Below are 60,948 nucleotides of genomic sequence, written 5' to 3' on the forward strand. Positions count from 1 at the left end.
CCCAGATGTTTTAGGCTACGTAAAAACTTACGTAGCCTATCACGTGGGTGTAAAAAAACAAAACCCTGCAGATGGCGGCGGCAGCCGGTCAGAAGACCAGCCGCCTCAGCCGCCGCAGCCGCTGCCACAGCTGCCGCCGCCCGGAAGATCTGCCCCAGGTAATTCTCGTGACAGGGGGATCCGCGGGGGGTGGCGGGGGGGTGGCAGGCCATTCCGCCACAGATTTCAGGGGGCGAATGCACTGGCATTCGGCCTCCCCGAGATCCATGGTGGAATTCTCTGCCATCCCTAATAACATCCCTACTTCTGACTAGGAATGTTGGAGACATCTCCAACAGATTCAAATGAGTTTGGATTTCTAATAAATCAAACCGATGGATTCTACAGAGGACCAGTTTTGGAGGTGGTTGGGTTTTTTTACTCTTGGGAGGGATTTGTCACATTCGCACATGCACAAACACACATTAGCTCATGTGGAATAAAATTCTCGTACATCCCTTTAAAAAATCCAGTTCCATTAGCAAGAAGATGATGAAACAAAAAATGCCTGACAATCTGTGAAACAGACAGAATGGAGTTAACAAAATCTGAACATCTCTAGTAGTGTCAAGGGCTCTTTGGAGGCCTCTCTCAGTCTAATCCAGTAGCCAAGTCCAGACACATACAAATGGATTCTTTTCAAAGCTTTAGTCCTCTTTTATAACTTAAAATCTTTACTGTTAGCAACTAGATATGAGCAGCAGAGTACCTATGCCCTAAGTTGGAACAGTTGGTCCCCGTTTGAAAGGGAATTACTGGCAGACCCCTGAACTTAAGGACTAGGGAGAGTCCCTCCCCTTTTCCCTTGGATCCTCTGGGCTCAGCTGTTGTTTGCGTGCCAACCAGGCACTACGCCTCCTTTCTGCACCCTCCATTTGGCGCCGCTCTCTGCATCAGCGTCGCACGTCCATCAAGTCTGCTTCCCACACTCTGTTACTCCCTAGACTGCTATCTAAGCTAGGAATGCTGGTGGGAGGAATCTCCGTCAGCCGTTGGCCCTCTCCCAGGAGCGACTGCTCTTCCTCAGAATCAGAACTACTCTGGGGTTCTATGGGCTCATTGTCCACCCTGACAGGTAGGGATAAAAAAATTGCTCTGGTAATGCTATCTGTAGGGAGGGACAGCTCTACTGGTGCAAACAGAGGCTTCCCCCTCTCTGCAAATAGCAGCTTTGGGGTGGGGTGGGGTGACCACAGCAGTTGGGCGGGGTGAAAGTGTTCAAGTCTTGACCTCCTCTTGCCACACTGCTGCTCACCCCTCCCCCAAAGCCACTATTTCTTTATTTTAAAACTATTTGTTTTATTTTTATATCACCCAATAGCCAAAGCTCTCTGGGTGGCTCAAAAACATTAAAAATGATGGGTAAAAGCCAATGTCCCCTTCATGGATCACTGCCTTGTTGTGGTGAAGGAGCTTGCGTAACTCAGTGAAGCCATAAGCTATGCCGTGCAGGGCCACCCAAGATGGACAGGTCATGGCAGAGAGTTCTGACAAAATGTGGTCCACTGGAGAAGGAAATGGCAACCCACTCCAGTATTCTTGCCAAGAAAACCCCATGGAACGTATCACAAGGCTAAAAGATATGATGCTGGAAGATGAGCCCCTCAGGTCGGAAGATGTCCAATATACTACTGGGGAAGAGCAGAGGGAATTTCCAAGTAGCGCCAGAAAGAGTGAAGCGGCTGGGCCAAAGCCGAAAGGACACTCAGCTGTGGATGTGTCTGGTGGTGAAAAGACAATCCGATGCTGTAAAGAACAATATGGTTTAGGAACCTGGAATGTAAGATCAATGAATCAAGGTAAGCTGGAGGTGGTCAAACATGAGATGGCAAGACTGAACATGGACATCTTGGGAATCAGCAAACTCAAATGGACAGGCATGGGCGAATTTAATTCAGGTGACCATCATATCTACTACTGTGGGCAAGAATCCCTTAGAAGAAATGGAGTAGCACTCATAGTCAACAAAAGAGTGGGAAAAGCAGTACTGGGGTACAATCTCAAAAATGATAGAATGATCTCAGTACGAATCCAAGGCAAACCATTCAACATCACAGTAATTCAAGTCTATGCCCCAACCACTGAGGCTGAAGAAGCTGAGGTTGATCGGTTCTATGAAGACCTACAACACCTTCTAGAACGAACACCAAAAAAAGATGTCCTCTTCATCATAGGGGATTGGAATGCTAAAGTAGGAAGTCAAGAAATCACCGGGAGGCAGGCATGGCCTTGGTGTACAAAATCAAGCAGGACAAAAGCTAATAGAGTTTTGCCAAAAGAACACGCTGATCATAGCAAACACTCTTTTCCAGCAGCACAAGAGATGACTCTACACATGGACATCACCAGATGGTCAATATCGAAATCAGATTGATTATGTCCTTTGCAGCCAAAGATGGAGAAGCTCTATACAGTCAGTCAAAACAAGACCTGGAGCTGACTGTGGCTCAGATCATGAGCTGCTTCTTGCAAAATTTCGGCTTAAATTGAAGAACGTAGGGAAAACCACTAAACTATTCAGGTATGACCTCAATCATATCCCTTATGAATATACAGTGGAGGTGAGGAATAGATTTCAGGGATTAGACCTGATAGACAGAGTGCCTGAGGAACTATGGACGGAGGTCCGTAACATTGTTCAGGAGGCAGCAACAAAATCCATCCCAAAAAAAAGAAATGCAAGAAAGCAAAGTGGCTGTCTGATGAGGCTTTACAAGTAGCTGAGGAAAGAAGGGAAGTGAAAAGCAAGGGAGAAAGGGCAAGATATATCCAACTGAATGCAGAGTTCCAGAGAATAGCAAGGAGAGACAAGAAGGCCTTCTTAAATGAACAATGCAAAAAATCGAGGAAAACAACAGAATGGGAAAGACTAGAGATCTTGTCAAGAAAATCGGAGATCAAAAGGGAACGTTTTGTGCAAAGACGGGCATGATAAAGGACAAAGAAGGCAGGGACCTAACAGAAGCAGGTGAGATTAAGAAGAGGTGGAAAGAATACACAGAAGAACTATACAGGAAAGATCTGAATGTCCCTGATAGCCATGAGAGTGCGGTCACTGAACTTGAGCCGGACATCCTAGAGAGTGAAGTCAAGTGGGCCTTAGGAAGCATTAGTAACAACAAAGCTAGCAGAGATGACAGTATTCCAGCTGAGCTATTTAAAATCCTAAAAGATGATGCTGTTAAAGCGCTGCACTCAATATGCCAACAAATTTGGAACACTCAACAATGGCCGCAAGACTGGAAAAGGTCAGTTTACATTCCAATTCCAAAGAAGGGCAATGCCAAAGAGTGTTCAAACTACTGCACAATTGCACTCATTTCACATGCCAGCAAGGTGATGCTCAAAATCCTACAAGCTAGGCTTCAGCAGTATGCAAACCGAGAACTACCGGAAGTACAAGCTGGGTTTCGAAGAGGCAGAGGAACTAGAGATCAAATCGCCAACATTCGCTGGATCATGGAGAAAGCAAGAGAATTCCAGAAAAATGTCTATTTCTGCTTCATTGACTACACTAAAGCCTTTGACTGTGTGGATCACAACAAACTGTGGCAAATTCTTAAAGTGATGGGAGTACCAGACCACCTTACCTGTCTCTTGAGAAACCTGTACGAGGGTCAAGAAGCAACAGTAAGAACCAGACATGGAACAACCGATTGGTTCAAAACTGGGAAAGGAGTACAACAAGGCTGCATATTGTCACCCTGCTTATTTAACTTAAATGCAGAGTACATCATGAGAAACGCTGGGTTGGATGAATCACAGGCCGGAATTAAGATTGCTGGGAGAATTATCAACAACCTCAGATATGCAGGCGATACCACCCTAATGGCAGAAAGTGAAGAGGATCTAAAGAGCCTCTTGTTGAGGGTGAAAGAGGAGAGTGCAAAAGCTGGTTTGAAACTCAACATTAAAAAAACGAAGATCATGGCATCTGGCCCCATCACTTCCTGGCATATAGAAGGGGAAGAAATGGAAGCAGTGACAGATTTTATTTTCTTGGGCTCCAAGATCACCGCAGACAGTTACTGTAGCCATGAAATTAAAAGACACTTGATCCTTGGTAGGAAAGCTATGGCCAACCTAGACAGCATAGTAAGAAGCAGAGACATCACCTTGCCGACAAAGGTCCATGTAATCAAAGCTATGGTTTTCCCAGTAGTAATGTATGGCTGTGAGAGCTGGACTATAAGGAAGGCTGAGTGCCGAAGAATTGATGCTTTCGAACTGTGGTGCTGGAGAAGACTCTTACGAGTCCCCTGGACTGCAAGGAGGTCAAATCAGTCAATCCTGAGGGAAATCAACCCTGAGTGCTCATTGGAAGGACAGATCCTGAAGCTGAAGCTCAAATATTTTGGCCACCTAATGCGAAGAGAAAACTCTCTGGAAAAGACCCTGATGCTGGGAAAGACTGAAGGCAAAAGGAGAAGGGGACGGCAGAGGATGAGATGGCTAGATAGCATCACCGATGCAATGAATATGAACTTGAGCACGCTCTGGGAGAGAGCGCAGGACAGGAAGGCCTGGCGTGCTATGGTCCATGGGGTCACGAAGAGTCGGACACGACTGAACGACAAAAAGCCAATGTAAGTCCTACTTAGAGTAGACCTATTGAAATGAATGGGACTTAGGTTACTCCTGACTCACTTAAGTCCAATTCATTTCAGTGGATCTACTCTAAGTAGGTCTTACATTGGATTTTACCTTACATGTTCATTGCATTCACTCGGTTAACGTCACACCTAATTTGGCTCTCAAATAGAACCTCAAACAGATCCAGGCCAAGGGAGCAACAGAGACCAGTTAGACACGAGCAAAGAGCCAGTAAAACCACAACTAGGGTCAGCAAAAAAGCAACATCCCTGCCATGCATGATGCTCCCGGTGGGGTTGCGGAGCCAGGGGCATAGCGCCAGGACTCTTTTATTAGCAGGGATGCTGACCTCATCTGCTATCCCCTCCGAACTCCCTGTCCCCTCTGAGCTTAGAAGCTATCCTCACAGAGTCTGGAGGGAAATGAATTTTCCCAGCAACAATGTATTCTTCCCTGTTGTGATGCAAAGAATCTTGGAGTGGCTTGGTCAGGAATGACCATTAAGGCCCACCAGCTTTACAAAAGACCTGCTTCTGGTCTTTTGACGAGAGAGGAAACTGCTAGAAGTGGTTTGTTGATATGGATCAGCACAGCTGCCTGCATTGTTGCACTCTCCTTGGAGCTGTGGCTATGGGGACTTGCCATGATGAGTGCCAGACTTCCAAATTCACCACTCCTAGTACTCCTGTTCAGGGTTCCAGTCAGCTCTCTCCGCACTCTTGCAGGATACTCCATTCCATTCTCCTACTGGTTTTCCAGCAGGCACTCAGCGTTCTGTGGCCCCTTGTGGCACAACGGACTGAAGAACTGTATACAGCACCTTGAGCTCCTTGGAGTAAAGGTGAGGTATACATGCAATAAATAAATGACATTAAACCAAACCATGTCATCAGATGTCATTATATAAGGAGTCGAACCTCTTTCAGCCCGAGGGCCAAATTCCATTTTGGAGAAACTCTCAGGGCCACGCTCCAGTAGTGGGTGGGGCTAATGGCAAAATGGGCAGGGCCCAAAATGTCAGCATATTTTGGCTTAAAGCTCTTACTGCCAGGAACTGAGCCTTAGAAGAGGCATTTCAACCTTTTAGAATGGAGGAAAGATCATGGAAGAAGCTGGGAAACCACCAAATGGTCAGCAGATATGGATTTCTCTGACATCCCTCTTGGGGGTGGAGTTTAATTAGTTTTTCTAGGCTCATCCGTCCCCCTCCAGATTTTGTTTCAGTTCCCACTGCAGCTCCCAACTTGATCAGCAGCAACTCAGGCCAGTTTGTGGATTTTGTGGGGATTTTGCACATTTTTGGAAGGTTTGCATTTTTTTTGGAAAAGTTCTGTAATTTGCACAAATTTCTGAGTGATTTGCACCAATTCTGGCCAAATGTATGCACATTACAGCTGAATTTGTGTAATTTGCACAAATTCAGCTGTAGTTTGCATGAATTTGGTCATAATTTACCAAAATGCTCAGAAATTCATGCAAATTGAAGACCATTCCCCCCAAAATGCTCAAAAAAGTTCCTAGAGTTCAGGGAACAGCCCACAGCTCAGTTGGCAGACACAAAGCAAGTCATACATGCCACAGAATTCTGTTGATCCAAAAATGAACTGGATTTGCCAGTGGCGGACATCCCTTTCAGCAGCTGGGGAAAGGGGGAAGTGGCCACCTGGGGAATCCTGTATGGCGGCACCTATGTAGGCCGGTTTTGAACTCCAGGCCTGAGGTTCGACACCCCTGGACTATACTGTGGCCACATAGGAGTACTGTGTGAGCTGGGCTGTGGAGGCTGCAGGCTGGGGTGAGGCAGGGACCATGGGAGCAGGTAACAGTCAGGAAATGAAGAGTGAGTCAGAACAATGGGGCATGCCAGTAGGCAGGGCTGAAGAAGAGAAGAGACCTGGAGGACAAACCAGGAAAAATGACTGAAGAATGCCCAGGAATGCAGAAACTAACTACAGCTCAGGAAGTCCTCTTATACTCCTTCCTGTCCAGGAAGAACTGGGCATGTTTAGCCTTGAGAAGAGAAGACTGAGGGGAGATAGGATAGTGCTCTTCAAGTACTTGGAAGGTTGTCACAGAGAGGAAGGCCAGGATCTCTTCTCGATCATCCCAGAGTGCAGGACATGGAATAATGGGCTCAAGTGACAGGAAGCCAGATTCCAGCTGAACATCAGGAAAAACCTCCTGACTGTCAGAGCAATATGACAATGGAACCAATTCCCTAGGGAGGTGGTGGGCTCTCCCACACTGGAGGCATTCAAGATGAAGCTGGACAGCCACTTGTCAGGGATGCTTCTACCCCTGGGCTAAAGCATTTGGAGTTTAGCATAGAAGAAAATAAACAATGGGTGAGACAGGGAGAGAACATCAGGCTAACCATGTTATGAAGCAGCCTTTCCCATCATGGTGTCGTCCAGATGCTTTGGACTACAGCTCCCATAAGCCCCAGGTAGCATGGCCAATAGTTAGGGATGCTGGAAGCTGTAGTCCAAAACATCTGGAGGACACAAGGTTGGGGCAAGCTGTTAGGAAATATGGAGTGAATTTGGGGATCACACCAACTGGCAGGAATCATAGAATCATAGAATAGTAGGGTTGGAAGGGGCCTACAAGGAAATTCAGGACAGACTAAAGGTAGAACTACTTTACACAAAGCATAATAAAAGCCGGGGGAACTCAACACAAGGAGCATTCTCATCCCTTACCTTATCCTATCAATTGTGACCTTAGTGATTGGAAGCCCCCACACTCAGAGGCATCCAATCATCCAATGCAGGACGGGAGGAGTGGCAGAGGTAATCTTCACCTCCCCCTTCCCTTGCCCTGCAGATCTTGCTTTTCAGCCCATCTAGTGAGGGCACTTTGGAGGGGGAGGAAAAGAAGCTGGAGGAGACTCAGGATAACTCATATCCTGGCCTCTCCAGTCTCCTCCCCTTCCTGTCCACTGGAATGCCCTGTCCTCCTCCTCCAAGGTTGCTTTTCTGATCTTGGAGGGCAGCTGCAGCAGTTCTCTCCATGGCAGCTGCAACAAGGTGGGGGAGGAGGGTCTGATTTCCAACTCCCCCTTCCAGGGTTGCAGCGCTGTCTCAGACCTCAGCAGGGGTAATTCAAACAATCCTATGGTTCTTGGGATGCTTTTCCAGGGAGTATAGGGTTACTTTCTCAATGTCTTTTTAAAAACAAAACAAAACAAAACAAAACACCCCTTGTACAGAATAATGAAGGCCAGAGCTAGTAACCATGTTTGCTAAATAGAACCTCCACAGTCAAAGGCAGTATACCTCTTGAGTATCATAGAACCATAGAATAGTAGGGTTGGAAGGGGCCTATAAGACCATCGAGTCCAACCCCCTGCTCAATGCAGGAATCCAAGTCAGAGCACCCCCGACAGATGGCTGTCCAGCCTCATCTTGAATGCCTCCAGTGTGGGAGAGCCCACCACCTCCCTAGGTCATTGGTTCCACTGTCGTATTGCTCTAACAGTCAGGAGGTTTTTCCTGCTGTTCAGCCGGAATCTGGCTTCCTGTCACTTGAGCCCCTTATTCCATATCCTGCACCGTGGGATGATCGAGAAGAGATCCTGGCCTTCCTCTCTGTGACAACCTTCCAAGTACTTGAAGAGTGCTATCCTATCTCCCCTCGGTCTTCTCTTCTCTTCTCAAGTCACAGAAAGTTACTGTGAATGCCTCCTCTAAATTCCCACTATGCAAAGAGTAGCCTGAATTGCTTCAGTTGCCCTGTATTTCATAGCAGCTTTAGCCAAGCATCAATACAAGGTGCAGACAGTTCCTTGCCCTGCAAAGACAGGTGCTGCCCTCTAGTGTCTGAGAACAACTTTTTTTTCCAGATGGATGTAGCTTGAATGGACATCTCTCAGCCTGCTTCTGTCTCTTTCTGCATAGCTCCACTCTGGGTTTTCTTTCTTGGTTGTGCTACAGTAGCATGACAGAAGAGTGGGAACTGTTAAACACAGACAGCCACCATAGCCACACCAGGCCCTAAAATGCAGTCAGCTATGTTTATCCATATCATCAATTCAGCTCTCTCAGGATGTCAGAGAAATCCATTTGGGGGTTGGATTTTGACAAATTTGTCCTAGGTTTGCCCCGCTCCCCGACTTCATTCTGGTTCCCACTGTGGCCCCCAATTCGGTCTGCAGCGAGTCAGGCCAGCTTGTGGATTTCCCAGGCATTTTGCACATTTTTTCGCAGGTCCCACAATTGGTTCAAATTGGAGCAACTTGCACGGCTTGCCGACGAATTTGCACGCATTGGGCAGGAATTTGTGCAGATTTGCGCAGACATTTCTCAGAAATTTGTGCAATTTGTGGAACCTGCAAGGGGGAAATGTGCAAAAGAAGTTCCCAGAGTCTGGGCAAAAGCCTTTGGCTAATCGAGTCATATGTGCTGCGGAACTCAATCAAGTAAAAAAACGAACTGGATTTCCCAGCAACAGACATCACTAGTTCTAGCAGTTTTCATCTCTACCAGGAGCAGGTCTTTTGTAAAGGTTGTTGTTGTTGTTCAGTCGTTCAGTTGTGTCCGACTCTTTGTGACCCCATGGACCATAGCACACCAGGTCTTCCTGTCCTCCGCTCTCTCCCGGAGTTTGCTCAAGTCCATATTCATTGCATCAGTGATGCTATCTAGCCATCTCATCCTCTGCCGTCCCCTTCTCCTTTTTCCTTCAGTCTTTCCCAGCATCAGGGTCTTTTCCAGTGACTTTTCTCTTCCATTAGGTGGCTTTGTAAAGGTAATGGGTCTTAATTGCCCATTCAAGGCCAAGCCACTGCAAAAGACCTTGCATTACAATAGGAATAGTTCACAACAGTATACCTATCATTGCTGGGAAAATCCATTTTTTTCTCCCAGTTACTGTGAGGATTGCACCTTAGTTTAGAGGGAACAGGGAAGCCTCAGGGGGGTGGCAGACAGCATAATTTGTGCTAATCAAGATGTCCTGGTGCTTGGACCTTGCATGTTCTTGGTCCACCATGCCCCTGCATCCATGTGACCTTCTAGCATACATTTTCACATAATGTGTACTTGATTGCCACGAGGTGCAGTGATGGCCAGACATTTAGATGGCTTTAAAGGGAAGAGTAGACACATTTACAGAGGGGGAGAAGCCCATCAAGAGCTTTTACACATGATACTTAAAGATAGCTGTCATGTTCGGAGAAAGCGTGCCACTGAACATTACTTGCTAGTGGGCAATAGCAGTGGTGGGCTTCCTGGATGTGGCTAGCCAGTGGCAGGGGAAAGCTAATGTTAGACAAGGTGGTCTGATCTGGCAGGGTCCTTCTTATGACCAAGAAACCAAGTTGGATGGAGCCATGCTGTTAGAAGGAGATTTAATTTTAAGAATATAAGAACATAGGACAGGCCATGCTGGATCAGACCAGGGGTCCATCTAGGCCAGCATTCTGTTGGCCAACCAGCTACCCACAGGAAACCTACAAGCAGGACATGAGTGCAACAACACCATCAAGTCCATATTCCCCAGCAACAGGTGTACCGAGGCATACTGCCTCTGATACTGGAGGTAGCATATAGCCATCAGGACTAGTGACAAAGAAAAGGACTCCTTGTGTTGGACATTGTACTGCCTTGTGACTCTCTGTGTGGACTTGCGTTTGCCTGGCTATTACCTCTCACTGCCAGTAATTAATCCTCAGGAGAAGCATTTCAGCCTTTTAGAAGGGGGGGGGGCCTGCACAAAACCACCAAATGGTCATCAGTTGATAAAAAGGGGCTGTGTCCAAGGGCAAGAACATAAGAACACCAGAAGAGCCCTGCTGGATCAGGCCAAGGGTCCATCTAGTCCAGCATTCTGTTCACACAGTGGCCAACCAGCTGCCTACAGGAAACCCACAAGCAGGACACAAGTGTGACAGCACCCTCCTGCCCATGTTCCCCAGTAAATGGTGTACATAGACATACTGCCTCTGATGCTGGAGGTAGCATATAGCCATCAGGACCAGTAGCCACTGATAGCCTTAACTTCCATGAAGTTGTCCAATCCCTGTTTAAAGCCATTCAAACCGGTGGCCATCACTTCATCCTGTGGAAGGGAATTCCATAGTTTAACCACGCACTGTGTGAAGAGGCACTGAACCGAATCTCGCTACTGAGGTAGCAGGGGGCAGAAGCAGTGGGGGAGGGAATAAGAAAGGAGAGGTGGTGGGGGAAAGGAAACCCAAAGCAGGGAGGTGGAGGAGGAGGAGGAAAGGGGGCAAGAAAAGTGGGAATCATGGAAGGGGGCAAGAAAATGTGCCTGTGACCCCCCTCCCAAAAGAAAAATGTGCCCACAGCCCCCACCCCCCAATTGTCATATGTGCCTGCAGGCCCCAAAAGTTGCCTATCCCGGCTCTAATCACTACACCACACTGGCTAGCCAAATTACAGTTTATTTGGTTCCAATTTAAAAATTCCTGGTTTTCTTTTTTTAAAGTGGGAGATCTGATCACAGATCTTCCAATGTCATGCCTCGTTCGGTCCTTGGAAGGAGGAACTGGAAAACAATGCAGTTAACAAACTAAAATGTGATGTGCATTACTCCATCTTTGCAAGGTCTCCTGAAAAGAGCAAACAGGTGGTCCTCCAACCTCATTCTACCATGTTTGGATGCTAGATGCTCACCCTTTTGCAGAATTTTCTATGCAATAAATATCATCCACTCTGGAACTATTTTTCCACCCGGCCCAATAAGCAGAACCACGACTTCTGCATATGTTGAGAGCGAAACCTTAGTGAGTCTGTCTCGGTATATAAAAATCTCAACTTGTTTTGATAATGTTTGGCTGAACCAAAGTACTCTGTCCCAAGGAACAGGTGGAATCAGGATCATGGCTAAAGTTCCAATTCTGCTTGAATTTTTTACACTTAAAATCTGTCAATTTATTTAATTTTTCTCCAGTTACATCAAGTGCCATATCAAAATGAACTGAGATTAATCTAAAAGACTTCCTGTAACAAGGCAAACTGGTAAAGAGTTTTTAAACAGCTATATTTAAAAAAATATTCTTACACTAAACATACTTTAGAAAAATAACAGTCAACAGCATTTTAGGCTCCACAATTGGCTTAGAGGTCATTAGCAGTGGTAAGCAAACCTGTGTCCCCCACCCACCAATCATATTGTCCTATGCATCAAGTATTGCACACACACGTGGACCACTTCACTTTGTTTAACGCTTTCCTTAGAAATAGGAAAACAGAGAAAGGCATAAGTGTGGAAGATCTGTCTGAATGCAAAAGAGCAAAAAAAAAAAAAAGGCAAAAAATATATATCGATAGTTGACAGCTTTGGAATCCACAGGGACCAGAGCTCACAAGATCCCCTTTATCTACTTTTCCATGGCAACAAATCCCTTTTTGCTTGCATGATTTGAATGGTGCGGTGCTCCCTGGATCTTTCAGCTGAAATCGCGGTCCGGAAGCACCAAGGGAGCAACCAGAGTCCACAAGTAGAGGAGAAGCCCAACCCAACTGGAAGAGATCTTCACCCAGACCGCAGTCCAAGGACTGGTCAGCTTCTGATGTTGTTGGTCAGGTCTAGGGAAAGAACACACACACAAATCAAGTCACCAATTTAAGACAGATTCAACGATGTTGCTTTCCGACACCAGCCCCGCCACCACTTGCCCTCGATACCCCATTCTCCTGTTAAGTGATATTTATCAGAGTGGCATACATGGTTCTCTCCCTACCAATCCCAATCCCTACTGTATCCTCACAACAATCCTGCGGAGTAGACTAGAAACACAAGATGGTGCCCTCTCCCATTCCATATACAAAAATCCAACTAGACCGTCTTCAACACTGATGATAGGACAGTGTCCTCCACTACACCTAAAGGCAGCAAGCTAACTTAGGGGGCGCAGAGCAGGTCGCATGGTGCACAGCTCCTCCAGCACCGTGCTGCCGCCTCCCAGCATCTGCCACCTGAGGCAACTGTTTCACTTTGCCTAATGGTAGGGCCAGCCCTGAAAGACAGAGAGCACTGGCCCAAGGTCACCAAGTGATGTCTTATCCCCCCCGCCTTTGAAGCCAAGGTCATGAGGGACCAGTCTATCCACTGTTCTCTGGAATTTCCATGTTCAGAGGCTGCATGCCACTGAAAACAAACCATAACAGCAGAGAAGAGCTACCGCCTTCATGTCCTGCTCATGGGCTGCTGATGCTCTACAACAGAGGGGTTGAACCTCTTTCACCCTGAGGGATGGATTCCATTTTGGAGAAGCTCTCGGGACTTCCTGTGGTGGGCAGGGCCATGGACAAAATGGACAGGGCAAAAAATGCCAGCCTATTTTAGCTTAAAGCTTTTACTGCCAGGAACTAAGCCTTAGGAGAGGCATTTCAACCTTACAGAGTGGGGGGAAACTGCACAATAGCCAGGAAACCAACAAACTACTGGTGTTCAGAGCCAGGATAAGGGGGTGTGGCCATCTAGGGAACCCAGGTGGGCCAAATTTGGCTCCCAGGCCTGAGGTTCCACACCTCTGATGTAACCGATTGACCAACTGACTTAAGTTAAATACATTTTCACATTTCAACCTTTTAGAATGGGCCAGGAGAACAACCAACAATTGGTGGCTGGGTGGGGGGTGGAGGGGGGCCATCTGAGGAACCCTGGAGGAGAAGTTTAGGGCCCCAGGCAGGCCAGAATTGGCTCACGGCCCTGAAGTTCTGCACTCCTGCTCTACAACTCACACAATTTGCTTGCTGAGACTGTGAGTGATGTAGCTTCAAACAGGCTGCAGCCAAGTCCTCTGCAAAAACCACACTGTTCAGTTCAGGTTATTTCTTGCATTGTTCCAGTGCACAGCAAACAAAGAAACATATTTGCCCAAAGGCAGCATCTGCGTACAGCTGGATCACAGCTGCTCTCAAGGCAGGGAGCTGATGCAACGTTGCGTCACAAGATCCCAAGCACGCAGAACACAACAGCCACTCAGACAGGGACCTGGTGGCTCAGGAGCGAACTTTAACGTCCAGATGCTTCTGTCTTCCAGAGCAATTCTGGCGACCTCCTTGTCCATCGCCTTCGCTGCTATGGCAATACGCATTGAAGGGGATTGCCTTTAAAAAGCATCTGGAAGCATCAGCTCATACAAAATGCAGCAGTGAAAACTGGCAGCAAGCATCTGATTTCCCGATCATGTAGCAGTAACATTGCACCAACTTCACAGGCTGCTGATTTTGTTCCCGGGCCTGATTTGAAGTGCTGGTCTTGAACTTTAAAATGGTTTGAGACCTGGATTTTTATTTTTTTATTTTTTTTAAGGACTACCTCCTCCCATACGAACCTATCTGCACTGCAGCCAGACTTACCCTCAGTCCATATCCCTATTGCCACATAAATGCAGAGGGGAAGGACACAGGTAAGGCCTTTTCGTTGGTGGTACCTGAGCTATGGAATTCTTTGTCCCAGCAGACGTGGCCAACTTCCTACCATTTCACTTTAGACATCAATCAAAAACTATATTGTTTAGACACTTGTTCCATCACAGGACACTCTTCGATTTTTGCTTTCCTGATTGATTACCAAGCTAGTTTTGGTTATGAAGATTGTTTAGCCTTTCCAGTAGCAGCCCCCTTATCTTTGGAATGCTCTCCAAAAAAGTGTACGCATGGCCCCACTGTCATCAGGTTTTTTAAACAGCCCTTCTAAACTCATTCATTTTGAACTGTGCTCTGTGAAAAGTGCTGTGAAATGGTTTTTAAACCCCTTCAGTAAATGGCCACTGCTTTTAGTCTTTGTTTTATTTGTATTTTAAAAATTGTTTTGTGGTTTTAATTATGTTTCGTAAGCTACCTTGGGAGGGCTCTGCCTTGAAAGGTGGCATGCAAGTATTTAAAAATAAATAGTTGGTACTGTTTTCTTGATATTGTATTATGGTTGAGGCTCCCTGGCGGGGTCCCATGGAGGGCAGTGAGCCAGAATATGCATGTTCAAATAAATAAAATATACTAGGAAGCATGATAGGCACCAAGGATGCTCCCAATGTCTGTGCATGGACCAGCTGTTCTGTGCAGTCAGACGGCAATATGTATGCAAGTTAAGGAGCACAGGCAGCGTTAATGCTTTGCTTCCGGGTTTCCCCCCAAAATAATATTGACACAATTACACATTGCCCCTTCCTGCCAATTCCCATCCCATTTCTCCTTTCCTATCAGAACCTTCCCCTTACAAATCTGTGTCACTGGACTGACTCAGTTAAATATCTTGCTTGTTTCCTCTGCTAGCAGAAGCTAAAAGCCAAGCTCTATTCAGGATCTCTCGACAGTCGCTTTAGAAATTGCTTCCGATGCTGTTTTAAAAATTATTTTTAGAAACGGCACACTGCACTGCCTCGGGACAGGGTGGGATGAAATTGCACAAATGCAGCATGAAGATAAAAATAAAAAACCCTGAGCATGCAATTCCAAGGAAAGTTTGCTTTTATTAATTTAGATACTCCTTTAGAAGAGAAAGAAGAAGAAAAGTCCATTCAAAGCAAGCCACAACTAGGTGAAAACTGCAACGCACATCTAAAATCCATCGTCGCCAAACAAAACAGCAAGTGCAAGCCCCAAAATAATAGATAATTAAGGGTGCAATCCTATGCATGTTTAGACAGAGAAAAGGCCTACAACTCCCAGCATTCCCCAGTCAGCATAGCTGGAAATGCTGGGAGCTGTAGGCCTTTTCTCTGTCTAAATATGCATAGGATTGCACCCTAAAAAGCATTACAAATGTAACTCATAATCACAGCTTAGAATAACTAAATATCTATATCCAGTGGGGTAGTGGAGCCCAGGCTGAGAGAGATGCAGCGCCAGCAACTTTTGATTAGCAGGGGTGCTGATGTTGTTTGCCACCCCCCTCAAATTCCCTGTTCCTTCTGAGCTGACCTGCCATCATCACAGTAGCTGATGTGAAAATGGATTTTCCCAGCAAAAGTGTATTGTCCCCTGTTGTAATGCCAAGTATTCTGGGGTGGCTTCATCTTGAAGGGGCAACTGAGACGCATGAGCTTTATGTAAGACCTAGTCCTTCTGGAGATGAAAATGGCTAGAACTGGTTTGCTGATATGGATCAACACAGCTGCCTGCATTTGGGGACTCTCCTTCAGGGCGTGGCTATGGGGACGGTCATGATGCGCACCTGCACTTCAAAATCTACCGCTACACCCACTTTATCTATATCTGCTTTTGTGAACCACCCAGAGATCTGTCAGTATAGAAATGAAATAAATAAATGACGTCCTAGAAATCAGAGGAGGGGGCTATGCATGTGTATGGGGAAGCAAATAAATAATAAGGTAAATGGAGACCGGCTGTCTCTCCCCTTGTTCTCTGTCACTTTGGCATAGTCAGAGGGGCAAATGCTGAAGGAGCCCAAAACAGCAAAAGGACAGAAATGCAATTCAATCAGAGAGGGGATTAGACAAATTCATAGACCCTTCCTCTACTAATAGCTATTAGTCATCATGGGGAACAGGATGGGCAGACTTCAGGCTTGCAGGATCGACCTTGTTTTTTTACTAGAACCTTGAGGTCCACCAACCACAACCAGTTTGAAGTCTGCCAACTTTGAGGTCCACCAACCACAACCAGTAGAAGTCTGCCAACTTTGAGGTCCACCAACAACAGCCAGGTTGAAGTCTGCCAACTTTGAGGTCCACCAACCACAGCCAGGGGCAAAATAGTGGCTGCAGGGGTAGAGCCAGGTGCAGATGGTGGTTTGGAGCAGAGCCAATCACCTCCTTCATCCCATGAGCCACATACACTGGGATAATGTGCACATACAAGTGCAAATCTACAGCTGAGTGACTATGGATGAGGTATCCAAACCCAAAACTCTAACATCAGCTAACACAGCAGCACCAAGACTGGGTCAAGGACAACTGAGTAACACACCTCATGTTACTCAGGAATGCTGAGGCTGAGAAATGTGATTAGGAAAAAGGTTAGCCATACCAGAGATCATTTTTTTTAAAACTACGTTTACTTATTATTCTTAAGAACATAAGAAGAGCCTTGCTGAATCAGACAAAAGGCCCTACTATCTAATCCAGCGTTCTTTTTCCACAGTGGCCAATCAGATGCCTCCAACAGGAAGCCCACAAGTAGGACATTAGTGCAACAGCACCCTCCCGCTCATGTCCCCCAACAAGCGGTGTAGAGAGGCATGCTGCCTCTGATATTGGAAGCAAGATTGAGCCATCCTGACTAGTAGCCATTGATTGCTTTATCCTCCATGAATTTGTCTAATCCACTTTTAAAGCCATCCAAGTTGGTGGCCATTCTTCGACTGTTGGGACCCAGAAACCCTTGCAGACGGCCTGGATCTCATCCAGAGATAGCGGAGGCTGATGACTCCAGTGTCAGTGGGGTGGTAAATCCACTCTGGCTTTCAATCAGAACTCTAAAGAAGCTATCCAAGGTGCTTCCACACCTTGAATAGCTCCTTTAGAGTTCTGACTGGTTCTGAATGAAACCAAGAGTGGATTCACCGCCACACTGACATTGGAGCCACCAGCCTCCATTGTCCGGAGATCTAATAGTATTAATCTGTCTTCTGCTCTCCCCCTGCTTTGGATACAAGATGCCTCTGGATACCAGGTGCATGGAGCAGGATAGGGCTATTGCTTTCCTGCAGGTATCTGGTTGGCTGCTGTGGCAAGCAGGACACCAGGTAGGGCTACAACCTATGCACACTTACATGGAAGTTGAACCCCGCTGATCTCAGTGGGACTCACTTCCACATAAACACATGTAGGATTGTGCCATTGGTGGATCGTCATGCAGGGTTGCTCCATTCATAGAAGCACTGGTGCAAACATAGTCCAATAATAGCAAGGATAGCCAAGCCAGGAGCATGTAAATGAAAGCCAACACTAATCCTAACGTCACCCATTGCTACACGAAGAGCTCTCTATACCAGCATCAGCAAAATAGCGCTGAACTAACTGTGTGGAAACTCATATCGACTTCTGTGTGTAGCAACTGAGAAAAAAAGGGAAAGCCAAATGTTAGGAAGGGAGGGTCAAAATCAGGACCAAAAATAGCATAACGGGGCCCAGTAAACCACAGATCAGGTTGGCCCTGAACTTATTGCCTAAATACTTTTTCACACAATGCAGAGGTAACCTAGTGAATTATCCATCCAGAGAGCATAGGTAACAGCCACTAGCTTAAATGGCTTTTATTTATTCATTATTTGTGATATTTATATACCACTAAATATGATAAAACCCCTACGCAGTCTATGAATTTGTCTAATCCCCTTTTTGATGGATTCAGAATGAATCCGGCAAATTATTCGGGAGTGGGATATGAAAGATCAGCTGAGGAAGGTGCAGCATATCTCACACTCACACAGAATTGCCTTTGGCAGCTGCAAAAGATTTAATCTCGTTTTCAATTATGCATTCACGGTAAAAACACCTTGAGAGTTGTTGTGGCTGAAAGGTGGGCTATGGAAACATAATTAACAACCTATATTTGCAGGTAAACCTTTCAGTGCCATGGCCCAAACAGACCCCCACACATGGGCGGGGTGGGTGGGAGGCAGAAATGCCCCTGTAATACCTGCTGAGCTCTTTTTACCCCTGCCTCCCCAGTACTGCATACCAAGCCCTTAAGACCGCATCTCCAAATTGGAATTACAGAAGGGGAGTGACAGGAGTTCTTGCGGACTCCAACTGCTGTGGCCAACAGTTTCCTTGTGCTTTCCTGTCTGCCTGGCTGTCACCTGCCAGGCCTGACCTTGTATGCTGACTCCCAAACAAAGCTCCCTGCAAAAGCAATTTGGCGTGCAGGCCCTCTCTAGTTTTGTTGTGTTTGGAACCTGGCATCGGAGAAAGGGGGTGGGGTGGGGGAAGGAAGGGCTTGGCAGAGACACCTGGCTTTTGGCTGGCTTGGAGCAGTAGGCTCTGTTCCCCCGAGACACAAGCGTCAGAGCTGGCACACCGCAGAGCAGCCTGGCACGGCTGCAGGTAAGACTGTGTGACAGCGAGTCATGCGCTATAAATAGCCAAGTGCGTACAGCTGGAGGTTAGGTATGTACTCAAGGCAAGAGAATACAAAGCTCTCAAGCTCTGGGCAGGGGTTCTGCGGCTAGCAACCAAACTGCGTTTCCCTGGGGCTCCTTTTCGGCAGAATACATCCCTGGCCTTGAGCGTCGCAAGCCTCCTGCTGTTCCCCCCTAGGCTGGGCGGGGTTCATCCGAGGAGGGGTCCTCTTTCTGCTCCCCAAAAAGTTCAGTCTTGCAGAGCCTGATGCTCCCTGCTCGTTACCTAGGCAACGGTAGGTAGAGGGCAAAGTAGAACACCATAAGCCTGAGGAGAGGAGACAATTATTTTTGATGGAGGGGCTGGAGCTCAGTATAGACTGTGTGGCTCGCATGAAGGGGGTCCCAGGTTCAATCCCTGGCATCTCCAGGTAGGGTGAGGAAAGAATCCCACCTGAAACCCCGGAGAGCCATTGCCAGCCAGTGTCAGGATTGATCCAATGGTCTGACTCAGTATAAGGCGTCTTCCTATGTTCCTTGGAATTCCACTTCTAGGCCTGCAGGGTCTACATATGCACCAACTGTCCCTGTTTACCGGGACATAGGCACCAGTGGTGGGGAGGGGGATCTCTTTAGCTTGGAGTGAGGAGCAAATTTAGGGGGGAAAGCAGCTAGTTTGGAACGTTTAAACCCCCCTGTGCACAGTGGTCCTGATTCAGACTGAGGCCTGTGCACTTACACTAAAGTAAATCAGTTTGGATCAGCTACACACCACTCGTATAACACAGCACATCGTTTAGCCCTGAATTAGCATACAATTTTGCACATGGGTGGTTCAGCCGCATGCATCAGAATTTAACAGGGAAAGACCACAGACGCACCACTCAGGTACATGCTCCAGGTCCACCCCTCAGCACCTCCACCCCTCAGCACCGCCACCCAGAAAGATCAGAGAGCAGGAGATAGGAAAAATCTTTGTCGGAGAGCCACTGCCACTCAGAATAGAAAACATGGGCTAGATTAGGGGAAGGCAACCTGGGGCCCTCCGGATGTTTGGCACTACAACTCCCATCAACCTCAGCTAGCCTGGCCTGGAGGTACCAGGTTGCTTACTCCTGGGCTAGATGGACAAGCTAACCTGACATAAGGCTGCTCACTATGTTGGGGAGGGGGCATTATACCTATGTACACCCTCCCGCCCGTGTTTCCCAGCAACTGGTGCACACAGGCATAAAGGTATTAGTAGCCATCAATAGCCTTCTCCTCCATGAATTTGTCCAATCCCCCTTTAAAGCCATCCATAGTGGTGGCCATCACCACATCTTGTGGAATTCCATAGTTTGACTATGTGCTATGTGAAGTCCTTCCTTTTGTCTGTCCTGAATCTCCCGCCAATCAGCTTCACAGAATGACCCCAGATTCTAGTATTATGAGAGAGAGAGAAAAATGTCTCTGCATCCACTTTGTCCACACCATGCATAATTTTGTACACCAATATCATGTCTCCCCTTACTCACTTTTACTTACCCTTCCAAATATATATGCAGAAGCCACCCCGCAAGGATGGCATTCTAGGGGGTGCTATTTCACTGCCATACTGGCTGGCATGGGACCACTGACTTGGCTATTCATTTGGTTAGGTCCACAGTGCCTCTTCCATGGTTCTTCACTTTAAGATAGCAGGACTTAGGGGTGTACAGATTCCCCACCATCTGTTCCAGTGGGGAATCCACCTGGGGGGGAGGCGATCCGTTCCTCCCCCGCCCCCCAGAATCCTCTAACCTCCTGGAGCTGTCTCATTCTCCTCCGTGCCGATCGCCTTTTTTTTTTTTTTTAAGGCGATCAGCAGGATGTGCCCATAGACTTATACCCAAACTAGAGCCATGAATCTTGCCTATAAGTCTACGGACACATAGACTTATACACAAGATTTGCGGCTCTAATTTGGGTATAAGTCTATGGGCACATCCTGCCGATCATCTTTAAAAAAAAAAAAAAGGGCTATCGGCACAGAGGCGAACGGGATGGGTCCAGGAGAAAGCAGCCGGAGCCGTTCTGTGCAGCAGCCTCCTGGAGCAGAGGTAAGCGGGGCCAATCCGCCGCAGATTCCGGAGGCCGGAATCCAAAGAATCCGGTCTCATTTGAATCCGCAGCAGATTTCTCTAACATCCCTAGCAGGACTTGGATAGCAGAGCCCAAGTTCCTGGGAACAATTTGCCATGCAGCATTTATCCTGACATTCCCAGTCAACTAAGTGCATTATTTGTAACCTGCTTTTCTATTAAACAATTGCCAGAGATGCTAACAATACATCCATTAAAATGCAGTCTGCATCGATGAAGACACAAAAAGGCAGTCATGCGGAGACTCCAGTTTTTTAAAAAAAGGTTTATCAAGGTTCATCTTAGGACCTAGACCCTTGAGCAACTCCTTAAGAATCTCTTGCCTCCTTAAGAGTCCCCCTTTCCTTCCTTTAAACTTCCCCTTCCCAGAAATGTGGGGCTCAGGCTGTAGACTTGGGGTGACTGACACTCTAGACACAGGGTTTAACCACAACAGTTTGCTAGTAGATTCAAAGCAAACAAATTACAACTAAAGGTATTTACGCAACAGAGCTGAGTGATACAAAAGGCCTTAAAAGAACATAAAAGTTGCAAAATGCAAGTTCCTTTACCCTAGCTGTCCTTAGACTTTTCTAGCGTGCTTCTTCCTGCTCACTCTTCAGACTCTGCTCTCACCTCCGGCTCTGGCTGTCTGTCTCTTGCTGTTGCTCTTGTTCTTGTTCTGCTGCCCTGGTCTTTCTGACTTTCTTTTTATACCCTCCTCCATCAAAACCAAAAGTACTGTTTCAACCCTGAAGAAATTAAACTTAACTGGGGAATTGAAACAGAAACTCCACGGGACAAATAAAACTACTCTTCTCAGGGATACCCCCTCCCAAGAGAAAACTCCAAGCCTCTAAGCTGACCATTTTTCCCTTTGCCTCAAGGCCTCAAACCTTCACAGGATTATTAATGCAAAGCTCGCTTGAATGAAAAGGTCTTTACCATCTGCCTAAAGATAGAAAAAGAAGGAGCATGGCAAATCTCCACCAAGGAAGAGTTCCACAATCATCGCATCACCACTGAGAAGGCCCAGTCTCTTGTACCCATCCACCTGATGTTACATATTGGGGGGGTGGGGGGTGGGGAGTGAGCCTGAGCTATGTCAGACTTACTTTCAAGTAAACAAGGATAGGATCAGGTTGTAACCATGAAGGTATTTCCACACATCAGACGAACTGGGCTGAGAATAAGCTGTCAAGGCAGCCCACAGTATAAAAGCCATATCACAGAGTCAAATACAGTTTTCCAACACAACACTTAAGAAGCCAAAACAGCTATTGCAGCCAAGTGGGCGATAGGACCAATGCCTTCACAAAAAAGGATGTTGTGGGGGGGGGGGGTTAAAGAAGCGTTTTAATCCTGAAAATTGTATTTTGAAATGAAGTTAACAAAAGAACGACAACAAAAACAAGAACACACATAATAATAAATCAAGACCACTAACGAAACAAAAGAATCCACAAATTATAATTCTTAGTCTATTCCCGATATGCTGATGGAACATTACAGTAAAATGGCCTAAGTAGGAGCTCAATACCCAATATAAAAATACAATGTATGCAGCATATAAAAGCCACGTGCATGAGTGTGTGTTATTTTGTGTGTACTTGTGTACAAGTCAGAAAAAATATAGGCACCTGTACTTGGTTGGAATTTGATCAAAGGTTTGAAGAGCTTCAACGGAGGAAATAAATGGAAACCGTGGTGCCACAATATCGTTCTTAAAATTAGGATTCCTTGCTTGCTACACTTGCTGAGTCAGATCAGAAAGGAGTCAGCCGGGAGATTTCCCAGGGGAAAAGAATTCTGATGCCACAGCTGAGAGAGCCTGAAATGTAGTCACCATTGTTCAGAGATCCTGAGATAATGGGACACAGGCAATAAGGCTGCCCCTGAGTATCGGAAAGCACAAGGGGGAAACATATAGGAAGAGATGTTCCTCAAGTACCCTTGCACTTGTTAGGAAAAACTCACAGAAGCCTGTCAACAGATATCATGCCTCTGAGGCACAAGCCTCACATGATGACATACGATACTGCACCGCAGCAGAACTAGGGCAATGACCAGTCACCTCCAGCTAAAAGAATCTCTGGTCAGGCCTGGAAAAATATGGCCATCCAAGAGCTGTTGTCAGAAAAGACAGTGCTGGGCTAGAGAGAGATCAATGGTCTGCACAAGGCAGCTTTGTATGTGAATTCAAAACAGGATCCACAGAGCACAGGGCAGCCTTCTCCAATCTGGCTCCCACCAGATGGGTTGGATTACAACCCCCATCATCCCCAACCTGGGGGGTGATGGGAGCAACATTCAAATACATCTGGAAGGCATCAAGTTGGGGGAAGGATGGCATATGGCAATTCAGGTCACAGGATGAAGGATGAGCACCCTCTACCAGGAATGGAATAGGGAGTTGGAATATGATACTGTAGCAGCTTCTTTTTGGTCAGAAGACATTGATCATATAAATTTTGCTCTTGGAAAATTTGTGATAACAGTACATGTGCATGCATTTTTAAATTTTCACCCCTAAAGACAGATGGACAGCAAAAGTGGATACTGAGAGCCCTTGCAGTTGTAAAGCGTCTTACACTTCAAGCTGGGAAGGATAAACACAAGCCACCTACCACTCAACTGACTTAAAATCAGTGGTGTAGTAGAAGCAGGGCTCATAGGGACGCAGCCCCGGCACTTTGTCATTAGCAGGGACTCTGATGTCATCTGCCACCCCCTTCAGGATTCCCTGTTTCCTCTGAGCTTAGCTGTGATCCTCACTGTAGCTGTGGGGGGAATGAATTTTCCAAGCAACAATATATTGTTCCATGTTGGAATGCGAAGTCTTTGGGATGCCTTGGTCTGGAATGGGCAATTCAGACCTATTCCCTTTACCAAATACATGCTCCTGGTGGAGATGGAAACTCCTAGAACTGGTCTGTTGATCTGGATCAACACAGCTGCCTGAAATTTTTGGACTGCTCTTGGAGACTACCACAATGAGCTCCTGCATTTCCAAATTTACCACTACACCACTGTGTGTGTGTGTGTGGTTCAATCCAGCTGGGTGTGTGGACGTTTCTGTTGAGGGGGGAGATATAATGAAGGAGCTTAGGGAAGCTAATGGGTAATGTTGGGGCACTAAGGGAGTGTGCAAGGGGGCTGTTTAAATGAGAAGGGATCTGTCCATGAGGGCTGAGCTGAGAGGGTGAAGCTTCCATAGAGTATCATATTTTGAAAACCTAAAATGTTTGTGTGTGAGTGAGTGAGTGAAAAAGATTTTAACACCCCTGCCTTTTTTCTCAGTCATCCAATGGAAATACCCCTGCCTTACTCTCAGCTGCACTGTTTCTGGATCCCAGTTGAAGGCTGTATATCTTACAAGGTTGTACAATCTTAGAAGGGGGCATGGCTGTGAGGGGCTGTGGCTGTGACTGTCACAAAGGGACCCTGCGCTTCTGAATTTGCCACTACACTACTGCTCTTGCTGCATTTGAACATAACTCCTACAGCCATCAATTTTCTATGGATGCTTATTTAGATATATGGACTGCTTATATTAAAATAATTATCTGAAATGGAAGTATTACATCCTTTTTTCCCCTCTCTTTTTTGTATTAGCAGTGATGCAAATGCCTTTTGTATATTGGAAAAAGATGGTGTGCATGGGGAGTGGGAAAGGTTTACTCCTCTCCTCCCAGTGTGCAGTCATCCCAATCCCAATCGGGGCTGCGTGTGCTTGCACAAAAGTAAATAAAAAGCTACCCTTCGGCTTTATGCTACACATATAGTTTGGCTCTAAGTCATCTAAACCTGGAAGGGTGTTTTTTTATTATCATCATCATCAAATACAACAATTAACAAAACATACAAAAAGGCTGGGGGGGACACAAGGGGGGGAAGAAAAAAAGAATGAATCATAAAACATATTCATGCACAATAATCAACACGACTATAATATTAATATAAAAAGAAAAAGAGGGAAAGAGAAAGATTTAATAGTTCCATTTCAAATATATGTTTATATAAGGAGTCCATATATTTGAATAATCTAAACCTGGGAGTTACCAGAAGACAGATAACTGTGGCACGGAATATATGGCTTTCACGCACCTGTACCAATTGGTGAGAGTCATCATGATGTAGAGGGAGGCCAGGAGGAGGCAGATATGGAAGAAGGTGTAGTTGTAAGACACCCCACCCTCTTCGTTGTCATAAGCCCAGTGCACCCCATCTTCAGGGCTAGAGTTACCACCCCCAAGCATGGCCGGGCTCTCCTCCGTCAGCATCATCTTGTTCACTTGGGCATGGTCAGAGGACCGGATGCTGAAGGCAGGAAGAGAAGAACATCAGTAGTATAAAGGGATGTTGGAGAAATTTGCAAGGGTTTCAAATGAATTCAGATTTCTATGAATCCAGTCTGTGGATTCTGCAGTGGACCAGCTTTTTCCAAATCATGTGGATCCCATTCTTTGACTTTCGGGGGGTGTTTACGCTAATTCACATTAGCACATGTGCACATTAGCACGTATGCGCACGTGCGCATTAGCACTCATTTGCATTAACTAATGAACATTTGTGCAAGTGCGCATTAGCACTAATGTGAATTAGTGCAAGTAGAACAAAATTGTAGTTAAAAAAACACCCCATTCTGTCAATGAGCAAACAACAGAAGGGAAGACTCCTTACAATCTGTGAAATGGATTTAACAAAATCTGTGTGTTCCTAGTTATATATACCAACATCCTTTTCTACATTTTTGGTTTGCTCTATGATGTCATAGCATTGTTATGTGCATGCACCTCCCTGCCACACTCACGCATGTTCTGGTGCATCCCCACCTTCTCAGGATTGTGGGATATCTTCAGATTAGGTTTAAAACAAAAAAAAAAGCTACATTTACAGATGGCTGTGCACACAGGTTTGCCAGGAGTGTGTCATAGCACAAACAAACAACACACTGACAGCAAGCTACAGCAAGGCTCAGTTCCTCTACCATGTATGCTCGTTTTCATGTAAATTGGAGACCACACTCACATTCTGCCCTTTATACGAGGCAGATAAAATACTTGTGGTTGCCCTGTTAAGTCTAGTTTCGCCCTCACTAAGGTGTGCTTTGTCTGGGCAGTACAGACTATAACAGATAGTGCTCATGTGAGGGGGTCATATGATGCAATGCAATTCCATACAACAACAACAACAAAGTTTCCTGCAGGTAGAAAACAAAGATTTCAGGGGAAAGTGTACTGCCCTAGCTTTCTCCATGCAGGGTTTGTTTTTTTTTAAATAAAGTGGAGGAGCATTCCATCATCTGAACACCTTCCCACCACACACTTCATTTGCAATCTGAAATAGTACAGCCCAGACACAGATTTATGACCTCAGGGAGAAGTAAGCCCAAATCCACTGAAAATGAACAGAAGTGCAGTATTCCATTTAAGAAATTTATTCTCACCTTCCACTTGCAGCTCCCCACCTTCCATCTGTAGACTGCCCTCCTGAGGAAGGCCTGCCTGGCGTCTACTCTAATACGTTTTCGGTGCCAGACCAAGACCTTTTTTTATTTCCCCAGGCCTTTGAAAACTATGTTTAGTGCTGTGGATTTTTGTCCCTCTGCTCTGCTTTAAAACTGAGCTGCCCCTGTGGTTTTATTTCCTTGCACTCCGTTTTGAAACTGGCCACTTTGATTGCATTGTCGTATTGCTGTTGTTTTAATGTGTTGCTTTTACTGTATTTAATTGCAATGGGATTATTTTTATTTTCTCAGCTGAGCAGAGAACTGCTGCTATAAGGTGGCATATAAAACATCAACATCAAAATAATAACAACAACAACAAGCTGCTGCTGCCGCCCCCACTGCCCACAAAGGCAATTGTAGTTCTTCTTGGAAAGCTGTCACAAGGAGGCAATCTGACCATCATGAACTTGCCCAACTCCCTTGCCGTTTTATTAATCCTCACTTAATCTAGGGAGCAATTTACTTCCCACTACCACCAGAGGGAGACTGGAAACTAAAACAGAAATAAGCTTGATGTATTCAAAGTACACAATGTGAGGGACAGATCAGTGACCTATTGCTGTCTCACCCGACACATGTTTCATTCATCCCTCCGCTCCTTCCAGCATGCTCTGCTTTAAAAGGAACCGCTCTGCTTCAGTTCAATTGTTATCAGCAACGGCTGAACACAAAGTAAGGCTTGGATTCTCTCTCTCTCTCACACACACACACACACACACACACGTATGTATGTATTATATGTATATATGTGTGTGTGTGTGTGTGTGTGTGTATATATATATATATATATATACACACACACACACACACACACACACACACATACATACATACGGGGGAGCGATTGGCATTCGTCTTCCACTTATGTGTTTTTTAAGTGAAGCACTTAATAACATGGTTATTTAGTCTCCACTGCTCACCTAGGAAGTTGGTTTATGCAGCGTTAGACCACCGGTCCATTTTGCTCAGCATTGGCTACGCACTGACACGGGGCCAGCCGAAGATATTTTGCTGCCTGAGGCGCAGAGCAGATGGCACCACCTCCCATTCCATGAAAAAAACCCTTTCTTCAAGACTGAATGTCTTCATTCAACACCGACGGATGGGTCAGCATCCTCTGCCATACCTGAAGGCAGCAGGCTAGCTTAGGGGGCATAGGAAAGGCCTCAGAGCACAGAGTTCTCTCCTCTATCACCTTGCTGCTGCCTCCCAGCATTCCCTGCCTGAGGCAAGCACCTCACTTTGCCTAATGGGAGGGCCGGCCCTGCAGGGTGTTTTGTCCAGCCTTATCTGCAGTAGTCAGGGATTGAACTTATGGAGTGAGCAATACTGCCCTTAGGATGCCTCTGCAGAGGTGCTGGGCCCAATCCCTACATTACCCAGAATACAACACTTTGGGAATAATGATTTTGCACGAAGTTTACAGTTCCTAGGTCTGATGTTCCGCTGAGTTTTTTTGATTTCAGACGTCCATGGATTCTCACCTTATGAAGAGCGTACACAGGACGAAGATGACTAAGCCAACGATGCTTGGGGCATCCCACCACTGAGTCGGCTGTCCGTCCACAGGCATGGCGGTGGTGCTGTTGCCCTCCTTCAGGACCAGTAGGGTTGGGTTGCAGTATTTATCTACAAAGGACAGACAGACCATAGGAGACCTAAATGCCAATAAAAACACAGCCAATCCAGACCTTCAGAAGCACTGCTGGGCACACCAGCTGCTCATTTTGCACTGAGGAGTGGGGTGGGAAAGTTGACCCCCATGCACGGTGGGCGACATGATCAGATCTTCTCTCTCCATTAAAATGAGTCACACATTATTTGTTAGGGGTGGGGGGGGAATGTTCTACAGCTGGGATGGGGAACATGTGACCATCCAGATGTTGCTGGTCTACAACTCCCATCATCCCTGACCACTGACTGGGACTGATGCAAGTCAGGCATCCCACTGCATGTGGAGTGGTACAAGGTTGCCACTAATGTTCTATACCCTTAAGGCTGGAGAGACAGACTTTGAACCAAAGGACCTGAGAACTTTGGGCCAAGCAGGCATGACTTTGAAGATGTAGTTCGCAGCTGATCTAGATCAGGAACCGTGTGTGTGTGTGTGCGTGCGCGCGCGCGCATGGGGAGGGCATAGGAAGCTTAACTCCCCACACACTAGGGACCTGATCCTGCCCCCACCCCCCGCGAATTGCTATCACAAAATATTGATTCATTTGCTTTATGGGTCACTATTTTGTAATAAAAATTGCAAGCGCAAGGCCCCCTGATCTGGATCATGCCCACAGCATGGGGAAAAGGGTTAAAGCCCTCCTGCACCCTGAGGGGCCCCTAAGCCTACTCTAGAGTAAAACTGAAAGAAAGATGTAGCTGCTAGCTACGCCTTTCAAGCAATGCCTGTTTTGACCCACAGAATCAGTAGATTCAGTAGACGCAAAACACCGTCTAAACCTCCAGATGTCAATCACGCCATCAACCTAAACTAAACAGGAGGGCGCATTCTTAAAAAGAACATAAAATGCCTTGGAAAAATGGAACAGGGAACAAAAACCAAGGACTCGCCCAATGAGGAAAGAAAGAAATGTCAAAGTGACACCGAACAAACTGCCATCAATTCTATAACAACCGCACACAGTGAATGAGAACCAAATTGGAATCATCCCCATCCCCTCCCCTCCACACACACATTGATACTGTGCTGGAGTCTGTCTAGTTAATTCTGCCAATAAACTCTCTTTTAAAAAGTCTGGTACTCGCCAACTTCCAGACTCTACCATGTGATTTCTACCTGTTGGGGATAAACTGTGCATGCACCCCAAAGTTAAGCGTGCATGCACCCCAAAGGATAATGCTACAGTTAATATTGTCAGGGCCAGCCCTACCATTAGGCAGAGTGAGGCGGCCACCTCAGGGGGCAGATGCTGGGGGACAAGGAGTGGCAGTGAGGTGTTGGAGGACAGAGCCGTGTGTGCCACGTGGATTGCCCTGTTTCCCCTAAGCTAGCCTGCTGTCCTCGGGTGTGGTGGATGAAACTATCCCATTGCCAGTGATGAAGGAAGATTCTCAGTGTGATTGGCTTCTGTGTGTGGAAGAATTCCCTGGGTCCCTCCACACTCTAGATTCTATCAGTGATTTCAACCATACAGAGCTCAACCACAAGGGATCTAAAGACCACACTTAATTGCTTCTCTGCTATTTCAGAAACGTATGAGCCAAGATAGACGGGTGTCTGGATGTTGCCTTAATAGGAACTTGGGTCTGAAAAGTCTAGGCAGATTGACCAAAATACAGAACATGCAGATGTTGGAGGAGGAAGAGGTGAGGCACCATGACATGGGAAGAAGAGTCAGCTCACCAAGGTGAAGTAGGTAGACCTCCTGAACCTCTGGACATAGAATCATAGAATAGTAGGGTTGGAAGGGGCCTATAAGACCATCGAGTCCAACCCCCTGCTCAATGCAGGAATCCAAGTCAGAGCATCCCTGATAGATGGCTGTCCAGCCTCATCTTGAATGCCTCCAGTGTGGGAGAGCCCACCACCCCAGGTAATTGGTTCTATTGTCGTATCGCTCAAACAGTCAGGAGGTTTTTCCTGATGTTCAGCCGGAATCTGGCTTCCTGTCATTTGAGCCCATTATTCCGTGTCCTGCACTCTGGGATGATCGAGAAGAGATCCTGGCCTTCCTCTCTGGGACAACCTTTCAAGGACTTGAAGAGCACTGTCCTATCTACCCTCAGTCTTCTCTTCTCAAGGCTAAACATGCCCAGTTCTTTCAGCCTCTCTTCATAGGGCTTTGTTTCCAGTTCCAGATCATCCTCATTGCCCTCCTCTGAACCCTCTCCAGCTGGTCTGCATCCTTCTTAAAGTGCAGTGCCCAGAACGGGACCCAGTACTTCAGATGAGGCACATCGATGTCCTTAGTCTAATGAGCACCATGATAACACCACACCACAGCTATAGCATGTACCAAGGAGCCAAGGCCGTATTTGGAGATCAGTCAGGTACCAATCCAGGCACAGAGCCTTCTCAGTGGCAACCTCCTGATGCTCCGGAGATCTAGTTCAGTTAGTTCTAGGCACCAGGCTTTATTTTTATTTCACCTGTCCAGGCCTTCAATTGATTTGATATCCAACATTTTATAGAGAGCTTCGGCTATTGGGTGGTATAGAAATGAAATAAATAAATAAAATAATAGAGTCCTTGTATTCCTCTGCCGATTCCATTCGCAGTAACGTTTTTATCTGTGTTTTTATTTTTTATTTTATTTATTATTAAATGTATTAATCGCCCATCTGGCTGGTCACCCAGCCACTCTGGGCGATATACAGCATATAATAAAACAATAAAATTCTACAATAAAAAAGTTTTCTAAAATACCCTAACCCACCCCAAATGCCTGCCTGAACAACCACGTTTTTAATGCACGATGGAAGCTCATTAAAGAGGGGGCATGGCGGAGTTCCCTAGGGAGGGAGTTCCACAGAGTGGGGGCCACCACCGAAAAGGCCCTCTCCCTCGTCCCCACCAGTCTAGCTGTCCTGGCTGATGGGACAGAGAGAAGGCCATCCGAGGCTGATCTTGTTAAGCGGCCTGTCTGGTATTGCTGGAGGTGCTCCTTAAGATAGGCTGGGCCGGAACCATATAGGGTTTTAAAGGTCAAAACCAACACCTTGAATTTGGCCTGGAAAACAACTGGTAACCAGTGCAACTCCTTCAGCACTGGAGTGATGTGATCTCGCCGGCGGCTCCCTTTAATCAGGCGAGCCGCCGCGTTCTGTACCAGATGCAGCTTCCGAACCATCTTCAAGGGTAACCCCACGTAGAGCACATTACAGTAGTCTAAACTAGAGGAGACCAGGGCATGTACTACCGATGGGAGCAGATGGTCGGGAAGGAAGGGGCGCAGACGCTGTATCAGATGGAGTTGGTACAGCGCTGTCCAGCTCACAGCTGACACCTGAGCCTCCATGGACAGCTGGGAGTCCAAAATGACCCCCAGGCTGCGGACCTGGTCTTTCAAGGTTAGCCGTACCCCATTCAACACCAGGTCAACATCCTCCAGCCTCCTCTTGTCTCCCACCAAAAGTACCTCGGTCTTGTCAGGGTTCAGCTTCAGCTTATTCCTCCTCATCCAGCCACTCACCGTCTCCAGACATTTGGACAGGGATTCTACGGCCAACCTTGGTGAAGATTTGAACGAGAGGTAGAGCTGTGTGTCATCCGCATATTGATGACACTGCACCCCAAACCTCCTGATGACAGCCCCCAGCGGCTTCACATAGATGTTAAATAGCATCGGGGAGAGGATGGAACCCTGTGGCACCCCACAAGTGAGTGGCCACGGGTCCGAAACCTCCTCTCCCAGTGCTACCCCCTGGTACCTGCCGGAGAGGAAGGACCGGAACCACTGCAATATGGTGTCTCCAATGCCTAACCCCTCCAGGCGGTCCAGGAGGATACCGTGGTCAACAGTATCAAAAGCCGCTGAGAGGTCGAGGAGAACAAGGAAAGAGCATTCACCCCTATCCAGAGCCCTCCTCATATCATCCACCAAGGCGACCAAGGCCGTTTCTGTCCCATGCCCAAGCCTGAAGCCCGACTGAAATGGGTCTAGATAATCAGTTTCTTCCAAGTGTGCCTTCAACTGCATCGCCACCACCCGCTCAATCACCTTGCCCAAAAATGGCAGATTTGAGACTGGGCGAAAGTGGTTCAGAACTTGAGGATCCAAGGAGGGCTTCTTTAAGAGCAGTCTTATCACTGCCTCCTTGAGGGCTGATGGCATCACTCCCTTCTCAAGGGAGGTGTTCACCACCGCCCTGATCCCCTCACCCAGTCTCTCTCTGCAGCCCATAATGAGCCAAGATGGGCAAGGATCAAGTAAGCAGGTGGTCGGCCTTACAGATGAAAGCACCTTGTCCACTTCATCAGGAGGAAGAAGCTGGAACCGATCCCACAAAACCGGTTTGCCACAGGCTGCCTCTTGCTCACTAACTGTATCCACAGCGTGCGGAGTAACACTCTTAATCTGATCAATTTTATCTGCAAAGTGCCTTGCCAAGGCCTCACAGGAGGCCTTAGAATGCTCCAGTGGTTCAGGAGCCACAGGACCAACCAGGCTCCGGACCACTTGGAACTAGGGATGGGGGGAATTTCTCCCCGAAACTTTGGGGGGCCGAGCGCCAACGCATTCGGTCCTCCGAAGGTTGTTCGGGGAGAAATTCTCCGCCCCCTGCCCCCCGGGGTGGGACTTACCTTTCACGAATGTCCCTCCCGGCGGCGGGTCCCGGCGGCGGTTCGGCAGGTGTTCGTCAGGGGCGGGGGCGGCAGCTGGTCTTTCGACCAGCTGCCGCCGCCGCTGCCATTACAAGAAAAGTAAAAAAAAAAAACGCTCCTGTGATAGGCTACGTAACGATTAACGTAGCCTATCACGGCTAGATTTGCAAAGTCAGCCGTGATAAGCTACGTTAATCGTCACGTGGCGAAAATAAGGGCAACGCAAATAGCAAATAGCATTGCCCTTATTTTCGCTGTAGTCTATGCAAATCTTTACGTAGACTACAGAAACCAAATAAGGAACGCGAATGGCGGCTCCCTATGGGGGCCGCCATTTGCGTACGCGCTTTTTTTTTTTTTCAAACTCACCCGTGATAGGCTATGTGACGATTAACGTAGCCTATCACGGCTGACTTTGCAGATCTAGCCGTGATAGGCTACGTAAATCGTTACGTAGCCTATCACGGGGCTTTTTTTTTTTTTTACTTTTCTTTTGAAGTTCGTGGCCGGGGAGATGGGGCGCTTCTCCCCGGCCTGAATTTCGGCCGGGCGAGGCGGGAAGCCTCTCCCCCCCCCCCCCGGCCTGAACTTCGGCGGGAGAAGCGAAGCGCCTCCCCCCACCACGAAAAAAGCTGCGAGACCAGGTAAGTGACTTTCGTACATCCCTACTTGGAACAGCCTCCTGGGACAACACTCTGCAGACGCAATAGAGGCAGCATAATATTCCTATTTTGCTGCCTTTACCGCCACGTGATAGGCTGAAGATACAGCTCTAGCCTGTGTCTGATCATCTTTGGAGCGAGACTTCCGCCACTGGCGCTCTAGCCGTCTCACCTCCTGTTTCAGAGCTCGTAACCACGGATTGAACCATGGTGCAGTCCGAGCCCTGTTCAGGGGGAGAGGGCGTTTCGGAGCCAGCTGGTCTAATGCCCCAGTGATTGCGGCATTCCAGCCACCCACCAGGGTCTCGACCGAGTGGCCATTGGTGTGCCCCAGAGAATCCCCAAGCGCACTCAGGAATCCATTCGGATCCATAAGACGCCCGGGGCGGACCATTTTAATGGGTCTTCCACCCCTGCAGAGGGGTTGTGGAACCGAGAAGTCCAACGTCACCAGATAGTGATCTGACCATGACAAGGGGGTGGTGGATATACCCCCGACTTCTAGATCACTCCCCACTTCTCCAGAAACAAACACAAGGTCTAGTGCATGACCGGCTACATGGGTGGGCCCATTAGAATATGGTGCAGCTCCCAGGAAGCCATGGTCTCCATGAAGTCCCGAGGTGCTCCTGTGAGGATGGCCTCTGAATGTACGTTGAAATTCCCCAACACCAATAAGTTAGGGGACTGTACACGCACATCAGAGACCACCTCAAGCACCTCGGCCAGGGAGTCAGTCGTGCAGCAGGGTGGACAGTACACGAGCAGAATCCCCAGACTGCCCTTCGGGCCCAACCTCCAGTACATGCACTCAGCAACCTTGGTCTCCCAGACAGGGGGTCTGGTGAAGACCAAGGACTCTCGGTAGACAACAGCCACTCCCCCTCCCCGATCCCCAGCCCTCGGCTGCTGTGAATACGAAAATCCAGCTGGACGCATGGCTGCAAGGGTTGGAGCAGCAGCCTCGGCCAGCCAGGTCTCTGTAATACATGCCAGGTCTGCACGCTCATCCAGGATCATGTCATGGATGAGGGAGGTTTTCTGGGTAACAGACCTGGCATTGCAGAGCAGCAAACGAAGGCCAGAAGATGGAGTCACAAAAAACCCATTTGATGTGGTTTGGGAGCCACTGTTGGAAACTGTGATTTCTAAAAAGCAGGAGACATCTTTTAAAAAGGGGGGAGCAAAATACATCAAGAGCAGGACGATGCTACTTACTTGGTACATTTGCCAAGGCTGACCAGGTGACAAACATGGTGTAGAGTGTAATGATGGAGGCTTGCAGCAAGCCGGAGTGAGGCTGAGCATCCTGCAGAGAAGAAACAGGAGGTGTTCCGGTTGAAGTTCCAATGCATCTTCAGTGCAATCAGAGCCAAGCTGGACATGATGCTGAACACATCTTTGCATTCATTCATTCATTCATTCATTCATTCATTCATTCATTCAAACCCCTGCATGTTAAATGCAAAGTGCATCAGATGGGGGCAGAGGCTGATAAGCGATGGGGTCAGAAAGGGTATGGAGCTCTGAGGAAAATCTCTCAGCTGTTATTTGCTGGGGAGGGGGGAATAAACTCACCCACTAGGTGGTGCCATTTGATGAATTTTTTCAATGCATATTAAATACAAAGACACATTTAACATCACGCCTACTTTGGCTCTGTTTAACAAATTACATTTGTTAAAAATAGATGACAATGTGCATTTTCTGTTGCCAAAAGCAGCAGGAACACAGACATTCAGTGGGGAATAGGGGCAGAGCACACATAGCTGTCTACAGAGCCCAGCACCAGCTTCACCAGCACCTAGTTGACATCACATCTTTCAAGAGACATTACTACCACTTAAATCATTGCCAATACCAGCCAGCCAAATCTCCTCTTTGATGTCTGAGTCATGCTCTTCAGAGCTGTGGGTGGTTTATTTTGAGACTCGTCTCCTGGAAGAGGCAGTCAGCATGGTGATTGAACATAAGCCAAACGGCAGGCCTGGCTGGTTTCAGTAGCCCTGTGACCCTCAGCATCTGCCTAAAGCCCCACCATCTGCAAGCACGGCTTGCCTCAGCAGCTTCCTTCTCATAAGTGGCAGGTGCAAAAAATGAAAAGGTTGTACGTCCAGTGCAGCCTCTTCTTCCAGGAATGGATCTGAGAAAGCACTGAGGGAGTTGCTAATTATTCCCTCCTCCCAACACTCAGCCCGCCACCCCATCCCAACCCACCCACAGAATTGCATTTGTTTGTGATCCTGGGAGGGATGAAGCATAGGAAGCTAAGAATATCAGAAGAGCCCTGCTAGATCAGACCAAGGGTCCATCTAGTCCAGCATTCTGTTCACACAGTGGCCAACCATGGGAAACATGAATGAAACAGCACCCTCCCAACCATGTTCCCCAGCAACTGGTGTACATAGGCATACTGCCTCTGATACTGCAGGCAGCATATAGGCATCAGGACAAATAGCTATGGATAGCCCTGTCCTCCACGAATTTGTCCAATCCCTTTTAAGGCCATCCAAACCATTACATCTTGGGAAAATAAATTCCATACTTTAACTATGTACTTGAAGAAGGACTGCTCCAGCCCATTTGTTCATTTTAGTTACCCTGTTCTGCCCTTTTTCCAGCTCTACAGTACCTCTCTTTAGGTGTGGTGACCAGAACTGTACACAGTAGTGTGGTTGCACTATAGATTTGTATAAGGGCCGGATGATATTGGCAGTTTTATTCTCAGTTTCTTTCCTAATTATGCCTAACATGGAGTTTGCCTCTCCTTTTTTTTTTTACAGTGGTCACACACTGGGTTGACATGTTCATCAAGCTGCCCACCACAACCCCAAGATCTCATTCTTGGTCAGTCACCACTAGCTCAGATGCCAACAGGTTATACTTGAAGCTGGAATTCTTTTGCCAACATATATCACTTTACACAATGAACCATATTTGCCATTTGGATGCCCATCCTCCCAGTTTGGAGAAATCCTTTTGGAGCTCCTCACAATCCCTTTTTGTTTCCACCACCCTAAATAATTTGGTGTCATTGGCAAACTTGGCCACTGATATAAGCTGTCTTAAACTAGGGTAGATTATCTGCCCACCTGGCCCAGGAATATGGAACCTCAGGCCTGTGAGCTAAATTGAAGGTCCTGGCTCAAGAGGAAGGGAACATTGAGGGTGTGGGGCTGCCACAGTCGTCTTTCTTAGCATCAACCACGTGCCACCCTAATCTTATTTATTTATTTATTTTCTGGCTACATTTCAGTACTGCCCAATAGCCAAAGCTCTCTTGGCAGTTCTCAAAATGAGAGGTCAAACCATGAAAACCAAGAATAACAGGTAACTTAAAACAAATGAAAAACAGATGCAAAAGAAAACCAAAGGAAACCCAATAGCAGAGCAAAACAGTCTTCACCCAGAGCCAAAAATACCACAATGTGAATGCCAGGTGAGCCTCTCTGCGGAGGGTATTTCACAACTAGGGTGTCACCACTGAACAGTTTTACTGAAAGGGCAGCCTAAAAATCTTCCCCTCCAGAGACCAAAAAAGGCAATGCTAAGGATGTCGGAGAAATCTCCAACGGAACCAAATGAGTTCAAATTTTTATTAATCTGACCCATGGATTCTGCAATGGACCAGCTTTTCCAGAGTCACATGGATTCTGCAGACGTATTTATTTTTTTACTTTCCAGAATTTTATGCCAATTTAGTCATAGAAAAATACATAAAGTAAAAAGAACACCGGCCAAACATTTCCCCCATAGGCTAAAGTATGAAAATGCCCAGGGGGGGGGGGGGCGCTGAGAGAGATCTGGGTAAGATTTGCGCATTTTCACAACCACAAATCTGCGCAAATGCAAATCTGTGCAAATTCAACAAGTTGGAAAATATCCAATTCCGTCAATGAACAGACGCCAGGACGAAAGGCTCCCGACAATCCACAAGATGCAGACGGAATGGATTTTACAAAATCCACACAGCCCTACCCAACACAGCATCTTACCTGGACCTTGGGCAGGATGGACACCACAGACACAATCACACAGAAGATGAGGTTAACGCTGATGAGCGCCTTGTTCTCTGTACAGCTGTCTGGTTTGGTGTAATACACATAGAGCAGCACCACAGCAGCGATGGAGACCGCATAGAAGAGGAAAGTGAAGACAAACAGGGCTGGGAAAGAGAGTACACAGGAGACATCAACGCACAGCTTGGCAACAAGACGCCTTTCCGGATGCTCAAGAGAACCAGCTTTTTAAAGAATGATGCTATCACTAGGACTGGCCCTGATCCAGCCCCTTCTGCAAATGATTAATTTGGACTGCTGACTGTACTGAGGGAGATGAGATGGGGGAAGTGGGGCCATTCCACAAGCCCTGCTGAACGACGCAAGAGCGTAAATGTAGGGGATTGCTGCCCGTTAGATGGAAGCCTCCATGTCTGTCTAGCTCACTTAATGGCAGTGGGTGCAGATGGGCAATGGAGAGGCTGTAGGATTTCGCAGATCCTGGCCTCACCTCTCCCCTCCCTTCCCCACCCACCAGTACATCCCCCTTTTCGACCTCTACAACACTGCCCGGGGTCACAACAAAACAGCCACCACAGTTCTTTCTGCAACAGCTGCAAGGGGGCAGGGGAGGGATAGGGACACAGAGTTCCCCTCCCAAGGTCATAGCAGTGTTTATGGTCTTGGCAGGGTGGCTCCAATAGTCCTATGGTCCCTGGGACACTCACCCAGGACCATATGATTGTGCCCTTAATATTTTTTTTTAAGTTATGTTTTTCTCTTCCCTCCCCGTTCTTTTTTCCTTGTGTGTCATGTCTTTTTAGATTGTAAGCCTTTGGGCAGGGACTGTCTTGTTTCACTGATTATATGTAAGTCCCTCCTGGAGCCTTTTTGGCTGAGGAGTAGGACAAAAATCCCTCTCCACCCACAGAGCAGGAGCTCCACAAGTGGAGAAGGAGTTAGGCACTTGCAAGCTTCCCTCCTGTGAGTACGGACACCTCCGCTGCCCTTGCGTGCTCCAGCACCACTCCGCCATAGGTAACAGCAAAAAGGGTGTGCACCTGGCAGATTTATTTTCCTTTCTGTCGCAAGCGAAATTTGGAGATGTGGGGAGAGAAATGGCCAGAAGGATGAAAACACCCCAGAAAAACACTGCACCCTCACCTTAGGACCCAGCAAGGCTTTGGGCATGGTGGTTTCTCCACCTTTGATTCTCCCTTCATCCTATGAAGCTGATTGGTGGGAGATTCAGGACAGATAAAAGGAAGGACTTCTTCACACAGCTCATTGTTAAACTCTGGAATGCGCTCCCACAGGATGTAGTGATGGCCACCATTTTGGATGGCTTCAAAAGGGGTTTGGACAAATTCCTGGAAGAGAAGGCTACCCATGGCTACTAGTCCTGATGGCTATGTGCTACCTCCAGTACCAGAGGCAGTGAGCCTATGTACACCAGTTGCTGGGGAACATGGGTGGGAGGTTGCTGTTGTGCTCATGTTCTGCTTGTGGGTTCCTGGTCAACAGCTGGTTGGCCACTGTGTGAACAGAATGCTGGACTAGATGGACTCTTGGTCTAATCCAGCAGGGTTCTTCTTATGTTCTTAATGCACTGCTCTAATCTGAGAAATCGGCACTGGTTGTACTGAGGGTGGGGCTGTCAGGGTGGACACTGAGCCCATAGAATCCCAGAGTAGTTCTGATTCTGAGGAAGAGCAGTCGCTCCTGGGAGAGGAGCGCGCTCCTCTTTCCCAGGGCCCATGGCTGACGGAGATTCCTCCCACCAGCATTCCTAGCTTAGATAGCAGACCTGGGAGTGACAGAGCGCGGGAAGCAGTCTTGGTGGACGCACGACACCGACGCAGAGAGCGGCACCAAATGGAGGGCGCAGAAAGGAGGCGTAGTGCCCGGGTGGCGCACAAACAACGGCTGCACCCAGAGGATCCAAGGGAAAAGGGGAGGGACTCTCCCTAGTCCTTAAGTTCAGGGGTCTGCCAGTAATTCCCTTTCAAACGGGGACCAACTGTTCCAACTTAGGGCATAGGTACTGTGCTGCTCAGATCTAGTTGCAAATGGTAGAGTTGCTAAGTTGTAAAAGAAGAATAAAGCTTTGAAAGGAATCCCTTTGTCTGTGTCTGGACTTGGCTACTGGATTAGACTGAGAGAGCCCTCCAAGGAGCCCTTGACAGGGGCCATAACTCGTAAGAACAGCCTTCCCCGACATGGTGCCTTCCAGCTGTGTTGGACTAGAACTCCCAGCATCCCCAGCCAGCTGGCTAGGGATATTGGGAGTTGTTGTCTAACACACCTAAAGGGCATCCGGTTGGGGAAGGCTGCTTTGGAATGTAAGAAAAGCCCTGGCACCTGATTGGTCAGAATGCTGGCGTAGGCAGGCCTTTGGTCTGATCCAGCATGCCTCTTCTTATGTTCTTATGACTCAGGCCGTATGGCACCATAGTTTACCCCCACCCACCATGACAAGAATGTTTCACGATCATGATTATTTCATTAGATTTAACATAGCTTTTGATTAAAGTTAGCTACGTTGACCTTCTCCTTGTTTTCTTGAGTGCTTGAGGGTTCCTGGTTGACAGCTGGCTGGCCACTGTGTGAACAGAATGCTGGACTAGATGGACCCTTGGTCTGATCCAGCGGGGCTCTTCTGATGTTCTTATGTTCCCTCCCCCAGTCTCACTGGATTGTTTTGCAGCCCCCCCACACACACACACAAGCAATGTGGTTTTAATGTTCTATATATTTTAAATTGTTTTATTGTGCGTTGTTTGGTTTTAATTTTGTGAACCGCCCAGACAGCTTCGGCTATTGGGTGGTATAGAAATGAAATAAATAAATAAATAAATAAGCAATGCGAACGATTGGCTCTGATCAGGGTTTTTTGTTTGTTTGTTTGTTGTTTTGCTTTCCAAAATGGATCCAGTTACATCATTTATATCCTGCACATTCAGTGTAGATTGATGTTCTCAGAGTGGCTCGCAAAGAAAAAGAAAGGCATACAGACTAACTAAAATGGCAACAGTTCATTCAAACAGAAAGTACAAATCAAAACTGCACTAATGGGAATGTTAGCAGTTCCTAAAGGCCTGGGGAACAACCGGAGGAATTTTTCTCTGGCACCTATATAAAAGTAACGAGGGCATCGCAGACAACCCTGCCGCCTCCATTTCAAACACAAGTGAACTGTTGCGCTGTACACACCTGCATACCAGGACTTGCTGTTGCCTTCATCGGCGTTGTGCAGCCAGATCTGACTCCAGGAGTGTGCAAAGTCAATCATCAGGATGAGCTGGATGAGGATGAAGAGGAAGGAGCCCACCACACCAAAGTAGAACCAGACTTAATGGGGAGAAACAAAAGGAGAAAGAGGAGAGGTTATTGTGGAGAATTCTCTTGGGTCCACAGCACAAGAGATCACATGACGTTTTAAAATATCAGCTAGGCATGAATGATTTAGGTACAGAACTTCCTCTTTCATGGTAGCGGGCTGCATTAGTCCAGCCTTTGCCACACTGGTGCCCTTCTGATGTTTTGGACTTTTACTCCCATCAGCCCCAACCAGCATGGCCAGGAATGGTGGGAGTTGTAGCCCAAAATATCTGGAGGGCATTGTCATGCTTTTACGTCCTCTCCCTTCACAATCAACACACTCCAGGAAACAAGGCTTTAGGCTAATACTACTTTATTAGTTAACAACTAGCTTCTTTGCAAATGCAGATTCTAGGAAACTCTCAGAACGCATAGAACCAGCAAATCCACACATCTATGAATATCAATAGAGGAGACAAAGTCGAAGTTAGAGAAGTTGCCAGGAGTCTGGGCATGAACTTCAGGGCCAGACTTGCTTTGCAGGGATGCCCCACCCTTAGGGTGGCTCCCTCCTACGTTGGCTTCCACGAGTGGCCAACCTGGAGGAGCATCGGAGCCCTGCCCCTAACTTTTCCCGCTTCGCTCTGCGACAAACAAAGGGCTGGATGTGCCTGATCTCATCTGATCTCAGAAGCTAAGCAGGGCCAGTCCTGGTTAGTACTTGGATGGGAGAGTGCCTGGGAATCAGGCTTCTTGCACTGAGCAGGGGATTGGACTCGATGGTCTTGTAGTCCCCTTCCAACCCTATGATTCTATGAAATCCCTCAAGTCATGCCCCTCGCCCTCCTCCTCCTTCGAAACTTGAATTCTCACGGGTGAGGAATGGGGGAGCAGTTCAGCCTGGGCCATCTGTGTGTCAAGGTCTTGGGAAGAAGACCTCGCCATATCTGGGCTCACTAGGGAGGGCGCCTCCCTCTGTTCTGGCTGTTCTCATTCTGATTCTGAATCTGAGGTGCCAGATATCTCCACATGCTCAGATTCATTCCTGACAGGCATCAAGTTGGAGAATGCTAGATTAAAAAATAGCATCTCACATTAGCCACTGGACAGCACTTAGCAAACACTGCCTTCTACACCCATTTCATTTGACTGTTTCTCAAGGCAGGAAAGATCGCCCCTTGCACATAAAACAGGTACCGGGAAATTCAGTTCTGAAGTCATTCTGTTTTTTAATTCCAAATTGCACAGCTTCCCTCTCACAAAACAACATTTCATTTCAGCTCTGCTATGCAATACAGCTCTAAAGAACCACCTGTTTTCGCTGGCCTTCCCGTACTGCAGCAGTGGGGAACTTGTAGACCTCCAAATGTTTTAGCCTACCACTCCCAACATTTCTCACCATTGGCTCTGCTGGCTAAGGCTGATGGAAGTCATAGGCCAAAACGGAGCATCTGGAGTGAAGGGACGCATTCTGGAGTGAACCAGGGGCTGCTTATTTTATTGGTAATTTCAGGTTTTTTTATGGATTTTTAGTCAAATATGTACTTATTTTTATTGCATCCACATTGTACAGTTTTTATCTTGGATGCTGCCTTGAAGAGGGTTCCACTCATGAAGGCAGCCTAAAAAAATATTTATTTTTTTATTTATTAAATTTATTAATCGCCCATCTGGCTGGTCACCCAGCCACTCTGGGCGATGTACAACAATAGAACAGTTTCATAGAATCATAGAATAGTAGGGTTGGAAGGGGCCTACAAGGCCACCGAGTCCAACCCCCTGCTCAATGCAGGAATCCAAGTCAGAGCATCCCTGACAGATGGCTGTCCAGCCTCATCTTGAAGGCCTCCAGTGTGGGAGAGCCCACCGCCTCCCCAGGTAATTGGTTCCATTGTCGTATTGCTCTTACAGTCAGGACGTTTTTCCTGATGTTCAGCCGGAATCTGGCTTCCTGTCACTTGAGCCCATTATTCCGTGTCCTGCACTCTGGGATGATCAAGAAGAGATCCTGGCCTTCTTCTCTGTGACAACCTTTCAAGTACTTGAAGAGTGCTATCATATCTCCCCTCAGTCTTCTCTTCTCAGGGCTAAACATGCCCATTTCTTTCAGACTCTCTTCATAGGGCTTTGTTTCCAGTCCCCTGATCATCTTTGTTGCCCTCCTCTGAACCCTCTCCAGTTTGTCTGCATCCTTCTTAAAGTGTGGTGCCCAGAACTGGACACAGTACTCCAGATGAGGCCTAACCAGTGCTGAGTAGAGGGGAACTAGTACTTCCCGGGATTTGGAAGCGATGCTTCTATGAATGCAGCCCAAAATAGCATTTGCCTTTTTTGCAGCCACATCACATTGTTGGCTCATATTCAGCTTGTGATCGACAACAATTCCAAGATCCTTCTCGCTTGTAGTGTGGTTGAGCCACGTTTAAAACAATAAAATTCTACATTAAAAACATCATATTTCTAAAAATATCCTAATGCACCCCAAATGCCTGCCTGAACAACCACGTTTTTAATGCGTGGCGGAAGCTCATTAAAGAGGGGGCATGGTGGAGTTCCCTAGGGAGGGAGTTCCACAGAGTGGGGGCTACCACAGAGAAGGCTCTCTCCCTCGTCCTCACCAGTCTAGCTGTCCTGGCTGATGGGACAGAGAAGGCCATCTGAGGCAGAACTTGTTGAGCAGCCTGTCTGGTGTTGCTGGAGGCGCTCCTTAAGATAGGCTGCGCTGGAACCATATAGGGTTTTAGAGGTCAAAACCAACCCCTTGAATTTGGCCCGGAAAACAACTGGTAACCAGTGCAACTCCTTCAGCACTGGAGTGATGTGATCTCGCCAGCGGCTGCCTTTAATCAGGCGAGCTGCCGCGTTCTGTAAAAATAAAGTTAAGTCCACAAAAATAAATGAATAAATGGCACCAGCAGGTGACATCCTGGGGCAAATGCCAGGGCCCCAGCACCCCGGGCCTGCCTTAAAAAAAGAAAAGGGGAAAAATGCACCTAAAAGCTGAAGAGTGGTTGTCACCTGGAACTTGGCAACACCACCAATGTTGGCAGCTCCCCAAATCCTAAGGGAGGGGGAACCCCTGAAGCAGGAGGGAACAGGATGGCACTTTGCCAAGGATCCTTCCTTCCCTCCCCACAACCCTGGAGCCAGTTCTGGGTACAGACCTGTCAGGAACAGATTTTTCAAAGACACATATATCAAAACAGCTGAACAAGCTCTCTAAGTCATCTGCTGTTCCCAGCAGAGAGGAGGCTGGATCTACCACACCCATTATAATATGCAGAAGATGACATATTCCACTATGAGTCAGGAAGTTACCAATTTGAACCTTGCTTGTCTCTGCCATGAACTTGCTAGGTAACCTTAGGCGAGGCACCCTCTCTTGCAGCCTGCACCCCACCACTATGAGGGACAGTAATACTGGACCAACCTCACTGAGTTGTTGTAAGGCAGGGATGGGAAAGCTGTGGTCCTCCAGATGCTGCTCAACTACAGCACCATCACCCCTGACCATTGGCTGGGGCTGATGGGAGTTGGAGTCCAACACCACTTGGGAGGGCCACAGCTTCCCCACCACCACCCTGTGATGTAAGGATTGCAGCAAGATAATGGATGCCAGTGCTTGCGTATCACTCTAAAAGCACAACGTTAAGTGCCAAGTCTTAATAGATTTACCTACATCAAAGATGCACAAATATGCCCAATTTAAACTACAGGGGCAATTAGAACAGGCAAAAGAATTAGATAAATTAGGAGAAGCGACTGATGACTGCAAGCCTTTCAAAACAAATGTATCTGCTTGCACAGCAGGTCTATAGACTAAGAAGACATGTGAGCAGGCAAGGTATTGCGTACAGAACAAAGCCTTGGCAAGACATTTAGTGAAAAGGAGTTACCTACAGGAAAAGGAATGAGGGACCTGATTGTACTGGCAGGGTGGCTGCCTCCCTCGAGGGCATCACAACCAACCATCCGTCTTCCCTAGACACGCCAAGTCCTTCAACTAGCTGACATGGGAGTTGGTTCAAGAAGCTAGGCTCCAGGACAGCCTTCCCCAGCCTGGCGTTCTCCAGATGTGTTGAACTGCAATTCCCATCTTTCCCAGTCAGCATGGCCATTGGCCTACACAGCTGGAGGGCACCAGATTGGGGAAGGTAGATTTAAGACATTCTGCAATGGCTGTTCACTACTCAGAAGGAAATAGTGACTGCGGAAATTCTCCATATGTGCAGTCTGCAATTTGGGGTCCAACAAAGAACTCCTTCCCAATACTGTCAGCATTATTTCTCTAAGTTTCTAGTCCAGATTGTTCCTGGAAGGGGAAGAAAAGGTGTGCAAGACTGTGACAGCCAACCACCTCCCTCCTCACTGGGCCACCGCTGAACTACACAAGGCCTCAAAGAGAGAAGGATCTTATTGCTGTCCCCAGACCTGACAGTGTTCCAGTCGAGTCAGCAAAGACCAATAACCCTCCCAATACCACCAGCTGGGAACATACCCTTCTGGAAGAGGCTGCTGGGTTGGAGAAACCATTCCATCCTGACTGGTCTTGACCCCTCACTCTAGAACCATAAAATTCACCCCAAGAGTAGTGCCAGTGGTACAGCTATAGAGAAACCCAGAGTCGGAAGGGCAGGTCCAGTCCAGCGGCATGAGGACAATTAAGCTGTACTCATAAGGAGATTGCCCAGTTCCTCAAGTGCTTCTTAGGGATGGCTGTTGTGGGGAAATCTGGCCCTTTTTAAGTTTGCCAGATTTCCCTGAAGCATTTGCAAGCCAAACTAGGGGCTTTTCCCCAGGATCCAGGAACTTTTCTCAGATTTTTTTTCTTAAAACGACATTTACACAAATTGCGGCTACAATTTGTGTGAACTGTGCAAACTGTAGCCATAATATGCTTAATGTGCACAAATAGCACCCATAATTTGAGCAAAACCATGGGCTCAATTTGCACAAATTAAGCATATCACAGCCACAATTTGTGCAAATTACAGCCACAATTTGTGCAATTTATGCAAATTGTGGCTGCGGTTTGTGTAAATGTCACTTTAAGAAAAAAACAACAACCCAAAAATCCATGAGCTGGCCTGACTTGATCTGCACTGAGTCGGGACAGCTTGCAGAATGAGCAAGTCGAAGTCCAGGGGGCTGAGCTGCTAGAAGCTTGGCGAACTTCAACCCCTCAGACGGATTCCTCCTATATTCCTAGAGCTTCTCAAGTACGGTGGCAATACCAGCTATAAAGCTGCTCAGCTGAAGCCTAGCCAGTGCTGAAGCAACACTGAACCTTGCCTTACTGCTTGCTGGACAACTCCCCTAGCATTCTCCATCACCTGATCTTTGGCTCGCTGGACAGCTGCTGGCAAGGGAGGATATTTAGCCAGCTGGCAGGGGTAGCATGAGCGAGACAAAGACTATTGTTGAAGGCTCAGCAGTTTCACGGCCTTTAACATTTCCAGAAGGAAAGGTCTCTGTTCCCTGCCTATGTCAGCATCAGCATCTGACATCCTTGGACACCTCCAAGTGCTCCAAGAGGACCCACTGCCAACATGGCCCCAGGCGCCCTGCAGCAGACAGCAGCATCAGTGAGCCAGCTTTTATTTTAGTTACCCACAATGGCCCAGACATAGCATCACTCTGCAGCAGTATGGAGGGAAATGGAAGCGGCGGGTGATTCACAGCCACCTAGCACAAATCGCACCACGGCTACTAGCCACTGAAGAGGGCATCAATATAGGAGAAGTCCACTTTGACAACAGCCCCCCTCAAACCTGGAGCCAGCTCTGACCACCATTCTTCTCTGCGGCTTTCATGGAGTAGAAGACATCCAGCCTCACTTGACATGAGAGAGCAGACACACACAGAGAACACGCGGAGATTCAGTTTGACATCACGGCCCCACTGTATGTAATAAATGCAAATGGGAGGTTTTCATTTACCAGATGTGAATGATCCATCAGGAATATAGAAGGCCCCCACTGTTATTCCGATCAGTATTAGGAACTTGAAAAACCAAAACCTGGAGTTGACAACAGGAGAAAGAAAAGGCTATTTTAGACCTGTAGAGAAGAGTCCTAGGATGGCCCCTATAAGCAGTGCTCCGTTTGCTCCAGCATGAAGCCAGGATGGAAACAGCCAGAAGGCTGTAAGTGTGTGCAGCAGCACACCCCCGGAGAATCCATTGTGGATGACATGGCTCATACCCAAAGCTGTCATCCCTCATTAGAAAAGGAGTTGCTATTGAAAAAGAAATCATCTTGATCGTAAGCATACACAGAGATGTAAAATTTCCAGAAATTTTCGGGGGGGGGGGGGGGGCAGTGTCAGAAAAATTGGAAATCTTGGAAAAATTGAAAAATAAGCAATACTTATTTTTTTTAGTGTTCCTTAGAGATCTAAAGTCCCTTTGTTGTTTTAAGAAAGCCTTCCTCAACCTGGTGTCCTCCAGATATTTTGGACCTCAGCTCCCATCAGACTCAGGCAGTATGGCCAATGGTCAGAAATGCTGGGCACTATAGTCTAAAACATCTGGAGGGCACCAGGTTGGGGAGGGCTGCTTTAGGAACATAAAGCAGTCTTTCTGTTCCTAAGGTTATTCAATGTATGACTTAGTTTGTTCATAAAATTATCATTTTATTTAAAAACATTTAAAAGTAAACTCAGTAAATTTGTAATTATTGTCTGAATAGATTAGAACTACATTAAATGAGCGCTACAGCATCAGAAACACAGAACTCTATAGAACAAAACCCAAGCTGTCAAGAATGCACAATGGTGACTCTAGCTCACAAGTTGGGAAACTGAGCATAAATGTCTACCAATAAAATATACTTTAGATCAATCATTGTAATAAGGAGTGAAAGAACTAACGATGCTGGGAATCTTACAGAGAGGATTAAAAAAAATATTTTCCCCCATGGCTTCATTATTTCCAGATATCTTACATCTCTAGTCTTTCTATAAAAGTGTTCTTCTTACATAGTTTTTAGAGATCATTTTGTGGGGAGTAAAGGCTGGGTAACAATATATAAATACTTTGTCTTAAATTCTAAAAGAAAATGTTTCATCATCCAAAGCTGTTCAATTTTTCAGAAGAAAACAAAAATGGTCCTCAGAAAAAAAATGGGGAAAAAAGTTTGTTTCCCGAATTTTTCCAGTTTTTTTCTGGGCCTTCACATCTCTATGCATATATACGATCAATCTCTATACAGCTTTTCTATCAGACAATGCTGGGAGATGGCAGTCACCCTCCTTCATCAATATCTGCCAGGCTGCAGGCCACATACAGGAAAAACTACAACTGCTGTCGTATTTAACATAAGCTAGTGGTTCCCCAGCAGGCTGGCTTCCAAATGCTTAACAACATTAGTGCTTAATCTAAAAGAGCCTTCAACTCTTTCACTAGTGTGCTCAGGTTTTAAAAGATAAAAAAGGAAAGATTGGGTTTCGGGGGGGGGGGGTGCAGCAGGGGGGGGAGAGAGAAGTTGCTGCTTTTTTTGAGAGATAGGATTTATTTATCTCTTTTATTTGGTTCTATTTCAGGGAAGGTATGAAGACATTTAACACTGGTTAACAGTTAAGTTGTAATCTTGGCCTTCAGGCTTTGCATCCCAAGCATTACATCAATGGATTGCTCTGCAAAGTATGCAAAGCAGGAAGGAGAAACTTATTTTCGAGAGGCTGCTGGGACACGGGATGCAACACACTTGCTGAAGGTAATAAGCCAGGTGTGGGGAGAAGGTAGATCAGGGATCTGCTGGTAGATCACTGGATGAGCTGCAGTAATTCACTAAGGCAACTCTAACTTTGAATTCTTTATCAGCAACAAGAACAAAAATATTTCCCTTCTGCCCCTCTAAATTAGGCTGTCAAGATGGAAGGAAGCTTGGGAGCAGGGAGGAGAACCAGGAATAGATTTGTATGTGACAGGACTGAGAGTTCAGTTCTGGTACTGATAACAAAATTCCTGGGTTGAGCATGTGCTCAGGGACACACTTGTTCCTTCATTTTAAGAGTATAGTCCCCTCTTCCATCCTGAGTCACTATTTTGTGGACCTCATGGTTCTGGTGAAAAAGAAGATCCTGCAAGCCTGAAGTCTGCCTGGCCCCGTAATAAGTGGGCAAGTCTGGACTAGATCAGTGGCTCTATGGGACACCATCAGCAAACCCAAATGAATGCCAGCTCAGGCTCTAGTGAAGAAAGTCAGACTATAAAATATTGGTCCAATGCCTATGAAATACAGTTAATTTATTCTCCCCTGCAATGATCCTCTCTCTCTTTTTTAAATGAAACTGACAAAGCACAATTGAAATTGACCTGATTCTATTGTACAAAAAAAGGTCAACTTCAAAGATGAAAAGCCTGTATTGTTCTATTAGATCTGTATCCTGGTTTTGGACTGGAGTTACCAAAGGTGACTTGCAACATACAGAGGATTACACTGCTCCATTAAACACCTTACACATTAAATGCATGACAAGCATGAAAGGAACTGATCCATGATCAAAGATATTGGGGCAAAGAGAAAAGAGAACAAGTTGATGCACAAAATCTTAAGATACTTAAGATAAACTCATATAAATTCACACACACACACTTAACATTTTGGAAAGGGGAACAACAGAAAGGGCAGCTCGGAGCCAAAATCCAAACTACCTCCCCAGCTGCATTTTCCATTTAACACACTCGGGAGACTTATAGCACAATCTTATACATGTCTACTCAGAAGTAAGTCTCATAAAATCCAATGGGATGTGCTCCCAGGTAAGTGTGTGTAGGACTGCAGCCCTAATCATGGATCTCCTGAACTGCTTTGGCTCCCTGGGACAGGGTGAAATACGAGTCTAAGAGAGCAATCCTATGGTTCCTGGGACAGTGTCCCAAGGACCATAGCAGGGCTCATAGCTCCCCCCCCCTCGAGGTGGGAGACAGCATTCCAACCTCAGAAGGGGGAGTCAGTGATCTGACCCCAGACCTTGCAGCCCGTGCAGAGAGGACAGCGCAGGCTGCTTCTCCGAGGTCGGAAAAGCAACCTCAGAGCCTCAGGAAAGGGGGCGTTTAGATGGGTGGGGAGGGGAGGAGACGGGAGAGGCCAGGATACAAGTTACTCGGAGCTTCCTCCAGCCTCCTTCCCTCCCTCTCCAAAGTGCCTTGACTAGACATACAGGAAATACAAAAGACCGGAGGGCGGGGAGGTGAAGATTGCTTCAGCCCAGCAGGCCATAGGAAACTCAGAAGCCTCTGAGTTCAGAGGCTTCTGAGTGGCGAGGGCACAATCGATAGGCTTGCACCTTGAATAGTCAAGAAATGTGACCAATATCAGCAGCCTCACCCATTCTGTACTGAGGCTCTAGGGTCTTTGCTGCTTCTTACACAGATCATCACCAAGGCAAACAGGAAGTAGAAAGCAGCTGTTGCAAAGCACATGCGGTAGACCGATTTGTGCCCCAGGAAGGACTTGCAATTGACTTTGCCTTGTGCACCTAGAATAGTGTTGCCTCCTTCACAGAAGCCAGGAAGCTGTAAAGGAAAAGAAACAGATATCAGTGCCCTTAATTCAGGGATGGGCAACTTGTGGCCCTTCAGATATTATAGCCTGCAACTCCCATGACCCCTCACCACTGGCTAGGGCTGATGGAACTTGTAGGCCAAAACATCTGGAAGGCTGCAAGTTGACCACCCCTGCCAGGGAGCAAAGAACCCAACAGGGATGCCTGCAGACCAACCTGGAAGCGGTGAGAAGAAAGCCAGAGAATGTGCACCACTTATTACATTTATATCCCACCTTCTTCCCCTTCCAAGGAACCCAAGGCAGCTTACATGGTCCTCCCTCCTCCCCACGTTATCTTCCCAATCTTCCCTGGGATGTGGTGCCTAAGTGGTTTGATAGCTTGTATAAAGGGGGAGCTTTGCAAATTAACAGGCTCACTGGCATGATAAATACCAGCTGTCAGTATGGCAGTGGTGGCGGGGAGAGATTAGAACACACCATATGTCTCCAGCAGTCTTTTCATCCAAAAGAACCCAGTAATGCCACTACTGGAACTTCAGCGCTTGGGGGAAGCGAAGAGCAGGCAGTGCATGGCTTACCTTGTGGAGTTCTGCCTCTACTCCAGGGATGATCATGATAATAGATACCAATGTACCCAGGAACAGGAACAAGGTGAAGCTCAGGCGCGTGATGGTGGAGCTCTTTGTAGAAGGGCAGCAGCCACACAGGAGACAAGGAGCCGAGCCACAAAGACAGGACACCTGGCAACGAAAGACCAGCAACAAAGAGCCATTAGAACAAGGGCTGCAGAATATCAGGACCAATCTGGCCCACCTGGGTTCCCAAAATGGCCATGCCCCTTTCCCCCGACCGCCAATCATTAGGTGGCTTCCTGGCTTTTGCACAGGGTCTCTCTCTCTCTCTCTCTCTCTCTCTCTCTCTCACACACACACACACACATTTCTAAAAGGCTGAAATGCCTTTTCTAAGGCTTGCTTACTTACTGGCAGTAAACGTTTTAAGCTAAAACATGCTGGTATTCTGGCTCCACCCCTTTTGCCTTTGGCCCTGCCCACCGCTGGAACATGGGCCCCTGAGAGCTTTTCCAAAATGACATTCAGCCCGCGTGCTGAAAGAGGTTCAACACCCCTGCGTCAGAGGCAGAGAGATCGCATGGGGTGGGGGACCTAGCTGTAGCGGACAGATGCTTGCCCCCTTTCCAAAATTCCACCCCAATGCATAGCGCTACGCAGAGTTTTGTTTTTTTTTTTCTTTCGTGTAGGGAGGGACAAGAGCACACAGTGCCCTGGCGCCCACCTGCCGATGTTTTGGACTACAACTCCCATTGTCCCCAGCCAGCATGGCGAGGGGTCCAGGATTATGGGAGTTGTAGTCCAACACATCTACAAAGGTGCAGAGTCGAGGAAAGCGGGTCTAGATGCCAAGCCTGTTGAGGCAGGGCCTGCCCACGTATTCTTTGTAAAGTGCCACAAGTAGATGGATAGCGCTGATTTGATAATACTGCTGCTACATTCGTGGCTATTTACACCGTGTGGTAACAGGCAGCAGTTTATAACAGGGAGGGCAACCTGGTGCCCTCCAGATGATTCAGACTACAGTACCCATCACCCCCAGCCAGCAATGCCAATGGTCAGGAATTCCGGAAGTTGTAGTCCAAAACATCTGGCGGGCACCAGGTTTCCTCCTGCTGGTTACAACAACTCAAGCCACCTCTCATCCCAAGTGAACCTCCTCTCCCCTCCCCAGGCATCCTATACAGTGACAGGGGTCTGCCAGTGCTGATCCTTATGTAGCCCAGAATGGTACAATCCATGCATAAGAGGGAGAAGTATTAGCTGGCTTCAAGACCAGTGGCACAATGGTAGATTTTGCAGGGCAGGCACTCATCACAAGAGTCCCCATGAGTCCAAAAATGCAGGTAGCCGTGTTGATCCGTGTCAACAAACCAGCTCTAGCGGTTGTCATCTCCACCAAGAGCAGGTCTTTTGCAAAGCCAATGGGTCTTTATTACCCAGGCAAGACCGGGTAATACTTTGGGGGTTCAACAGGGATAGCTCACAACTATGTACTGTTGCTGGGAAAATCCATTCCCCCCAGCTACTGTGAAAATTGCAGCTAGGTTCAGACGGAACAAGGAAGCCTGAGGGGGCTGGCAGATTACAACATCATCCCTGCTCATGAAAACATCCCGGCGCGTTGATCCTGAAAGCCCTGGCTCCAGCACACCACTGTTCGGAACCGACCCAGGGAGGGCAAGACTCTTTTGAGAAGTAGCCAAGGCAGGAGGGGATGTTTGGAACATCAGAGAGGAATGGAATTGGGAGTTGGAATATGATATAGGCGCAGCCTGCAGCGGCTTCGTGTTGGTCAGAAGTCATCGATCATATAAATTCTGCTTGTGGAAAATTTCCGATAACAGTGGATGTGCATGCACTTCTAATTTTCACCCCTAAAAAGAGATGGACAGCAAAAGTGGATGCTGAGAGCCCTTACAGTTGCAAAGCGTCTTACACTTCAAGTTTGCAAGGATAAACACCCACCACCTAACTGACTGAAGAACTTACTGCTCTTGCTACACTTGAATGCATTTCCTACAGCTGTCAGTCTCACATGGATGCTTATTTAGATATATGGACTTCTTATATTAATGCATATGTTTGAAACGGAAGTGCTAAATCCTTCCCTTTGGTTCCCTTTTCTTTTTCTTTCCTTTTTAAGGGTGGTGCAAGTCATTATTGTGTACAGATTTGTTTTAGAATACACTCCTTTTTTTCTCCCCTTTCCTTTCCTCCCTCCTCTTTTGTGGTCCCCTTTTTTGTTTTTTGTTTGGTATTGTTATATTTGCAAACAAAAAAGGGGGGAGGAGGGATCAGGACACACAAGTCAGCCACAAAATACTGAACTCTTATCCCAGGAAGGCTTTGCCCGCTATGCCCACTCTTGCGGGTATCCTGCCCACAGAGCTATGTGGGTGCTGTGTTCTGTCTTCTTCTTCCTTCCCTGGGGGCATTGTGTGCTCCAAGACAGTGGTCACTGAGGGTGCAATCCTATACAAGTTGAGACAGAAAAAAGTCCCACAACTCCCAGCATTCCCCAGCCAGCATAGCATAGCTGGCTGGGGAATGCTGGGAGTTGTGGGACTTTTTTCTGTCTCAACTTGCATAGGATTGCACCCTAAGAGTAGAAGGGGCTTCGAACCCCTACCTGCAGGAATACCTGAGGACTAACAGTAGCACAGTCATTGCTGGCTGTGCCACTGGGGCCGATGGAGTGGGGGTGCTCTGGCATCACCACACATGCTGAGTGAGTGTGGTGATGCAGCGGGATGAAATGGAGCCAAGCCTTGGTCACTGTGAGTTCACTGGCTCCATCCATGTCACCAGCACAGACTCCAATTGGTAGACACTAACAGAGTTTCTAGGGATGTCATGTGTGTGTCATTTTTACACCATTTGGGGATTGTCTGCTTCTGAGTTTTCCCCACCCCAGATAGAGCATTCATTCACTTCAAGCAGCCGTTCCACCAGCATAGCAGCGGCATATCTGTGGTGAGAGTAAAGGACTACTGTGTAACTGAGGTTAAACAGTAACTCCCAAAAGATAAGTCATGTTAAATTCCAGCAGTTTAACTGTGCTGAGTAACCAAGGCACAGTTTTTAAAACCCTCAGATGTGTTGCTTTCTCTTTTAAAAAAATAATGTCTGTGAGCATTTCATGCCCACAGGCAAACAAAAGACACCATCAAGACACATGCAGTGAAATTGTCCAAATAAGGACCTAAGGAGGAATTTGCAGTTTGCACTATCAAGTGCAAACTGACTGGCTGTATCGCCCCTGCAGTGGGCTTTGAACTCTTAATGTAGAGATGCCAAGATAGTGATAAATCAGATCCAGGTTTACTTACAAGGGTACAATCGGCACACAGGCGTCCCCAATGGTTGGATCAGACAGCTTCTCTGAACCCAGAGCCATGGGGTAACATGGGTTTTATAGCATACATGTTAGCAGTGAGGCAGCATGACAGCAGCAAGCGCCCCCTAGCATTCATTGCCAGCATAGACTAACGGCGCTTGGTTCTCAGCATAGGCCCCTTCAGCTTTAAGACAAACAGCCTTCGCTTCCCAGGCATCTCTTGATAAAAGACTCCACTCATTAGTATAGAAGGCACTTCAGACCACTGCTATCTGCCCTTTGACTCATCTTGGTAAATCAAGAGGCCTGTTAGGGAAAACAGCCTGCCAACTGACCAAAGCCAGAGAGCATCTAAGCGCCTCTAAAACTGCCAATAGCTTGGTTCTGGCCTGGGGCCTCACACTCACTTAGTCTGTGGCAGACAGTGAATAAGGAGAGAGGCCGAACTGTGTGCCAAGTGCTTTCGCCGTGAATCTTTATAGTTATTTTTAATGTCAAAGATCCCTCCATTAAATACTGTTGAATTTTGCATATGCCCAGCAGTGAAGTCAGGCCACCACTTTAAATACTTCCACAGTGTTTTCTCAAAGTGTGCAAAGCATTTCACAGGCCCAGCTTATGCATGCATGGCAGATCAACAGATACAGTTTTGCCCAGGCTGTTCTGCACCAGGCTGCCAATTAGATAACTTCATTATTTAATGCTCTGCCACCATCATTTTAATTTTAAAAACACTCTCTGCATGTCAAACGTTAGCATATTAGGAGGAAAAGTTTAGCCTAGCCTTCTCCTTGACATTTTTTTAAATCCAAAAAAGCTCCATATATAAAGATGCTCTGAAACATAAGAGATTCCAATTTGCAGCTTAAAGAAGTGGTACAGCCCAGGTAAGGCATTCTGCTCTACTCCACTCCCTAGGCCTCAGTAGGTAGATTCAACACAGTTATCTCCGCGCTGGGAATAGCTGCACTTATTGAATTTCGCCAGCACAGATTGGTGAGAATTTCATCTTGTTTTGCTTTTGATAACGACTTAACAAAATGTGCACATTCCTTCATTTACAGCAGGGATGGGGAAGGGATGGCCCTCCAGATGTTCTTGGACTGCAACTCCCATCATGTCTCACCAATGTCTATGTGGGCGATGGCTGATGGGAGTTGCAGTCCAACAGCATCTGAAGGGCCTCACGATCCCCATCTCTGATATGCAGGATGGAAAGAACATGGCATATTTTTTAAAAGATGAATGTGGGAGCAAGGAAAATTGACTGATTTGCCCATCTCTACGTGAAAGCAGTGATCAGGAAAGGGCTGCCTCCCCTATTTCCATGTGTATTTTAGGAAAACATGGCCATTTGAGAGAATGAATACACACATTATATGGAACCCAACACTACTGCACTGTGCATTTTCCCATTTAATCTTGGGTACCCCAGGGACTATTTTAGACATCCTGTTATTACAGGATCAAGCCTAGGTGAGCTTGCACTCATGTGTACACCCCATCCCCACTGCTGCAGTGAGGAGGAATTCGGAAGTTCTCACTTCTGTTTTAGAATAACTGCAACTTGCTATGTTGTTCAAATCCAACAACCTGTGGTTAATCTTGACTATGGTTTGCTGAAACAAGCCAACTTCAACCTCATAGCTTAAGAAACTGGCTTGTTTTCACTAAACACAGTTAAGTTTAACCATGGCATGCTAAATTGTGCTTAACTGAGAGCAGAAGCTCCCAATCTCTTTCTCGCAGCCATGCTGGAGGAGGGGAGAACGCGTGAACCTGAGGCTTGCTGCAGCTCATCCTTAAAATGCTGACCCATAGTTTAGAGCTACTTGCCAAACCACCCTTTGCAAATTAGGTTCAAAACAAAAGGTGTGGATCAGCCATTATTCTTTGACAAAAACAAAACTCCACCACCCATCAAGTATAGTATATGAGCATTTGCCTATATGGACTGGTAACCCATACTGGTAATCTAATCCTGATTTTAGGATATGATAGGCTCCAAAATTTCAAGAATACTAAATTATCTTTGATTATCTTTTGTATTTTTTATATTTTTCCCTCTGCTGTTTATGTGCCATGCCTGCTTTATTATTGTTGTCAAACCATCGTGTTGTTGTTTAATGATCAAGGGCACAAACCTATGCACATTTAAACAGAAAAAAGTCCTCCAACTCCCAGCATCCCCTCTAAACATGCATAGGATTGTGCCTTAAGTTATTGTTCTAACATATGTTGTTTGCCAACTTGGGCTCCTTAAGAGATGTTGGAGAAATCTATGGAGGATTCAAATAAGTTTGAATTTCTATGAATCCAACCTGTGCAATCTGCAGTGGGCTGGCTTTTTCCAAGTCACACGGACTCCATGGGCTTGGAGACTGGTTTTTCACTGGGGGGGGGGGATTTGCACTGATTAGCACTTGCACTAGTGCAGATTTGCACAAATGCACAAAGAGACAAAATTCTGATTTTAAAAATCCAATCCCATCAATGAGCGGACGACGGAACGAAAGGCACATGACAATCTGCAGAACACAGAAGGAACAGACTCAACAAAATCCATACATCCCTAATTTGAACCTCATCAAGGATTAAATTCACAAGAGTATATTTGGCAATAGTTGCTTTGCTCTTGAAATTATTTATTTGTTTATTTTCATTTCTATACCACCCAATAGCCGAAGCTCTCTGGCTTTCAGTTGTGACATTCTCCTGGTTCTATTTGCTATGACCCAACACCAAGATATCTATTGCAACAATGGTGAGGAAGATACTCCATCTTGCAGAGTCTCTTTTCCCCACACCATCAATTTCATTTCATTTAGAGCTTCCTCAGTCTATAACGAATGACACACACAGTTGAATCATTCTCTCCCTCTCTCTTGTTCTCTTTGGTAGTCCCTTTCATTAAGAGATAAGCTTTCTTGTGTATGAACAGTATGGTGCAGAACTCCATGTGACTAACTCAGGGAAATATACAAAGTACACACCCTTATTTGTTCAGTCCTTTCAGCGTCACAACTCAGTTGCTCATTACAGAAACTTCACGAGTTTCTCTGCATTTCCCAACTCTTCTGTCATGTGTTACGTAACTAAGGCTGTGGTGACACTTAAACAGGAGAAACCTCCACAGAATCCAGCAGGGCTTACTTTTGAGTTGACAAGCATAGAATCAGGTTTCACAGCTGCATTCCTATATATCAGCCTTCCAGATATTTCTACATTGGGGTTTTTACAGAAGATTGCCACACATTTACGTTTGCCCACTAACCTGGGTTGCTTCAAAGGAAGTGGTCTGGGGCAGCATAGTCCTATACTCTCATTATGTTGGCATCACTGCCCGGTCAACCTGACTTTCCATTTTTATTAATAAGTCTGCATCTGATTCAACAAGAGGCAGGACTTGCTAATGAGCAACTTGCTCTTACTATTAGTGCTCCTCCTCCTATTATTATTACTACTGCTAACACCACCACCCTTCTGCTGTCAGAGTTCATGGGGCCTTACAGAGTTAAATAAGCCACACAGGCAGAGCTCTGGGTCTCAAGGAGCTTACAGTCTAGAATCCACAGCCAGGAACTACCTTCTTCATATTACATTTATGAGCATACCTTAAGAACTACATAAACCCCAAAGGTTTCACGCTGCATTTATTTATTTATTACATTTCTATACTGCCCAATAGCAGAAGTTATCTGGGAGGCTCACAAAAATTAAAACCACAAGTACAGCATAGAACAATATAAAACACAAAAGGTTAAGACTACTATATAGCAGTGCAACCAGAATAAAAACCTAGCAGCAATGCGGAGATTTAAAACAGCAGAACTAAAAGGCAGAAGGCTAAAAAATACTAAAATGCTGGGAAAATAAAAAGGTCTTCACCTGGCACTGAAAGGAGTACAAAGTAGGTACCAGGCAAACCTCTCTAGGGAGCTCAGCCCAAGCCGGGGTGCCACAACAGAAAAGGCCTCTTCCTGGTAGCCACCTGCCCCACTTCCTTTGGCAGGAACTCCCGGAAAAGAATCCCTGAAGATGATCTTAGGGTCCAGGCAGGTACATATGGGAGGAGATGATCATTCAGATATTGTTTAGGGGTTTGAATATTAATACCAGCACTTTGAGTGAGGCCCAAACATTGACTGGCAGCCAGTGCAGCTGGGAAAGTACTGGCATAATATGATCTCATTTGCCAGTCTCTGTTAATAATCTCGCTGCCCTGTTTTGGACCAGCTGAAGTTTCCAGACCGTTTCAAAGGCAACCCCATGTATAACGCATTGCAGTAATCCAGACAAGAGGTTACCAGGGCATGGATAACTGAAACTAGGCTACCTCTGTCCCGATAAGGGCAAAGTTTGTATATCAGCCTAATTACTCTCACTAGAACCAATAAAGACCGTTCCATACACTTTAGATTTCAGCAAGGCCAGATTCCCAGCAACCGTTAAAGGTTCTGCCAGTTGGGAACATCAATTTCTTCTGAAAGCTTTGGAACATTTCTCTATCAGTTGCATGTTTCCAAAATATGAATAGATCTACTCAGAATTAAGGCCCTCTGAACTCAGTGAAGCTTACTCCCATGTATAGGACCGCAGTCTAAGTGTGCAAACACACACAGCCAATCTTGTCTTAATATTATATCACACATCATCTCTTTGTTCGAGTTCCACCCCCATTTTTGCCTTCCAGGGCATTGGAGGCACAAAACAAATGTGTGCACATAAGCCACATTTGCTAGAGACAAATTATTATGCAAATGTTTAAAGGTTCTTGCTAGATTGTGGAAAAAACACAGGCAAATGGTGGAGGGTGCAATGAGAAAAGCAGCAATCATCAACCTTTCAGACGTACATTTAAATTCCATGGGAATTCAAATATTTTATCATACATGCCCATTTTCTCCTGCTCTCTTTAGAACCCAACAGTTTAGGGGAACCAAACATAAGAGGAGATCGGGGGAACTATTTTTAAGAGTTGCATAAAAGTGGGGATTTTTTTGCAGGCAGTGCTTGTTGTGCAGAGGTGAAAATACCACACCTATACATCATCCTTTTATGCCAGGGGTAGGGGGAACTTGTGGCCCTCCAGATGTTGCTGGACTACAAGTCCCATCATCCCCAACCACTGGCATTACTGCCTATGGTTGATGGAAGTTGGAGGCCAAGAACACCTGCAGGGCCACGGTAGTTCACCACCCATGATTCTCCGCCACTGATTTTCCACTAGTTGATAGGAACCTAGTGCTGGGTCACAGCCTGATCTAAGGTGTGTGTGTGCATGTGTGTGTGTGTGTGTGCGTGTGTGTGTGTGTGTGCGTGCGCATGTGTGCAGGGGTCACAAACATGATGTTACCGCCATACAAATATATGATAAGCACAGTAAGCAATGCATCTCCAAGGCATATTTGGGTTAGAGACTAGAGATTTTCTTATATTAAGTGATATATAGGTGTTACTAATAACTATCAATAGTAATAATAATGGTGAAGCCCAGGTCAGAAGCAAGGTCTGTCTACTGTAAAATCTGTACCACGGTAGAAGATAAAGGATGAGGAATACAAACCTCTTTTACATCAGATCACGTGTGTGTGTGTGTCCTTCTCTTTAAAGGAAACCCAAACAAAGAGAAAGTAGTGGTTATAATGTGGTTGTAACAGGAGTGCAACCCCACCCCCAGGATCAAACCACAACTGACTCGTGGGTCCCGATTCATGTTCTGATGACCAATAGAGCAGAATAAACTAGATCTTCTGGCTCAACAGTTTGCAAGAGGAACTAACAAGGAAGCCAGCAGTTTGTAAGTAGGACGGGGTCCTCTTTTCCAAAATGATCATCACGCATACACTCCCCAAATCAACTGGGGATGGGGGTAGCTTGCCATGCAAGCTCCACCTGTTGAAACTCCCTCACAAAAAGTATTAAAGGGCCATCTTCTGAACCTGGCCACGGTGGGGTGGGGTGGGGTGGGGTGGGAGAGAGAGAGAAGCAAGAAACGCATGGAGAGAGCGCGACTTGAAACGGGGGAACAAAGACGGACGTTGAAGTCTGAGTCGCTAACCACCCAACGCTAGGCACGTCTCCTCCGAAGTAAGCCCCACGGCTTTCGATGGGACTGACTTCCCGGGAAACGCTATCGGATTGCAGCCTCTACTCCGTGCAACGCGGGACTTCCTTCGGAGCCAACAGGGAGAGGAGGGTGCTGTGGTCAGCCCCCCAGCCCCCTTCCCCCCCGCTTCTCTCCCAGTACTATGGCTCAGCCCTACAAGGACGCAAGCAGCACCCTCAAAGCAAAATCAAGCCCGAAATCTACCCCCCCACACACACACCCACACACACACACACACGCCGGAGCCAACCCAAGTGGGAATCGCCCCGGCACCTCTTCCTTCCCTCGGAAAGTAAGACCGCGACGGGCAGACATACTCACACAGCTCAGCAAAGAGCAGACCCCCAGGCACGCTCCCATGATGAGCGCGGCGTCGAGCCAGAGCCCTCCGCCTCTCCCGTCCGGCGCAGCTCCCGAGAAGAGCACAAAGTTGCCCGCTTCGGCTGCGCTCGCCGTCGGGGCTGTACCTGCCGAAGGCACTCGGGCTTCCTCGGCGCGTCCCGCCCCCTTTCGGCGCTTCGGCTCTTTCCGCCGACGCTCGGGAGGAGCCTCGTCGCGCCCCCGCTGGGCTGGGCGTAATCCGGCGTACCCGGCTGGCCGTCGAGCGCGCCGAGCGACCCGCGCTGCCTTCGCGGGTGCAGGAGGGTGAGGAGCGGTTGCGGGGCCACGCCGAGAAGGTCTCGGCATCGCCTTTCGCGGGAGGGGCGCTCGCGGGGCGGCGCTCGCGATGTGGAGAGATCAGCCCCGGAGAAGAGGCCGAGGCAGGCCCCACCTGGCCGGGTGACGTCATTCCCATCTCTTGGCCTGCGTCCCAATGACGTAAGAAGATCGGAAGAGCCCTGCTGGATCAGACCAAGGGTCCACCCAGTCCAGCATGCTGTTCACACGGTGGCCAACCACCTTCTGCCGA

General features: G+C 47.0%; 1 protein-coding gene across 1 annotated transcript; it reads right to left on the bottom strand.

Annotated features, from left to right (window-relative positions):
- Nucleotides 1-11,019: 11,019 nt before the first annotated feature.
- Nucleotides 11,020-60,462, bottom strand: SERINC2 (serine incorporator 2). The gene is made up of 10 exons (XM_084815568.1): nt 60,360-60,462; nt 50,596-50,757; nt 49,838-50,025; nt 46,445-46,524; nt 40,398-40,535; nt 37,182-37,351; nt 34,405-34,495; nt 27,729-27,873; nt 24,840-25,052; nt 11,020-12,185 (listed from the first exon to the last, which is right to left on the bottom strand). The coding sequence occupies exons 1-10, from the start codon at nt 60,396-60,398 to the stop codon at nt 12,047-12,049; spliced, it is 1,365 nt and encodes a 454-aa protein (XP_084671694.1). The 5' UTR covers nt 60,399-60,462; the 3' UTR covers nt 11,020-12,046.
- Nucleotides 60,463-60,948: the final 486 nt, after the last annotated feature.

The sequence above is a fragment of the Heloderma suspectum genome, chromosome 10 (assembly GCF_057233095.1).
Source record: "Heloderma suspectum isolate Gila_16-S chromosome 10, 16-S_ref, whole genome shotgun sequence".
Lineage (NCBI taxonomy): Eukaryota > Metazoa > Chordata > Lepidosauria > Squamata > Helodermatidae > Heloderma > Heloderma suspectum.

Bases quoted from the DNA above. Each gene is read 5' to 3' on its own strand.
- SERINC2 (XM_084815568.1), bottom strand. From the start codon at position 60,398: ATGGGAGCGTGCCTGGGGGTCTGCTCTTTGCTGAGCTGT. The intron at 50,758-60,359 runs GTGAGTATGTCT...TTTCGTTGCCAG, and splicing joins TCTGCTCTTTGCTGAGCTGT to GTGTCCTGTCTTTGTGGCTC. The intron at 37,352-40,397 runs GTGTGTACAGCG...TCTCTTTCCCAG, and splicing joins CAGCAAGTCCTGGTATGCAG to CCCTGTTTGTCTTCACTTTC.